The sequence below is a fragment of the Acomys minous genome (assembly GCF_964271855.1).
Source record: "Acomys minous genome assembly, chromosome: 18".
Classification (NCBI taxonomy): Eukaryota; Metazoa; Chordata; class Mammalia; order Rodentia; family Muridae; genus Acomys; species Acomys minous.
The window spans coordinates 60,792,313-60,863,854 of record NC_140501.1 but is presented as its reverse complement, the minus strand read 5'-3'; the positions used below and the strand labels follow the sequence as shown (position 1 = coordinate 60,863,854).

At 45.0% G+C, this 71,542-nt stretch overlaps 1 protein-coding gene and 1 long non-coding RNA gene across 8 annotated transcripts; one reads left to right on the top strand and one right to left on the bottom strand.

Moving 5' to 3' along the window:
• Positions 1-16,111: 16,111 nt before the first annotated feature.
• FGF9 (fibroblast growth factor 9) lies at positions 16,112-55,946 on the top strand. Of its 7 annotated transcripts, none has more exons than XM_084767586.1 (3): positions 16,112-16,563; positions 28,044-28,147; positions 54,694-55,946. In XM_084767586.1, the coding sequence occupies exons 1-3, from the start codon at positions 16,416-16,418 to the stop codon at positions 54,937-54,939; spliced, it is 498 nt and encodes a 165-aa protein (XP_084623712.1). In that variant the 5' UTR covers positions 16,112-16,415; the 3' UTR covers positions 54,940-55,946. The 7 variants fall into 7 exon arrangements, with proteins under 7 accessions (XP_084623712.1, XP_084623711.1, XP_084623715.1 ...); XM_084767585.1 differs by lacking the exon at positions 16,112-16,563 and adding an exon at positions 16,896-18,436; XM_084767589.1 differs by lacking the exon at positions 16,112-16,563 and adding an exon at positions 20,141-20,407.
• LOC311589271 lies at positions 55,296-58,093 on the bottom strand. Its single transcript, XR_014776477.1, has 2 exons — positions 56,875-58,093; positions 55,296-56,828 (listed from the first exon to the last, which is right to left on the bottom strand). It is a non-coding gene; the product is annotated as an uncharacterized lncRNA (long non-coding RNA).
• Between the last annotated feature and the right edge of the window lie 13,449 nt (positions 58,094-71,542).

Here is a 71,542-nt window from a genome sequence, read left to right as displayed (position 1 = left end):
TGATACAGAAAAGTCATTCTGAGGAGCGGGGCTCTGTTGTGATAAACCTGGTCGTGTGGTTCACAGACCTCTGAAAGCGTTTTGCCAGAGGCACGCAGAAGAGTTTGTGCTGTAAGCCTGAGAAGTTCTGGAATGTTATAAGCAGAGCCCAGTGGGTCGTTCTGGTGGGCATTTGGAAGAGATGATAATGCTCAGTGAAATATGGCTAGTAGTTTCATACCATTTTTAGTAAGGAACAAGAACTCTTTTGGGAACTGTTATAGGTCTGACAAAAGTCTGATTTCATTTTGCCTGTGTCCTGAGAACTTGTTTGAGGGCGAACTAAAATTACCAGACTAATCTGTTTGGCGGAGAAGATTCCAATCTAGGATGCTGTTAGCTCTGTGGCATGGCGAGGGCTTCCTGTTCTCATCCAGCGAGAAACCCTAACAACTCGATAGAAATAGATGGAGAATACAAACCTTGGTGAAGAAAAAGAAATAAATCTCCATGAACATGTTTAAAAGCTGCAATTGTTAGGGTTAACACCCTTAAAGAGAAACATCTTGTCCTGATTGAAACAATAGGAAAGGCACCCTGAGGGTAAGATCCAACCCTTGAAAAGTCCAGCTTGCGGAAATGCATAGTCACAGGAAGGAAAGAGAGAGACCGTGAATTGAGAATGTTGCTGAGGGGGGATCTTCCTGAAAAAAAAAAACCACTCAGAGAAATGTTTCCTTAGGGTCAACTTCAAAGGCACGCGGGGCTCAGATGACATCTCAAGCTGTCAGAAAGATTTGCCAATATGTATTGAGTCTAGTGTTCTGGTTTTTCAGTCATCAAAGACTCAGGAGTGAGTAGATCATGGAGGTTTGCACCGAGGTTCCAGAGAGATGTAGGGGACAGGCAATGTGTGGAAAGACAGGATTTCCCCAAAAGAGGCCCTGACAGGTCATTTTTTGAAGATGGAAAAATGAAGTTGAAGTTGTCATGTAGGTCCCAGGATGTTGGAATGCCGGGCAGCTGGGCATCGACTGAGGAAAGCAGTGGAGCGGGACCATGCAGGGCTGTGGAGCCCAGATGATTGCACGTGGATGCTGCACATGGAGGTGTAGGAGTTGGAATTTGCCCTGCTGGGCTCTAGTCTTGCTGTGGCCCAGTGTTTTCTTGCTACGCCTTCATTCTTCCCTTTGGAATAGAAATGTTTACTTTGCAGCGTTGTATACTGCAAGTTTTTAATTGGGTCTTGCTTTATTATTTGTTTGTTTGTTTGTTTATTTATTTATTTATACTTTAACTTTATCTGGGACTCGTGATTAAGAAATTGCCTTGATCTTCAGAGGAGACTTTGGACTTTTTTTTTTTTTTAAAGATTTATTTATTATGTACACAGTGCTCTGCCTGCATGTGCACTTGTAGGCCAGAAGAGGGAGTCAGATCTCATCATAGAGGGTTGTGAGCCACCATGTGGTTGCTGGGAATTGAACTCAGGACCTCTGGAAGAGCAGTCAGTGCTCTTAACCTCTGAGCCATCTCTCCAACGAGACTTTGGACTTTTAAATGGTTTTGGAACTGGTACAACCCATGAGAACTTTTGAAGTTGGAATGAATGCATTTTTCACTATAGGGTGGCTGTGAACCTGTGGGGACCAGAGGTGCAATGTTGTAGTTTGCGTGTGCAATGTCCTCTGTAGACTTGTGTGTTTAGGCACTTGTTTCCTATAGCTCAGCTCTATTTTCTTCTTCTTGACTGTAGCTACACTGTGAGCAGCTGCCTCGTGCTTCTGTCACCATATCTTCCCTACCGTGTTGGACTATAGCCACTGCCAAACAGTAAGCTCAAACAAACCCTTCCTTAAAGACATCTTGTCACATCAGCAGAAAAGCAACAAGACATTTATTAAACATTTAGTACCTATGAATGTATTTGCATTTATGTAGTGTTGGCTTCCTGAAGCAAAGCAGTCCTCATGAGTGAGGCAGACCTTCCTTAGAGGGAGAATCACGTGTGCTGCGACCCAAAGCTCTTCACTGCTTCCAGCTTATTCTTCGGGGAGCGCCTTAGTCAGGATTTTATTGCTTCAAAGAGACGCCATGACCATGGCAACTCTTATAAAGGAAAGCATTTAATTGGGGCTGGCTTACAGTTCAGAGGGTTAGTCCATTAGCATCCCGGCAGGAAGCATGGCAGCAAGCAGGCAGACGTGGTGCTGGAGAGGCAGCTGAGAGTTCTACATCTGGATCCACAGGCAACAGGAAGTGACCGTGATGCACTGGCCAGCCTTGAGCTCCTGAGACCTCAAAGCCCACCCCCTAGGGACACACCCCCTCCAACAAGGCCATGCTTCTTAATAGTGCCACTTCTTATGGGCCTATGGGGGAGGGGCATTTCTATTCAAACCACCATAGGGAGTGACAGTTCTACCAAAGCTTCTCTGGGATTGTGTCCAGGACGAGGAGGCTTCAGTTCAGAAGGGACTTCCTTCTATTTAGCATCAGGGTCCTTAATCTATGTGACCTCATTGTCCTCTGGAGTTGGGTGTCTGGCCACAGGGTTCCAAAGGTGGCGATGAAATAGCTGAGTGGCCTGGAGGCCACCTACAGTTGACTTAAATCAATGCTCGCCTGGGAAGGTGGGTTGGTCCCACGTGAGTCTACACAGTTCCTTTGAGAATGGGGTCTGGCTACACGAGATAACTCAAACTCAGGCAAATGCGCAGGTCCCCGAGTTAAGAAGAGAAGATAAAGTCTGCTCAGACAGTGAGACAGTGATGTAATTCGTAGAAACATCTGCACAAATGTCATGTGTGTTAGGAACCCTCAGCCTCTTCTAGTTCTTTATAAAATGTACAAGTTACTGCAAGCTATAGTCACCCACTGCTCTGGAGAATGCCTATTTTAGTTATTTATAGATTCTTTTTATTCTTATTTTGTGAGTATGAGTATTTAGCCTACATATATGTCTGCACACCATGTATGTGCCTGGTATCCACATAGGCCAGGAGAGGGTATTGGGTCCCTTGGCAGTGGACTTACAGATGGCTGTTAACCACCACGTGGGTGATGGGAAGTGAACCTGGATCCTCTGGAGGAACAACTAGTGCAACCACAGAATTTTTTTCTCAAGCTCTAGAATGTACATTTTAAATAAGGGGTGCAGGTGGGTGCTCAAAGAGGCTTCAGAACTTCTTGTCTGTGAGCAAGTGGTTCAGCAACTGCAGCAGCAGCAGCAGCAAAAACAAAAACAACAACAATAACAACAACAACAACAACAATAACAACAGCAGCAGCAGCATCACAATTATCTTGTGGCTAGTTATGGGGAGTTGTTTGTGGTAGGAACAACGGTCCTTGATCACTTCTATTAAGCTGAAGAAGAATTCACTCACTTAACCCCATAGAAGTGTCTTTTAGTAAACTAAACACATAATTACACTAGTGTTGATTGCCTGTAGTTGTTGTTATGTTTGTGTTTATTTGGTTTCACTCACCCCTCCCCCCTTTCTTCTCTTCTCTTGTTGTGTGACTGTGAGTTGAGACAGGGTCTTACAATCTATCCCAGGATGCTCTTCAACTCCTGGTGTTTTTTCTGTCTCAGGCTCCCAAGTTCTGGTGTTGTTTGTGGTTAAATCTGACTAAAAATTAACATATTTTGCAGGTGCTCTTCTTATAGCCACCTTTGTTTGAGCTTGTTCTGGCCTCCGTCTCTAGAATAGAATAGAAACAGCTTCAAAATAAAAGCTCATATTCTGGAAATATTCAGTATTTCTATAGACTTCGTAGCAGGTCACACATCACACGTGGTATATAAGATGTATATATATATATATATGTGTATATATCGTATGTATATATGTATATGAAGTACATAATAACAAAATGTCATTAATATAAGAAAGCTAAGCTCTAATGAAGTGGCACTTAGGAATGTAAGTGTCATTAGCATATAGAAGGGTTGCAAAAGTATAACTGAATTCTGATAATTTTCTCCTAGACACTGATCAAATTAAAATCAACACTACATATTTTTGCTTGGTGACTAACTTGAAAAATAACACTAGTAAGACTTTGTTTGCTCCAAAACTTTATTTTAGATCAGAGCAGAGAAAATATTTATGGAAACATTTCCTCTGAAGCCTTGGGGTTTTTTTTTGGTTTATTAATCATATTTTACATGTCTAGTACCCTGATTTTTCACTGTTTACTTTGGAGACTGTTTAAATAAAGCAAGCCGACAGTTTGAGTAAAATCCTAGGTCAGCATTCTCCATCTTAGTTTATTGTTGGAGAATCTCGTATACATGTTCTGATCAAATCCCAGCCTCCATTCCTTCCCGCCCAGCTTTTCCTGTGCTCTCCACCACCACTTCTTCCCACCGTGCTGCTCTCTTTCATTGACCCCACCCAGTCCATTTAGTGCTGGCAGCATGCTTATGGGTGTAGAGTCATTCGCTAGGGCATGAACAACACCAGGGGCTGCATCCCACTAGCAGCCATCAGCTTCCAATAGCTCATCAGATATGGATTGGGTCTCAGGAGCCCTTCCCCCACTCAGGCTGGAAGTTTTGTGTAGGTCCTGTGCAGCCAACCATAGTGGGAAGGGCTCGTGCGCGCTCGTACTGTCATGCCTGGGGCACACTGCCTGGCGGAAGTCTTCTGCGAACCCTGCCTCTTAATATTTTCCCCTTTTCTTTGAGATAATCCCTGCACATTGGGAGGAAATTGCTATGGAAACGAATGGTTACCTTTCCTTGGGAGGAAAGTGCAACCAACTACTCTCTGATTGGATTTAAGGTCTGCTCCACAAGACAGAACTCAGACCCAGTACTGTTAAGAGGGCCAAGAAGCCACGGATGGGTAGGTAATAGGCTCTAGAGGAGAACCTTCTTTTATTTTCTGATGAGACATGATATCAAACTGACTTCTAAATACTTATTTTTATATTCATAGGCTAGCATAGCCCCGACTCTCATCAGAGAAGCTCTTTTTGTAGTAGGTGGAAATTAATTCAGAGGTTCACAACTGGTCAGAGGACAGAAGAATAGGAGGCTGGGATGTGTTCATCCCTAAGTGGGACAGCTAGGTTAGCACTTTCAACCAAAAGGGAAGGAAGTTCTAGCAGTAAGTCTGCAATCCCAAGCAACTGTATTATGATGCCAGTCTACGTAGAATCCTGACTACAGCAGGACCAAGCCTTCGCCCCGAGGATCTGTTTGATAGTGACCATAAGAACATCAGTCAGTCAGTTCTTCCTAAGCACTCTTGGCTTCCAGTAAACAACCAGATGTGGAGCATCACTTTATCAGCATAACATAGGTTTGGACTTTCTCCATCCTTTCAGTAGTTAACACCAAATCCTAGATTGCTATTTAATTGCAGAATCTCATCTAAATAAGATAAGGGGTTTCTTTAATAATTTCAGACAAATCTAGATAATTGTCCTATTTTCTCCAGATGATATATTAATTTGGGATTGTGAGTTTCATAAGTTAAGTTTTGCCCACCCAGGAGTGGAGCTCAAAGTCATGGGCAAATGCATATGCCAGGCAAACACTCTGCCTCCGAGCTCTACACACAGCCCTGTCTAAGTTAGTGTCTTTAGTTGTGATGCTCATCAAGGCTACCTCCAATCACTTGGTTTGGCTTTGTGGTTCTGGCAAGGAAGGGCCGGGGAGCTCTTAGTAGCACTAAATTCTGGCACAAGGTGTGCAGTAGTTCAATTAAACACTTAAAAGAATCAAGGCAGGGCCATGCTACAAAGTCCTAGTTGACCTGGAATTTACTGTGTAGCTCAGGCAGGCCTTGAGCCCTGCCTCTCAAGTGCTGGGTTTATAGGCATTTGCCATCATTCCCAGATTAAGCATTAACTCCCAGTCTTTCTGGTGTTTCCTAGTATCCTCAGGGGTGTGATGCTTAATTTTGTGTTCAATGTGAGTGTTCCATGATATTTGTTCAAATATTACTCTGGTTATTTCTGAGAAAATGTTTGGGATGAAATCAACATTTAAATCTGCAGAGTACAGCAGACTGTTTTCCTGAATGGGAGGGAGCTTTATCTAATCAACTGAGGAGAAGGAAAGGTAGCCTGCCTCACAGGATCCCATCGCTGTCTTTTCTAATGACTCTCTACCAGGGGTTGTTTAATTAACCAATTGATAATAAAAGGCTGACCTGAGGTATAAGCACATTTTCCTGCCTGGTGACCCTTGAGGTGGGTCTCAGACTCTTCGGGCCTCTCCAATTGCTTTTTTCCTTGACCTGAATCTGGAACCCTGGCTCTGCAGATTTTGGATTTATCAACCTCTGTGATTGTAGGCTTGGTTCTTGTAGTAAATCTCTCTCTCTCTTCACAGTTTTGAACATCTATCTGTCTGTCTGTCTGCTATCTATCTATCTATCTATCTATCTATCTATCTATCTATCTATCTATCTATGTATTTCCTAGTGATTCTGTTCATGTAAAGAACCAACGAGTGATCTAAGAACCCCCATGATGTTCATTATATTTCCAGCCACTCTTTTTGTTTTATTTCCTTCACAGATATAGACTTTAAGAAAGTGATTGACATTTGTGACAGATCTCACAGCCACATGATGTACACCGGAGTATCTCAGGATCACCACTGCTGACATTGTAGGAAGCGGTGGCCAGTCCTGTTCACTGGAGAATGTCACCCCTGGCTGCTATTCTCACGATGCCCCCAGCTGTGATGATCAAATGTGCCTTCTAGACAGTGGCTGAATTTCCCTGGGGGTAAAATGGCCCTGGATAAGAACACTGGTAAACTGTCTATGGTAGGAATGAGGACAGATATGTTCATTAGAAGGGGTTGTAGATAAAATGACTTTAAACAAGAAACAGATCAATAAAATCAAGGGCTGACCAAGGGCAGCAGCTGCAAAGTATTCGGAATCCATAGTGTGAAAGTCAAGGCCACTCTCCACACGTCACCTCCTCATATTTAACGCGACAGTCAATAGGATGAAAAGTTTGCCCCCATCACCATCTTTTCCAACATCTCTGTATTATGAATTCCATCTTTTTTTTTTTTAATTATTTTTAATTTGTTCACTTTACATCCCGATTGTAGCCCCCTCCCTCGCCACCTTCCGATCCCGCCCTCCCTCCCTCATACCCTCTCCCTTCCCCCCTCAGTCCTCAGAAAGGGGAGTCCTCTCTTCATTTCTGATCTCAGCCTACCAAGTCTCATCTGTGTTACCTGTATCCCCCTTTTCTGTGGCCTAGCAAAGCCGGGTATCACATGGCCAGGCAGAGGGTAGGGCTGGAATCCTGGTAGCATGATATCCCCTTTCAAGGGCATCCTTCAGTGACTCACTTCTTCCTACTAGACTTCTGTGGCGTTTTTGAAGAGGAATGTCCCTCACAGGCTCAGATATTTGAACACCCAGTTTATGGTCCTGTTGGGGAGGCTTAGGTGGTGCGGCCTTGCTGGAGGAGTTGTCACTGGGAGTGGAGTTTGAGAGTTACAAACCGGGGACAACTTGTTGCTATGCCTCCTGCTGGCTGCTATGATTTCTCTCCCTGTTGGACATTTAGCCCCCTGGAACCTTAAGCTGAAAAGAAACTCCTTTTTCTAAAAGTTGTCTTGATATTGGTATTTCATTACAGCAACAGAAAAGCAACAAATACCAACTCTGACCACCTGAAGACTGTTAGCAGCTGAGGTGTAAGCCTTTAATTTAAAAATTGTTGGGGGGGGGGCGGATATCCTGCATTCAAACTATCACAAAAGACTTCTGAAAGAGAATGGAAGTTTTCTGTGGATGGCAGGATAGGCTGCAGTTGCCCACAGGCAGGCAGGCTGATCCTATGCGCATCAGCTTTACCCAGCCAGGCCTTCAGCAAATCTCTCTCTCTCTCTCTCTCTCTCGCCTAACCCTCTACCCCTGTTACCCTCACGGAACCCCTAGTACAGCCACCCTAAATATTCCAGAGACTTACAAAGGGAGCGTTCCCACCGTTGTTATTGTCCCAGGACGTAATGAGGGCAAGGCCCTCTCATTTATTTTTGTTTTCTTCTGGAGGCTGGCGCATGGGCCTCCATAAACGATGAGTTGAATAAGATCATTGTTTGTGGTCATTACCAGCAGCTCCAGAGGACACGAACCAGTATCTTTCTGCTAGTGAGTGAGTAAATGATTATGAAAAAAGACAACACTTGGCTTCAGAAAAATCATTACCACCCTATTGAAAACTTAGAAGATAGGGTACAAAGTATCAATAAATTCACGACCCTGGTGCCTCCCAATCTGGCCCCCCCCCACTTCAGTGGGATTTGTAGATTACTATTTGTGTCATATTTAAATTACGTCTCTACTTTCTTTCCTGTTATTTCATATTCATAAATACCATTCCCTCTTTTTTTTTTAAAAATTACAAATAGTTTACTATTTTGGTAAAAGTAATGTATGCTTATTTATTGATAAATTGTATCTTCACAAAGCTCATTTAAAAAAATTGGGATATACATTTATATATATCCTTTTTAAATCCCATAAACAACTCATTGTACAGGAGGAGAAAATAGTTTGGGATCTATTTCCACTTATTTAAACTTTTGTGGATCTGTGGGTGGAGCACAGGCTGGGATTTTCCACAGTCTTAAGAAGCTAGCTCTGGTTGCCTGATGGGCAGCTTTCTGAAAAAATATGATCTAGTTTGCTCTCTTCTTTTTACTTATTTCCTTGCCTTCCCTCCATTAATTTCCTCCTCCTCCTCCTCTTCTTCTTCTTCATCCTTTTACTCATTCTCCTTTTCTTCCTCCCGCACTCTTTTTTGAGACAGGATTTCACTACGAAGCTTAAGTTGGTCTCAAACTCTGTCCTTCTGCCTCTCAAATGTTGGAATGACAGGTGTGCACCCCATGCCTGGGCACAGGATCATACTTTTCTTGCTAAAAAGAACTGTGGAAGCCCATTCCATTCCATCTTGCTTTACAGGAAAAAAAAAAAATAGAAGCAAAGATTTCATATGTGCTTCAAGGGTCATCAATGCCTCCCTTTTCCCTCTTTAGGTGCATCCCAACTGATACTGCATTCTGTTTGTGTCTTTACATTTATTTCAGATGACAATATATATTTTTTTTGGTGGAGGATAAGGCCCTGGATTTTGGGGGGCTTTGGCTACTGTAAGATCTGAAATAGCAGAAAAATGACACGGGTCATCTAATTCAAGTAGAAAGATGTAAACTGAAATGTAGGAGCGAACACATCCAAGCACGAAGCTGAGCCACCATTAGGGAAGTATTTAAGGATCAATAAAGGGCATTGCTCCTTGGATCTCCTAGCTTTTGAGGGGAGAAATGACTCAAAATGAACACCCCTCTTCACATGTGGACAGACTTAGAAGCACCAAGGACGTGCTCAGTAGTAAGCACACTGAAGCAAGCAATGTCACACACACATGTAAAGAAAATGACAGGCCGATCTAGTTCCTGGGTGATCAGACTTCAGCTCTGTGGAGAACAGTGGAGAAGGGTCATCGCTGTTGGCTTCTTAAAACTCCATTTCACTTCCTCAGCCCTAAGTGGTTCATGCACAGTGCAAACAGTGTCATCTGCCCACTGTTGTATAGTATGCTGGGCGTGGCCATATCTCCTCATTAGTCCTCAAGCCCATGCTGGTCACCGATTCCTGACTGAATACCTGTAAAGGATTGATGTATACCTCCTGGGTCTGCCTAGCTCACAAGTAGACTTACTCTCTCTCCTCCTTGACTTCATTTTTCTTTCTTTAAATTGTAGTCAAACTGGGGCAGTTTGGTGGTTAACGGCTCTTTAGATCTCTTTTCATGGCTACCACATATGTTTTCCTGACCATTATAATAAAGAGCAAATGGGTCAAATATCGACTGTCTTTTCTCCAGCCAAAAGGGACTTGCTAAGTTATAAAAGCCATTTAGAGGAAGATACATGAAGATGCTCTATGTTCTTAGTGGGGTGTGGTGCATGCCTGAAATTCATACCTCCCAGAAATCAGGATGCAGAGGCAGGCGGTTGCAGGAAAGAACTCCAGCTGAGCCTGAGCTGCCCATTGAGGCCCTGTGTCAAAAAGCCCAATCGAATCCAGACAACAAACTAAAGAAAGTTGCATAGTCGCTTCTTTAAAAGGTCAGCACCTTGGTAAAGCTGTATGATAGTTCTGGAACACCGAGAAGCTGAATTTGATGAATTGAATTTCCACGATAGCATAATTCACAGGATTAATGTGTGCTTTTTAGCTGCAATATATAGCCTTGGAAATTTTTGTTTTGTTGGCTTTGGTTTTTCAAGACAGGGTTTCTCTGTGTGTAGCCCTGGCTGTCTTGGAATTCTCTTTGTAGACTAGGCTGGACTCAAATTCACAGAGATCTACCTGCCTCTGTCTCCCAAGTCCATCACACCCAGCTATAGCCTAGGACAGTTTGAAATGATAATTCTGATTATGTGTTTTTCTCTGAGCAGTCACCCAGTACAAAATGGTGCCTGAGGTGTTGTGAATTTAACTTTGTCAAAATCTAAAGTGGGGATCCCACTGTAACTTTAAATCTCATTTTGGGTCCGCATTCCTGCTGGGGAGTGCAAGGCACTGCGTGCTCTGGCCTGGTGAGTAATTTTTTATTCATTTTTGTGTTTTTAAATTAGAGGCTGGGTAGAGACATTGCAGGCCCTGGGAGGACTCGGGAGGGCCCTACCAGCTCTCTGGAGCACATCACGCTCACATGACTTGCTGCCATGGATTCTCTGCTGGTCCAGGTGCTCCACAGTTGTTAGCAAACACTGCTTAGCATTTGCTGGGGTTTGAGGAGTGAAGTCACTGCATTGTGCAGACTGTGGGGTTTCTTTCTGTGTTTCAAAAGTTATCACTACACATCCTCTAGAAATTGTTTAGTGTGGGACCTGAATCTTGCAGTTCTTCCTGCTCCAATACTTGCTGCTGAGGCGAAAAAGCAGTGTTCTAGCAGCATTTCTGTTGCTGTGATTAAACATTCTGACAAAAGTAACTTAGGAGAGGAAAGAGCTGATTTTAGCTCACAGTTCCAGGTTACAACTCGTCAGAGCAGAGAAGTCAAGACAGAAGGAACTGGAAACACACACACACACACACACACACACACACACACACACACACACACACCAAGAGCAGAAAGAGTGAGTGCATGCACGTTAGTGCTCAGCTTATATTTGAACTTTTTAATACAGCTTGGAGCCCAAACCCTGGGCATAGTGTCTCCCACTTTTAGATGGAGTTTTCCTATCAATTAATCAATCAACATAGTCAAGGCAATCCCCACAGGCTAATTTAGTGCAGACCATCCTTCATCAAGACTCCTTTGTAGGCGTTTCTCCATTGTCTCAAATTGATAATTAAAACCATGATGGGTTAGGAGGAGGGATGTGTTCAATATTACTATGACGAGGCCTGTCTGTTAATGAGCCTGATGTGAGGATTTTGAGGTCAGGAGATGCTGGAGTTGGGTATCTCCCTTCCCAGTTTAGGTGGGCTGGGGTGAAAACAGTTTCCTCAGGATCAGGAAAATGGAGCTCTGAGTGAATTCCAAAAGGGGTACTCTCTCCTCCAAGGCAAGTAGGAGGGACCCCCACCCCTACCCCCAGATCTTTACAGTGGGAACCTGAAATAGCATCCGGAAATAAACTCTGGAAAGCGGGGGGTGGGGGGGGTGTCCTATGTCCCTATGGCTTATTTTTAACTCTCACAATTTGTGCACACGGAACCTTGAGGAATTATAATTTGAAGTAACTATTCGTACCTGGGCCAGGTGTGAGCTGCTACAGCTCTCTAGTTTGGAAGCAGTGACTTGAGGTCGGCCTGGCTCTCCATCAGCTTGCCTCATGTCCTCAATTCTCTGAGTATTTGAGAGGAGTTCTTAACTTTTAATCTGTTCAGCTTTTTTCTCTGTGGATGGGCAAAATGATGTCCAGGCTCACATATCAAACCAGACACACCAGGCCATTACTATTATTATTATTATTATTATTATTATTATTATTATTATTATTATTATTATCGTCATCGTCGTCGTCATCATCATCATCATCATCACCATCATCATCATCATCATCATCACCACCACCATCACTATCCCCACCACCATGATCATCACCATCACCACCATTACTATTATTATTTTGATCTTTTGGAAAAAGGTCTCTTTGGCTAGCTGTTCTTGAACTGGCCTTGAACTCCTGATTCCCCTACCTCCACCTCCTGAGTCCTGGGATTCCAGTCATGTGCCACTATGCCCAGCAGAGGCTGCATGCTTCTTAATCATTTACAGGGTACTCATAGACAGGAAAATTAGTCCTTCAACCTGAAATGCACAGTTTGTTTTATTTCTCCTCCTATCTTTTGAATATGGTTTCTTCCTATGCAGCTATATTTTGTGTGTGGCTGCATTTTTTTTTCAACATTCTTTTTCAGGCATTTGAATTCTGCAATCCAATTAGAAAGGCTTTTTACTACTCAGAGTGTAAAGGAATGTCTCCATTGTTTCTTTTAGCACTTGTTACAATTTAAATTTACACTTAAGTATTTGCTCCATTCGAGGTCTAACCTCATTTCAAGTGTGAAGGAAAACTTACTTTCTCTCAGTTGCCTCTTCAGCTCTTTTAGAACCAGTTACTCACTAGTTTATTTTCCTCATTAATTATTTTATATTAAAAAATTTCCCCCAGAGACAGGGTTTCTCTGTGTAGCTTTGGTTGTCCTGGACTTGCTTTGTAGACCGGGCTGGTCTTGAACTCACAGCGATCCGCCTTTGTGTACTCATATTAATTATAGGCTATTGATCCCTTATCCATTTATTTAGATTATAATGCTGTTCTTATTTCCTGGCATTTAAAAATATTTAATATTATTGTATGATAATTGCAATTATAATTAGTTTACCTCTCATTTTTTCTTGTTAAAATTTTGTCAATTGAATTTTCCAGATTATCTTTAGCATCAATGTAGCTAATATAACAATTTATAGGTATTTTTACTGTAATCATGTTAAACTTTTAGGTGAATCTAGGAAGGAGTGTATATTTTCAAAATTAAGAAGTTTTTCCTATTTAGAATTACCAGGCTGGGCGTGGTGGCACACACCTTTAACATTAGCACTATGGAGGCAGAGGCAGAGGCAGAGGCAGAGGCAGAGGCAGAGGCAGAAGGCAGAGGCAGAGGCAGAGACAGAGGCAGAGGCAGAGGCAGAGGCAGAGGCAGAAGGCAGAGGCAGAGGCAGAGGCAGAGGCAGAGGCAGAGGCAGAGGCAGAAGGCAGAGGCAGAGTGAGAGGCAGAGGCAGAGGCAGAGGCAGAAGCAGAGGCAGAGGCAGAGGCAGAGGCAGGTGGATCTCTGTGAGTTCAAACCCAGCCAGTACAGTAAAGGGCACACAGAGAAACCCTGTATTGAAAATCAAAAGAAAAAAATTACTATGTCTTTTAACTTATTCAAGTCTTTTGTGTCTATAGAGAAATTTAAAAACATTTCTTCCTATGCTTTTTACACTTTTTGTTTTTAAATTTCTGTTTCTGGGGCTCTTCTCTCTTTTATCCTTTCTCTCCTATTATAACTGGCTTTTTATATAACTTAACTAAGTATGTTACATACACCCAGGACAACTGGTTGTTAAGTACATATGCTCATTACTTATTCTTGTTTATTTATTTTGTAAAAACACACATGTTTATTTTTGGTTGTTTTTGAGGTAGGTCATTTATATAGCACAGGGTGGCCACCTGAGTGCAGGCCGTTACGCCCTGCAACAACGTGTCTCTTATAATACACAGTGTTGTGCCAGGCAGCCGTCACCATTTGTTAGCAATGGGGTGATAGGTGAGTCACCTGGTCTTCATTCTTTGCAATCTTCTCTTTAGGAAAGTGCAACCCAATGGCATTCCCATCACAGAGTCAGTTTTGAGAGTTACATGGCTAAAGCACAAAAGTACTGGGAGTGTCTGCAGCACTGGAAGCAAGCCAGTGCTCACTGCGTCGTCGGTGGCGTGGAGGTTCCATGCCCTTCCGAATCCAAAGTTTTCCATGAGGTAAGTCTGGGAACCCAAGCTGGTTCCCTTTCACCTCGTGCCATTAGTAGAGCGAAGGGTTATGGGAGAATGGAGAAAATAGAAAATGGAGGGCTGTGGCCTGGTTATGCAGTCATTGTTGCTGGAAGGGAAAGATTCTGTGCTGGTGTGTGTGTGTGTGTGTGCACGCGCGTGTGCATACCTGTGTGCATGTGTGTGCACGCACGTGTGTATACATGTATGTGCTTGTGTGCACAAAACAATTAAAGAATACACAAATGAGTGGACAGAAGAAGGGCAGGTGAAGAGAGCCAATGGCCGCTTCAAACGTGTGGAGAACTTGTACCTTACCGGCCGTGTTTACATCCATGTATCTAAACCAGGGTGCATGGCAACTCATGGGGCCCGTGAATGGTGGATGGCATGTTACAGATCTGTAGACTCTTGGGGGTGTCGCAGACCCCTTGATCTCTCATCACTTATTCCAATCTGGGCCTATGCAGTAAAGCGATAGCAGAAAAGACAGATAGAAAACACAGGTAAGAGAGGGGGGTGGGGGGTGGGGGTGGGGGAGGGGAGACAAACAAGAGGGGTTAAGGCAGCTGGAGGAGAAAGAGCATAAGGGAACTTGAGGATTGGGACGGACTTAATGCCCCATGTGCAGAAAGGCTATATGAGGAAGGATGCGGGGAGGGCAGCTGTCTTGAGTGTCCGGCATCTGTGTCTGCTTCCTGTGCTTGAGGTCACCCAGGCAGGTGTTAGTAAGTCAGTTAGTTATACACGTGTGTCTAGAAAGCAAAGCCGCCATCTTGTTGTGTTAGTTGAAAGGTAGAAGCTTAGTGTTGGGAATCCGGAGTTACCTTATGGCTCCGAGGCAACCTTGAAGAGGTTAGCGATGGGAGTGGGGTGACTTCCTGGAAAAAAAAAACGTGCTAAGGAGATAGCAAGGTCATGGCTTCTATTACTATGCAGGAAAAGGACCGAATGTAAGCAGCGTGCGAAACCTGATAGGCAAGCAAAAAGGCAAGGAACGAAGAAAGCAGGATGCGGGTGAAAGGGGGACCACACTAACTGCAGTGGGAGCGGGATGGGAAGAGCAGGCTGCTGGTTCTACCTGCAAAAGTGCTGGGTCAGCTACTTTACTCTTTCCTACTGCCGCATCACTTTTAAAGGGACAGGATGCTTCAGGACCGGAGAGGCGGAAATGGTCTTTGCTCATAGGCTAACCGGCTAAATTCAGACGGAAAGAGCGTGGTGGGAGATAGCTGTTGGAAAACCGCCCCAGTCCAGTCCTCAGTGGAAATGTCTGCGTCCTGTTCTCCATCCTTTTACAAAGCGCCTTCCTGTCTGTATTTCATTCTTTTGATCTCTTCCACCATTAAAAAAAATCAACCTGGCATTTTGTACGTAAGGGGTTTAGCAGCGCCCTGCTTAACCCAGGGCTGTTGGCGACCTGGGGTGATTAATGCGGGCTATTCTAATGGTTTATGAGAAGTGTCACTTCCTCCCAGCCTCTTGTATCTGCCACCGAGAGGGGTAGCGTTACAGCCTGCACTGTAACACCCGGAATGAGCTGCTGCAAATATCGCACCGCAGGGTTCTTCTGCAGTGGAAACTTGTAAGTCAGACACACGAAATCAGTGCCGGGACTACCGATGACCCCAGACTGCGGCAAAAAAGTGTAGGAGTGGACAGAGGGGAGGGTCACCTGGCCCCACTCTGCTCCATCGAGGCCTTGCGGGAGCACGTCCGCTTTCTAACCTGGAGAGCAGAGAAAGGTCGCTCCAGGGATAGGCACCTCCAACACCCGTGAAATCTGCAAATTCATTGCTGCCTTCGTCTTTGGGGCGAAACCTTCCGGTCAGAGTAGGGCCAGCGCCAGGGCTTTGCCGCCATAGGCTGACTTGTCCACCCCCCCCACCCCCCCAGAAACAGCTTTTCCTTTGCTTCTTTACCACAGGGCTCCGGGTTTTTGGACTTTGCTTCTCTCTAGCAGGCCATCAGGAGCTGCGCTCAAGTCTTAGCAACTTTCACCATCTTCACCCGAGAATCCAAAGACAATATGAACAAAGAGGAGCAGGGGGAGAGAGAGCCGGCCTTTAGGAGGGCTGCGGGGACAGTGCTTGTGTTGGAGACGCCGCGCTTGGCGGACCGGGGCGCTGGTGGGTGGCAGGGCGCGGACAGCGCCACCGGCGGGCCCTGCCCCTGGCTGCTCCGGGCAGTGCGTTTCTTTGTCCCTTCCTGAGGCTGGGCTCGAAGGCCGCTGGCTGCGAGCAAAAGCCCTGGCCCAGGACCAGGGCTCAGGCTTCCAAGTGCACCGGCAGCTGCGAGCAAGCACTGAGCAGCGAGGCGCGTCCATGCCCAGCCCGAGGCTGTCGCCCTGCTCTCGAGCTGTGCTGAGAGCTTCGGGCCATGAGGCGACCTTGGAACTCATGGCTTTCGCGTCTCCTAGGCAAAGTAGAGCTCAGGGAGGCAAAGACTGTCCTGAGTATCTTGGCTCGGAGGCGAGAGAGAACTCAGTGGAACCTTCTCCCCGAAGATGCGCACTCAGATCTGGGGCGTGAGTCGAACTCAAGGACGGAGGCTGGTTTTTTTTTTTTTTTAAATTAATTCTTTTTTTTTCAAGGCCGGGGTACTCTTTACTTCTAGCCGCGGGAGGGAGGAGGCAGGACCTAAAGGACCCAAAGATGCGAGCCAGAGAGTCTCTAACAAATCCAAGAGTGTGTGCCCACCAGTGTGTGTGTGTGTGTGTGTGTGTGTGTGTGTGTGTGTGTGTGTGAGAGAGAGAGAGAGAGAGAGAGAGAGAGAGAGAGAGAGAGAGAGAGAGAGAGAGAGAGAGGAGAGGAGAATCTGACTCACACTCAACTTTCTTACCTGCAGTATAGTTTGCACGCCTGTGAGCCTGGCTGAAGAATGAAAGAGAAACTGCCCAGTCCAACCGAGCTCCCTACACCAACCCTTACCTCTAAGTCTATTTTATAATGCGACGCAAGGTTACAGAGTCCATGAAAAAAAAAAAAAACCAACTGCTTTCCCGGTTCCCTCTTGACCCTGCTTCTCTAGCGAGCTAGATTTCAGGTGACCCGAACGTCTCCAGGCTGCTGCCTCCCGCCACTGGTACCGCGTCCCCCGCGTTCCTGTCTCTATAGCCGGGTTTCCCAGGTCGTCCGCACCGAGAAGTCCCGCGCTCTGCCCGCCCGCTTGTGCCCAGCCTGCGGAAGAGCGGCTCGGGAGTCAGGGCGGGCGCTAGGACCGGGCGGAGCGGGGCGGCCGCCGCGCTACCTTAAACCCGGCCCAATGCCGCCGCCTGCGCCACTCTGCGCGCCGGCGGGGGCTGCGCAGGAGGAGCGCTCCGCGGCCACGGCGCTGCGCGGCCCGCGCGGCGACACCTGTTCGCGGCAGCCCGGGCAGCACGCGAGCTCCGGGACGCGGTCCTCGCCAGCCGCTTGCCGCTCGCCTCATTGCAAGCCGCCGGACCTCCGCAGAGCCTCTGCAGCGTTCTGGATTCTAGCTTTGGACGCCGAAAGTTTTTTCTTCTTCTTCTTCTTCTTTTTGTTATATTATCCTTATTTTTTGGAGGAGGGACTGGGAGGATAGATTTGTCGCCGCCGCCAACGTGAGATTTTTTTCCCCCCTTGAAGGAGTCATGCTGATGTCTGCAGAGTCGGCTAGAGAGTAAAAACAGCGCATGCCTTTCTGGAGTCAGGATCCGTAAATTCTGACGTAGCCCGAGCATCTTAAAAATCCCTGTAATATCGCCCAAGCACTCACGTTGCTATGGTCATTCTGATCTATAGGCAAATGGAGAAACTACGGATTTTTTTCCCTTATTACGGTCGGATGGGATGAAGACCTTTCTGCCTGCTGAGAGCCAAGGCTCCATATGTAGCGATGCATAGCTGTGTTGATCAATGTCAGTGTGTGAGTATAAAGTGGTGGCTTCTTAGACTATCAGTGGTTTGACCTTGAACCTGTGCCAGAGAAACAGCAGATTACTTTTATTTATGCATTGGATGGATTGAAGAAAAGAACCCTTCTTTTTCCCTCTCTCTCTGCAACTGCAGCCAGGGAGGGGAGTTGGATATACCTCGCCTTGTGTCTCCTGGTTGAAACCATCATTATTGTTTATTCTTGTGCTTAAAAGCCGAGTCCTCTGATGGCTCCCTTAGGTGAAGTTGGGAGCTATTTCGGTGTGCAGGACGCGGTACCGTTCGGGAACGTACCGGTGTTGCCGGTGGACAGTCCGGTGTTGCTAAGTGACCACCTGGGTCAGTCTGAAGCAGGGGGGCTGCCCCGGGGACCCGCAGTCACGGACTTGGATCATTTAAAGGGGATTCTCAGGCGGAGGCAGCTGTACTGCAGGACGGGATTTCACTTAGAAATCTTCCCCAACGGTACGATCCAGGGAACCAGGAAGGACCACAGCCGATTCGGTAGGTATGCTTTTAACCCCTCAGTGTCCGCGTGGTGACACGTTCAGATTGTTAACTGCCAGGAAGGCGGTGGCTAGGCGGGGATGCTACAAGAGATATAGTCTCATATTCACACCCACCCCCCCTCTGAGTATCTTGCCAGCCCGGGGAGGGAAAAAGCCTCCGGAATTGCAGATCTGCGGTTGGCACTGGTGCAAGTCTACACTGAAGGCCTTTCTTTCTTTCTTTCTTTCTTTCTTTCTTTCTTTCTTTCTTTCTTTCTTTCTTTTTTAAGGGGGGGGGAAATGAGTTATGAATATAATTCAAATCCGAAGTTTTTTCCCCCCAACAGATAGCAAGAAGATCAGGTTTAAGAAGTTTCATTTTAATGGACCCATTTCCACGAGTTTTCGCTTTAGCCACTAAGAACTTTAAAATGCACTTAGTTTCCTGTAGGTAGCTGGTATCTTGCTCAGATTAAGTTTCTCACCTTCCCTTTTCCTCTAATAAGAATTCTCCTTGGATTGGACATTAAGCGTGTTGTTTATTCCTGGTGCTGGTCTGAAAGCCTCACAAGCGAAGGTTGCTGGCTGTTCTGTGGGGGGAAGCACTGAGGTCGTCTTTTAGGGCAGAGGCTGCCGGGGGAAAATGACCTGGGAAGGGGCCGACATCCCACTAGGGGAGAGCTAACTCTTCCACCCGTTTGACTCTCAACCTCCGCTTTTGAATTTCCACAGTGTGCAGCCTTGTGTGTGTGTTTCCCGAGTGGCTTTCTGGTGTTGAGTGTTTGCGTGCGCTTGCAAAAGCTGCAGGCTCATTTTAAAGGGCATTCCAAAGATTTCTTGTTCCGAGCAGGGTACCTGTGACTCAGCATCGGAGGCTGCAGACTCAGGTGGGGACTCTTCCCACTTTCATGCCTGCACACACGTGCCTGGCGGGCACCTTCAGCGGTGCAGTGCTAAGTCAGCGAACCAGGGTCCTCCCTGCCTGGGGTTGGGGCGGGGGGCGGGGTGTGTGGAATCTAGGTTTCTCCCTTACTTTAAAAAATAAAAAAAACCCGACAGTTTGGGCAACCAGACTGTTGGAAGGAGTTAACTCCAGAGCGAACCCACCTGACAACACTTAGACTAGATCGTAAAACCAAGTCCTGTGGTGATTTTTCTTCCTCATGTTTTAATGCCAGATGTTGGACGCAGTCTAAGCTACATGTTTAGTTTTGTGGACTGTGGATGTTGCCCGGAGGTGAGGAAGCTTCAGGCCTGCGTAGGTCAGATTCTCGAGGCCCTAGGCTCACTGCTGAGGCTGGGCTCAATCAATTTCCCAAACTGACTCGTGTCCCCTCGCTGCTTAAAAATAGAAAGTTCAGCTCATCGCTGCCGTTATTCCTTTGAAACCTAACAATCTTCCCACCACCCCAGAAGTAAACGTCGCGGGGAGCGGAGGGGGGGGCGCGACTAAACTTTACTGGAGTGCTTGTCTTGCTGGGCACCTTAAGGGTTGCTACTGAGTCCAGCTTTGGGAGCAAGACAGGCAGCGGGAAGCCGGTGGTGCCCGGGATTGAGTGACTCGGGGCGCGGGGCAGCTAGCTGGACGCCTAGGGCAGCGGGAGCCGGGTCCTCCCGCGCTCAGGGCCGGCAGGTGCGGGCTCAGCCCCGGGCCCCGCAGCGCTCTCGCTCCGCGCGGTCCTAAGAGCGCTCGTGTTCTAACTCCCTTTCCACTGTGCTCCAGTGCGCCCCTCAGTGCAGTGAGGACCGCTGGGGTCCAGGGAAAGGAGGACAGGGGCGGACACCCTTCTGGCCGCGTGTAGGGTGTCTGACTTTTCTTATTTGCCCACGTTCAGTCCCTTTGCTTTCTCTTTGTGTGTGAGTACGGGTTTGGCGGCGCTGACAGCCGCCGCCCGAGGAAGCCGGGTGGTGGTGTGCCGTGTGGGAACCACCGGAGGCGTGCGCCGCACCCGGAGACTTGGTGGAGGGGACTGAGGACAGACTGGAGGTCGGGATTGAGCTTCGGGGCCTCACTCAGGGTCCTCTCACCCCCCCCCCGCCCCTTCTTTCTGAAGCGCGCAGCGGGGTTGGGAGGGTCGTAGAGCTCCTCTGGTCTGGGAGGTGGGTCGGGGACCCCTCCACTCCCGGCCTGGCAAGGCCACAGCCGCAGAGGAAGAGGTGGGGGTGGGGTGACAAAGGGCCGCGCAGGCGGTGCGGGGGGTGGCATGCTATTGTTAACCACTAGCCCAGGAAAGGGATCTGGAGCTAGTCTTGGGGTAGCAAAAGGCCAGCCGCACTCTGAGCGCACTGCTGCAGGGGCGCTGCGGCCGGCCGAGGCCACCTTCATTGTGTGAATTTTCCCGTCCCAACCCTGGGTGCCTCACAACTGTGCCCAGGTCACGGGATAGCCCTTACACTCCGGGCCCCTCCACGTACCTTTCCCCCAACGGCTTTCTTTCTTTCTTTCTTTTTGAAAATGCAGCCACCTTTAAGATAGGACGTTTGCCACGGGCACTTGGGACATCAGATACTGAGCATCAGAGCTAGGATACGAGGGCGGGGAGCGCGCGCGTTCAGGGGTCAGCGGACAAGCATTGCAGGTTACCGCCGCAGAACCGTGACTATCAAACAAAAAGCTCCATCTCTTCACCCCGCCTAGATCCTAGAGGTTGGAGGTGTCGCCAAGGAAGTGACATCTCTACTCTTTGGTTCCGCACAGTGTGTGTGTGTGTGTGTGTGTGTGTGTGTGTGTGTGTGTGTGTGTGTGTGTAGGGGGGTGTTGGTAGGAGGGGAGCGGAAGCCCCGGCCCATGCTGGGGACCCCGGGTGCAAATATAGCAGGTCGTTCGGGTGTCTGCCGCGGGGGGAAGGGCGCGCTTGGCTCTCGGCGGTGCCACTCACCCTCGTTTGGATGGAGCTGAGTGGGCGGTTGTGCGCAGTGGGGGTGGGGAAGGAGGGTTATTTAAGTCTTTCATCCGGTTGCAGTGAGAAGCGGGCCCCCGGGGTGACAGCAGTGGCGCGGTCTCCCGCTGCTGCTGCTGCGGCAGGTCCCAATATTAGCAACCTCTGCAGCGCTGTGCTTGTGCCTGGAGCCTCCGTGCCTTGCCTCCCTAGCCCCGCCCGCAGGGAGTTGCATCGGCGCTAGGACCCGGCGGCGCGGCCCCGGGCGGGGCGGAGGGGCTGCCGGGCGCACCTGGCGTCCCAGCCGCAGAGGCTTTACCTTCCACCCCCCAACCCCGCAGCCAAGGCCTCCGCGCCTCCATGGCTCCTCCCAGGGGACTTCGTCTTTTCCCTGGGTTTCCGAGTAGCTGTAGGTGGGGTGGGTTTACACCTCGATTAAAATAGATGATGCGTTTCCTACCTGAAAAGGAATGGCAGAAGGAAACGTGCTGGGCAAACGCTTTGCTGCCGCCCCCAGCCGCCGCAGGTGACTGCAGCAGCGGGCAAGCTCAGCTTGGCCAGGCGGTGGCGGTCCAAGGGACGCGGGGGTGAGGGAATCTCAGGGCTGCAGGGCCTGCAGCCCGGGCAGGGAGTTGAAGGTGGGACCTTCAGGGGTCCTTTGTTTTCCCTTGGGGGTGAAGGGAGATGGGAGAAGGGGAGCTGGGGGTCCCGTCTCTGAAAGATGGGCTGTGAGTATATGTTCTTCACTTGGGAGAGCTTTCTGGTCTTGCCAGCTTTAAGACAGCGAGCAAAAATTAAGTAGGCAATGCAGAGTAACAAAAAAGTGAGTGTTGGGCTTGTGGAAGCAGAAGCAGACCTACCTCCTGGCATGGGCATGGTGACTCAAGAGGTCACTAGAACCGTAAATGGACACTCCTCCTGGTGAGCCTTTTGAGGCCCTGTTAAAGGAATTGGATGTTAGGAGGTACTGGGTAGGAGAAAGCTAACTCTGTGATTAAAAGGAACAATGCAACAACAAAGTTAAAAGCTTATTTGCAGGGTTTTGCAGAAAAAAAAACCCCAAAATCCAATTCTTTGCACCTTGGTTTTTCAGTACTGTAGAAGGGAAAGCCTTCCTAATTAAGAGATGCCGTTGTTTGGCTTGCTGCAGAAGACTTGGGTATCCACTGAGCTGCCCTTTCCTAAGGGAACCCAGTTTTGTTCAAGCCGGAGCAGGGATTCATAGGTTCTTGCTCCGAGATGACCAAATGGCTACTGTGCAGGATCAGGGAGCTGTGGAAGAGAAGGAAGGGGCTTACCCAATCTCTCCACCCACTTTTGAGACTGGGTCTGAAGTAGCACAGGCTGGCCCACACCTCCCAAGTACTGGGATTACAGGCCTGCATCATGATGTCCAGTTTAACCTTTCGCCTTTGACAACCTCATACTATGTTTCTCTGTAAAATCTGGGCTATTTCTTTCCTTGTTTCTCCCCATTTTTTTTTCTCCTCTCCCCGCTTCCTCCTCAGTTTCCTCTCCCTCATTTTTTCTTCTTCAACATCATCAGCAGGATCACTATGATACCCAGGCTGGTCTGGAGATCTTGGGCTCAAGCAGTCCTTCGGCCCAAGTTTCTGGAGTAGCGAGGACCAATGGCTGCCCCACTGTGCTGTTGTATAGTACTTTTTGAGAATTGCACATATTTATACAATGAGTCTTGACCATATCTGCCTCTTATTTCCCCCTGGACACTTCCAGCGGGTCCCCTGACATCATGGCTGCGCATCTTCCTCTTCTTCCTCCTTTTGAGTCCAGTTTGCCCCCCCCCACACATGGGTGTGGGGATAACCTATGGGCAGCCACACCCTCAAAGGAAAACGGTGCTTCCTCCTTTAGTAGCTGTCAACTGCCAGATGCTCCTGGGCTGGGGGCGGTGGGAGTTCAGGAGCCTCTTTCCCATCCCTGCAGGAATGCTGACTGGCTTGGTCCAGTGCAAGGGAACCACACTTTTTAGGAGTTCATGATTGCAATAGCCATGTCATGCCCAGAAGGCAGCATTTCACAGCTCTCCTTCCTATCTTCAGGCTCTCATAGTTTTTCTACTCTCTCTTCCCAGGTGTTCCCTGAGCCTTGGGGAGGGCAGTGCTGATGCAGATGTCCTGTTTAGGGCTGAGCCTGCGCAGTCACGCATTCTAGGCAATTTACTAATTATTAGTCTCTGCATTAGCAGCTTCCCATTGCAAAAAAGAAGCTTTGGCTAGAAACCAAAGTTGAAAGGAGCGTAGATCTTCTGAGTAGAAACATAGATATTTAAAAGGGAACTCGACAACATGGTTGTTTAGCAAAGTCGCAATAACAGATTCTACTCTGGGGCCATTCACAGGCTTTTGACTAGGTTTACAGTATCAGGTGTGAATTCCCTCCTGCGGCTCATGCCTCAAATCTAAGCAGAGAGTAATTGGTTACCGCTGTGACAGTTGTACCACTGTTGTCCCAGTGGGCACCTCTTACCTGGCACGTCTGTAATATAGCATGCAGAGTAATGCTGATATTTCTTCTCCAGTGGTTTGCATAACACCGTTTATCACTGTGAAAACTAGCCAGCAGAGTGGAAGGTTCCTGGTTAGTTTGAGGTTGAATTCTCTATGTCCTGCAGCCAAATTGTGTGACAATTATCACTTTGTTATGATGGGCAACAAAAGTGAAAAGTACTGTCTTTGTGTATTTTTGTTGTTCGATCTAAAAAGGGCACAGACAGAGGGTGCAACAGATCTGCCGACTGTCCCATTTCCTGTGGCTGGCTTTAGAGGTGAAGTACAGCATAAGCAGACTCTAGGAGGGTGGACTAACTCGGTGTTAGGGACACTATTGGGCAGAGCTAGACACTCCAATCACTGATGGCCAGTGAGACTTGGAAGAGGGAGGCCTAATCTGGCACAGTCCCCGGAGAACTCTGTGACCAGCGATCCTTAGCTTTATCAGCCTCACGAGAGGCACTGGGTGGCTCCTAACCGAATGGTTGTCTGTGATGGAAGAGAGTGGACAAATGTCACTAGTCTACTTGCAACCCACTGTGACCTTTCTGAGCCCATGTTACCTAGGTTGTGTGTGCTAGGAGAAGATAGGGCAACACGGCAGTTTTAGGCCAGTCTATTGTCTGTCTTTTCCTCTTTCCTTCTCATTAGTTCCCTCTTTCTCCTTCCGGTGATCTGTCTATAGGACGTCTGCTCCTGGGTTGTCATCGACCTACTGTTGTCCATGTTGGTTACTCAGGTTTGCACGGGTAAACAGATTAGTGTACGGAGGGAGCGCTCTGTCATCAAGGAAGACAGTTGGAGGCACTTGTTTTGCGCCAGCTGAGGGCTCCGTTGATCTGGGGGGGGTTGTAGAGGTTCACTGTGGACAGGGTGGTACCAAGAAGGATAGAGATTCTGGTCTGAATGGGGTGGGGTCTGGCTCCTGTGCTGCCAGGTCTCCGTGACCTTTCCACACTGGCGTTTTCTGGGTGTGGGAGAAGAGCGGTGACTCACACATGTGGGTGTTCTGCCTGCCCTTGGGTCATGGGGCTGACCTCATAAAAATCCGGACTATTTTTTGAGGTCACTACTCTTAACGAGCTTCAGGGATATGGATGATGGTTTGAGGTGATGGAATGTTTCTACCTGGGGTCACTGGGTCCTGCTTCTTGCTGGAAGAACTCCCCAGACTCATTTCAGGTATTTTATTTTTTTTCCATGATACTCTTCTGACTTGCTTTTCTGTAACGGAACAAACCACTGGTCTTCAGATACACCTGTTCCCTACACAGCTGCCCCCCACTGTGTGAGCCACGCTGTCACCATGCTTTCTGTTTATTTGTTCTTCCTATAACATAACCCCCACCCCGTTAGCTTTACTTTTTTACTGTGTCTGAAAATGTTAAATGGAATTTAAAAGTTTTAAACACTTTTTATTACACTGCTTGATACTGGTTCTATTTTATTATTAGTTATTGTTAACCCCTTGGGGGGTCTAATTTGCAAATTAAATTTTGTTATGAGTTCATGAGGAAACAGTATGAATAGGGTTTGGGGTGCTGTGGCTTCAGGCGTGCAAGGAATGTCTCTACAGATAATGAAGGACTACCAATGCGTGGGGGTCAGGGCCTACACTACATATTTTACATATGTATTTTATATTTTATATTTACTAAGTGGCATGGTGGTTGGTTAATGTAGTCCCCCAATCATAGGTCATTGACTGAAAACGCGAATGCATGTGCATTTTAGCCATTTTATTAATAGCCAGGAAAAAAAAACCAAGGTAAATATCTTAATACTTTCATTCCCATATTATGTAAGAATACTCTCAGAAGCCAAGTGTATAAAAATGGCAAGAAATTACAGCTACAAAACCCAAAACGTCAGAGTCAACTGTGAAGTGTGCATACTATCCAAGGAGACAGGCCTTACAGTCTGACTGACTTGGACAGTTGACATTTCAATTGCTCTATCATTGTACACTGGGGCTGAAGACATTGCAGTGCCCAGAATTGTCCTAAAGCCTGGAGAAGAGAGGCTCTCTCATGCTTAAGCATTCTGGTTCTTACGCCGTCCTTACTGTGGTCATGACGGTTACTCTTGCTCTTCTTCAGACCTGACAGTCAGGTCATTTTGGGAAATTATATTCTCTGTTGGATCTGGTAGAGCTCTGGGTGGGTTATTAGCTCTCAGGGCTGCTTCACAGACCATCACATAGCTCCTCAGAGGGCGCAAATGGCTTTTAGTTTTATGATTAACCCTTTCCTCGTCGACCTGGTGAATTAAATTGCACAGACCTTAAAATGGGTGAAATGTTTTCTCTATCTCATTTTGTAATGAAAGTGGACAGGAAGTATGTCCTTATGCTAATTTTGTGATTTGACCTTCGTTAGGGTGTTCATTTTTTTTGGTACCAAGAAGGGAGTCTTGTATAAGTGGCCCCTAATAGCAGCAATACAATGTTCGGATTTTCATTATTTTGAGCTATAAGGGTTAGAAATGGTACCATGCCATAAAATGACTGCATCAGAAAGGAAGTGTATCTCCTGTAGGGCGAAGGAGATACTGCTTCTTCAGTCTTTTCACTGGCTTTGTGAAGGAAGGAGGGAAGGAAGGAAGGAGAGAAGGAGGGAAGGAAGGCAGGCAGGCAGGCCAGTCACACCCTGGCTTGTGTCAGGTGGATGGATCCACAGACGGTACAGGTTAGTAGTTGAAATGTGTCTCCTGTTCTGTTAGAGTGAGTTCCTGCATGTGAGCGGATGCTCTCTGTAAGCACAGCGTGAGGATCTTTGTAACATTTCCTGCTTCTGCAAGAAGGAGTGATACTGTGTGTACAAGAGTGAGTTATCACCTTGCAGCTGAGTTTCCTTCTGACTTAATCCTTTGCTTTACTCGATTTATGGAGTCAGACTCTTCATCTGAGGGCAGTCCAGTCTAGTCCACGAGAGTTGGAAAATTAATTGTTTAAAAATCCATATAAGTGCTTTTTCATTAGTCACAGGAGACTTTTTACGCACATATAATATATCTGTATAATATATATCTGTGTATATCACTTACACTGTTACCATAAGCTTTTTTTTCTCCTTCTATTACACTCTTAGATGTATGTACACTTTCTCAGTAATTGAAGATATTTTCAAAATAAGAGCTCATTATTTGGCATGCACTGATACAAGATCTACACAAAGTGTAGAACTTTAATTTATAACCAAAGTGGGAACACGGCCAAGCATAGAGATGATTAGCAGCATCTGTGTATCCTGTGGGATGATCATCTTAAAGCAACAGTAGACTCGGGGAGGCTGAAGTTGCACTTGTGTGGCCATAAAATTCTGGACCGATGCCCAGCTTAGGTGTTGTTATTTTTAGTGAGGCAAAAGAAGGAAGTGAAAGAGATCACTATATTGATTTGCTTTGGGAATAGACTATCTGTGGTTATTTTAATCAGGAGCGGTTTTCTTTTTTCTTTCTTTCTTTCTTTTCTTTTTTCGAGCCAGCATTTCCCCCTTAATATTATGCTATCTTGATTGTTTAACTATTTTTTTTTGAGGTTTAGACAAGAACAGAAAAGAAACAATACTCTGATATTTGATATTTGATACAGAGATATTTGAGGTGTGTGCTTGGTACTTTAGTTTTTCAAATGGAGCTCAATAATGTTATACAATTGAGAACTAGACCATTCTTTGCATAAGCTGGTGAAGGCTTTCATTAGCACCCCACACCGTTATTTTTAGACACATAAGATTATTCTCTAAATAGAATTTAAAAAATGATTTGTGCATATATACATATATATCATACACATTTGTATATACAATATATACATTATGTATGTGTTTATTTCTCCTAGTCCCAGAGTAAGTACAAGTTCAAGATATCCATATATAAGTACCTAGATTTACATATATAAGGTAGAAATATGGCATTTCCCCCTTCAAGTATACTCTTAGCTCATTAGAGTATGTACATTAGTTTCATCAGACTTATCATCATGTAGAATGTTGATGTAGCCATCAATTCTAATGATTTTATGCTGCGTTAGCTATTATGTAAGCCGTGTTCCACTCTGATAACTTAGTGTTTCACTATGATATGGTAGAATTTAGTCGGAGCATCAGGTTTTCAGGGCAGAAGTCTTGTGTGAAGTGCTCCAGGTCAGAAGCTGGGCCCCTGGGGATGCTGTGGCGCTGGGGACATGCTCTGAGCTCTAACTCTCCCCTGTCTGCTGTTTCTCTTACAGGCATTCTGGAATTTATCAGTATAGCAGTGGGCCTGGTCAGCATTCGCGGCGTGGACAGTGGACTCTACCTCGGCATGAACGAGAAGGGAGAGCTGTACGGATCAGTAAGTGACAGCGGACACTTAGTCCCCACGGCCCCCCTTTGACTGGAGCTGCAGTCTCACTAGGTTGAATAAGAGTTAGAAAGAAGAGAAACTGAGTCTGGCAGGCATGCGGGAGTTTCTGCTTTCTGAAGCGTGCTGTTTCATTACAATTCTGCATCTTCACTAGAAACAGATTTGCCAAGAAAATGCTTTATTTATAGGCCAAGCCATCTTCATTATCAAGTAAATAAAAATTCACGAGTGTGAAAAAAATCCATCTTCCTGTATTGAATGGGAGTTATTTTGAAATGAATTGAAACGATCCCCAAGCTTTGCCAAGCATTGTAATTAAAACTAGAAATAGGCCGTGCAGTGAGAGTCTAAACCCTCTCTCTGAACAACGCAAGATTTTCATTATGTGGGAGAGACGGAGGTGGAAATTATTGTCAGTCAGTCTCGTATGTGAATAAGGGTCCAGCAGCTTTGTAGTTATTGGCAAAGATCATAAATTTCTTTTCCCTAGTCTCACTTTCCTTCCTCACCAGCTTGGAAGGTCCTTGAGGCCATGGGGAGTTTGTTGTGAGCTGCCAGTTGTTGGGAACTGTGCCTGATCCTGGGGTGTAGCTGTGAGTGACACCAGGTCCCTGGTTCTGCTCTGCGAGGTGGTTGGCTTTCTCCAGTCTTCCCAGCATGGGGGCACATCACAGTACATGGAACACAGTAGGCGTTTGGTATTTTTTCTAAACATATGAATATGGTGAATGGATTATTAATTCCTGTTTGGAACTAAGAGAGTTCAACAGTGAAGTTCTGAGCAAAACAAACTTTAAGGTTTCCATTGTAATTACGGGTGGTCAGGTGACCGTTTAATCCACTCTCCTTGAACAATGAGAACCTGGGTTGGTACTTAGCAAGAGCGGAAATCTAGAGGAGGCTCAGACTAGGAAACACTCGGAAGTCCTTAGTCAACATTATCGAAAGACAACATCTTCCTAGAATATATTTTTTTTATTATCCATATCCTACTTCTGTTTTTAGATTAAAAATTTTTTTGTGTAAATGTTTTGTCTGCATGTATGTGTACACACCATGTGCGTGCAGTAACTTCAGAGGTCAGAAGAGGGCGTCAGAGCCCCCGGAACTGGAGTTACAGATGGTTGTGAACCTGTGGGTGATGGAAACAGGACCAGTAAGTTCCCTTAACCACTGAGCCATCTCTCTAGCCCCCATATCCTGTTTTAAAAATATGTATATACACATGTAGTGCAAAGTTTTACCCCAAATCATAAATTACAAAATTATATCCTGTATAATTTGAATGTATCACACACTTGAAAGTCCTTCAAATTAATTTTCAGTATTCAAAAGAATATTTCATTATTATATTTTTGTACATGTGTTAAATTTTGCTTGTATTTTTCCTTCATTACCATTCCTTGCCTCTCTCCTTCCTTTTCTTCCCTCACGCAGTAATCCTGTTTTCATGTCACGTACAGAAGTATGTACAATAAGTACTGTTAAGTCTACATTCTGTATGTAAGAGAAAGCATGTGATATATGTCTTTTTTCTTCTGCATTATCTCCTTTCTGTGTCTTTTTCCCTTTAGTCCGTGTGTCTTCTAGCTTCATGATATATGACACACACACACACACACACACACACACACACACACACACACAGAGAGAGAGAGAACATATCAAAACAATGTGAACTTTGTCTAAGTTTGGCTTCTTTGGTTCAACATGATTTTCAGGCTCATCTCTTTCCCTACTAATGACACCATCAGTTCTTCTTCATATCTAAATAGACGTCCACTGTGAACATGTGCCATATTTTCCTTGTCCACGTATATGCCAATGAAACTGGTTCCATATCTTGGCTGCTGATAATTCACATTATTTTTCATGTCATAGGATATGATTTTTCTACTTTGGAATAACTTTTCACTATAGGTTAATGGGTTTAGATATTTGAATACTTTTTAGGAGTGCTTCTTGAGAAAGAGAATAAATTATTTAAAAATATTTGTTAGGTATAGAATTTAATTTAGACTTGAAATCCAGGTCTTGGCATATATAAAATTACATATTTTCTAAATGAGTTTGCTGATACTTTTAAGTGCAAAGATAGATGCATAAGATGTAGGTGTAAAAAGGTTTAAAATAAACATTTACAGAACTATGTTCTCCATTTGATATGCTCTTTTTCCCCCCATTTTTGACATGAAGGTGGATTTAATTAGGTCAATCTCAATTAAATACAATATAATGAATTCTTTTTGTATATTGAACAGAAACTCTGCCCTTAATGAGTTGAAGGAACTTTAGGTTTATTTATTTCTTTATTGTTGTTTATTTGTTTGGAGACAGAGTCTCATTCCGTAGTCTTGGGTAGCTTTGAACTCACAACAGCCCTCTGCAGTGTCTTCCTCAGCACTGAGATTGTAGCATGAAGCACCACACCTGGTGGGGACTGTGTTGTCCCGAAACTGTTCTGAGTACAAACTCCTGCCTAAAAAGGTGTTTTTTTTTCCCAATGAGTATTCATCTCAAGATATGAATTTTAAATTATTTTAGGTTATATATAGAAAATATAGTTCATATATATTGTAACATAAAATATGCATCAAAATAGGTGTTTCTGCAGAATGCAGTGATTGAATTAACCACTCCTAGGCTGTACCATTTATTTCTTGCTCCAAGGATTGCCTTGCATGCCCCTCAGGAATGCTCTCCCCAGCTGCCCAAGCCTGTCAGACGGTATGGCCAGTGTGAGTCGCACCTTGAGGAGGTTTATTGGGTGACAGGGAGAGCGCATCTAACTCCATGTTCAGCAGTGTCATCTGCAAGATTTTGTACTGGCTTGAGCTTTTCTCCCTTCTGGATGCTTTCAGTGGCTTCTGGGGCACCCTCCCCCCCTTATATAGTGGTTATCCCCTTACCTGCACACATCCCAGTGCTGGCACAGGGTGGGAAGTAGATTAAAGGTTGATCCCGAGAATGCTAAGGGACAGTACTGCAGGAAGTCAGGCCCGAACTGTGTAGCTCTGTCAATCCCAGCTGCCTCCTCTAGGGCTTCCTGAACACATACAGTATGCACTTAGAAGCAGATTTCTTGGATGTGGTAGCACATGCCTATAATCCCAACAGTCACAAGGGTGAGGCAGGAGGATTGCTATAAGTTGGAGGCCAGTCTGGGCTACATAGACAAGTCATGATACTTGAACTTTGAACTCTCAGTTGTTCTTCTAGATCCCTTTGGCCTACCATCATGGATTCTAACCCTCTGAAGCTGTAAGCCCAATTAAATGCTTTCTTTTCATAAAAACAAACAGACAAACAAACAAACAAACAAACAAACCCCAAGAATATAGAACCAAAATCCAAACCCCAGGCACTAGCACAGGCCTTTAATTCCAGCACTCTTTGAGTTATGAGGTTGCCTGGTCTACAATTCCAGGTTAGCCAGGGCTTCACCATGGGACTCTGTCTCAAAACTACAACAAGATCCTCAGCCAGAAACTAAACAAACAAAATAGTGCATTTCTACCCACCTTCCCTGTGGCCACAGTCAGCTGACTGCCCCAGTTATGAATTCCAGTGGGAGAGAGCAAGAGATACATAGTGTCTGTGTCCTGGGTCAAAAGTGTTCAGGGTGGAGAGCCCTCTTAGGACAGAGCGCTATCAGAGACACCATTGTGTGCTGTGACCTCTCTGTGGAAACATGTTTTTAGACGTGACCTTGCCCCAGCACCTCTCAGCAGCATCAACCCCTTCTCCACAGTGGTGTCAGAATCACTTTTCACACCTACATCGGCGGCTCCCTGAGCTCTCTCTCTCCAGCACCTGCCCAGAAGCAAGCACATGCCGCCCTTTTCCTTGTGACATCCGGCGCGTCTCGCTAAGCACGTTGCCTGGGTCTGCATCTCAGGTGCCATCTTTCGCATCCGTTTCCGCATGTCGTTTGAATCTATTTGCTGTTCCCCAAATGTGTCATGAAGTCTAACTTGTGCATATGGGCAGGTTGACATGTTTCTGGGATACCTTTCTCTCACCTAGAGAAATAGCCTTCTTTAATTAAAGTCCAAAGGCAATATTACCTCTTCTGTGGAGCTTTCCTCACAGCCTCAGTTGTGGGCTTGCTTATTCCAGCTAGCATGTCTTGTTTTTCCTGAGGGACTCCTTTTTACAATTTCATCCTTACTCAGGCAACAGTACAATTTGTAGGATAGTCCAGTGTGTTTCCCATAGTGGATCCAAAGGTCCACTGTGGTCCACCTGGTCCCTCAACTTTTTTTTTTTTTGAAACAGTGTTTCTCTGTGTAGGCTTGGCTGTCCTGGACTCCCTTTGTAGACCAGGCTGGCCTTGAACTCATAGAGATCCGCCTGCCTCTGCCTCCCGAGTGCTGGGGTTAAAGGCGTGTACCACCACACCCAGCTCATATTTTACTTCCTAATGTTACCTAATACCTTCCAGGTGGGAGGTGCCCATTACACGCCTCTCAGGGTGAAATGAATAGCACGGCGGTGCTTGATTTCTCTCTCTTCTACAAGCTGTGCAGGTATAATCCTCTCTGTATCTCTGCCTGTATGGTCGGTGCGGGCTCGGGATCCTGGCTGTAAGAGAAACCCTTCCCCCCAGTCCCATGTCTAAGTGCACTGTGCTTGTGCTGTTCCTGGTGTGCATAGCCCAAAGGGGCTACAGCTGGAGCAGAGCTTGGGGCAGAGCATAGCCCAGCTCCCATTGTGCCTCTACTCCTGAGCAGGCGCCATCTCTCCTTTGCCTCTTTTCTAAGGTGAAGAGTGTGGGTGTGACACCTTGGCCGAGGTTTGAAGTCTAGGAGGACCTCCGGAACGCTGGAGTCTGTGTTTCCCACGCCTTCCCCTCAACTCACCCCACACAACATTTATGCAGCAAGCTCTTTCATCCCCCACTGGGCAGAGCTGGGAGGAAAGCTTCCCAGAGGCAGGGTTTCCCCTTTGCTGTGTCCCTCGCGTGGGAGATTTGGAGAGCGAAGGTGAGAAACTCCGCTTCCTTTGGGGCCCTTTCCTGGTCCCCATTATGGCTTGTGGTTATTCTGACCCTTGTGGCCATGGAAATGAGGAGTGACCAAAACTGTTTATTCAGAGTGCCATGAGACTGAAGGGAGGGAGGAGAAGAAACAGGTGCTGAGGTTGTTACTAAGCACCTTTACCTGTGTGAGGTGACACACAGCTTGGCGTCTTAAAACAAAGATAACGCTGAAGAAGCGTTGACAAGATGGATGTCATCATGAGCGAAGGTAAGTAGGTTTGGGGAAACGGGAGTGGCGTTTGTTAAACACACTACTGTGGCACGCAGCGATGTGCTTTGGTGTTTGGGGGTTTGTTGCTCTCCACGCCTTCCATTTTGAGTTCGCCCTTGGGCTAGATGAAAAGAGAAGGGATCCAGTGGATGAGCCGTCCTGGAAAAACTAGAAAGGTTGTTATCATGACGATGTAGAAACTGGGGAACTGTTGCTAACGAGACACACTTTGAGTAGAAGGAGAGGTCAAATAATTCTCACCCTGGGTATGGTTTGGATGTTGTACTCACGTCTCAATTTCTGAGTGCCCTGTTCATTCACGCCTTTCATAGACAGTCACGTCAACTCAGTGTCTAGTGCTCTGATAAAGTGCAAACCACGGAGCAGCCCTCAGAATCTGGCAGGAGAAACATCTTTGAAAATAGTGCGGTGCAACGTGAGATTTGCTGCCATTGAAGAACGCTCAAGTGTCTTGGGGCCGCAGAGGGAGCGTTTAAACAACTACTCGGGGAAATGTGTGTTGTAGCATTTGAAGTGGATTTTGAGGGATGGGTAGAGGTCTCAACAAAGAGCGGAAAGACAGGTTAGGGCATATAACACTCGAGCTACATAAAGATCAGAAAATCCCTGTCTGGTTGAAAGTTAGAGAGAATATTAGATTACACGCATGTGCATGCGTGTGCCTCCATATGACGAGACAACTAGGAGTGTTAGTTTGCCCTTGTCACTTTTATTCATCTCAAAGAGACTAGAGCTATGGCTCAGGTAGTTACTGTTAGGGGTTTAATCTAAATTATCCAATAATTATCAAGGTGCTTTAAAACAGTCAAGAATAACTGACTGTAACAAACGTCTATTTGAAAGGAATACTGTGGGAAAAAAATGAGACTGGTTCAAGAAGCCTGCAAGCATCTGATCCTCTCATGTAGAGAAAGGGAGCAGTCACTAAACCTAGAGGGTGGGGCATGCAGCTGTGAGCCAGGGGACAGCACCAGACTGACAAACGCTGCCGTTTCTGGTTTGGGTTTGTATTTGGCCTCACATTTAATTCTTACTGTTCTTTTACTAGATGAAGATTTTTGAGGCCAGCGTCTCTCTCTATAAGCATTCTGTCCCCCAGAGGCTCAGGCATGCACAGTGTGTGCAGTTGGCGTGTGGTTAATGGTCACTGACCCGGTTTCTCAGCCTGCTCCAGCCGTGTGCTGGAGCGTCAGGCGGTCATTGCACCACGTGCCATGGGGCCGTGCAGCTATAATATCCACGTTTTTCGTGGCAGCCACCTCTTTCAAGTACCAAATAAAAACAAGAGAATCTACCTGACTCACTCTGAGGCCCAGAACTTGCAGGCGCAGTGAGGACTCAGGGCTAGCTCTTGCAGCTCAGGCCAGCACCTTGAGGCACCCTACAACATCCCAACGCAGGCGCCTGTTCAGACAGGTGTCTGCCAGTGTCTTTAGTTGTATTTTCAGGGATACAGTTGGACCATGGTTTCTTTGAATCTATATAATCTATAACCAAGGCACAATGGGTTTCAACTGTGGTTCTAATGAACATAAATGTTCTTTTAATTGAATACATTCCTGGGGCAGGAGGCTTGTTGATTCGGAATGGAGACATATGGGCAAGATACTTTCTTACATGACATCTCCATGTTGTAGGGTCAGTGTAGGGAACCCTGCAGTCATCTCTGTCCCCAAACTGAAGAATAGTAGGTCAATCTTTTTAAAAATAGGAGCAGCCACAGCAAACCACAAAACACCATGAAGCACATTGCTACATGTCGGGGATCTCTTTCCAGGACACCCACAGATAACGGTATCTGTAGATGCTTAGGTTGGCTCACATGAAGTAACGCAACACCTGCACTGCACCTGTGCACATGCTCCTGTAGACTTCCGGCCATTTTCAGATAGCTCACTGTACTCTGTGCCACGTACTCAAGTACAGTTGTCCATAGTATCTGACACAGCACAAAATTCTATGGGAATACTTTTCACATTTTGACTAGTGCACAGTGACAAGGAAACGTTTGTACATATTTGGAACAGATACAGACTTAACAAAATTGATCTGTGGTTGCTTGACTGTGGGCGTGGAACTCACAGGTACTGAGGGGTGACTATATCTTGGATCCTGAGGAACCCATATTGACTTTATTTTTTACTATGTGTACATACAGCTACAGAACTAGGCCTGACTCCCTTATCCCTACACTTCTCGGAAAACTGAGATCCAAGCTATCTGTTGAAATAGACCTGTAGGATCAACAGGACTCAAGCTGGTGTGGTTGGTTTAGTGTATGAATGGTGTCACTTCAGTGATGTCTCCTCACTGTGACATAAGTCCTTGTTAGCCCTGGTTCAGCCTTGCTCATGGTCAGCTGTCTGGTCATTTCACTTGAGGTTCTGAAGATGGGAGATGTCTTGATATCCATGTGCCCCTCCCTTCCTATTTGAATTATTGCGAGGCCCAGTGATGTTTTTTTTCTAGTGTCCACTTGTTGGAAACCTACCATGGTGGACCAAGTAGGTCTTTTTACTCTACTGTTTGTCCTGATGTGGGGAGCAGCACCATTTAGTACTGAAGGTCATTTTGGACCCAAATACAGTTGGTTACCGGACCCTCTTTGGATGCCAGAATCCTTGGATGTTCAGGTCCTTTATATAAAATCTCATAGTACCTGCGCAGGACATACAGATGCTAGAATTTTAAGCCATCTCTAAATGACTTGTGATAAATACTACAGTGTAAATGCTCTGGAAATAGTTGTTGTACTATTATTGCTTAAGGAAAACATCTGCATGTAGTCAGGACATGGGACTGTTTTTCCTGCACACTTTTGCTCTGCGATTGGTTAGCCACACAGGTGTGGAGGAGGGCTCTGTGGTCATAGACGGCTACGCGTTCAGCTCAAGGATCCCAAGGATTCTCTTTGCTTTCTGTTCCTTTACTTTTTCACGGAAACGAAGAGGAAGCAGCCCTTCTAGAGCTTGTTTCTTGTGGTCTCTCCATGCCTATGTAGTGGCAGATATGACAGGCTGACCAGAGGAGAGAGCCAGGGCATGTTAGGCTGTGCTCACTTGGTCTACTGGTGCAGCTTTTAAACAGGCAAGGCGTCACTGTGCCGTCCATGGAGTGGTTGGTGTAGCTTAGCAAATGTCAGGGAGCCACTGAGGGCAGCCGTTCGTTTTTTTCTGGTGGTTGGCTCCAAATTCTTTTGATGGGAGATGTTCAGACACGTTCCATTCAGAATCCTGAGAGAACGCAGCTCATGGGAAGAAAATGAAGAGGGTCATTTGTCGAATGATCAGCCAATATCGGGCGTGCTCCGGCAATGGCTGGCTTTCAGCCCACGCTGTGAGTGATAAAGCATCATCTTACGGTCCGGAAGTGCGTGGCCAGTTCTCAAATCCTAGTAACAATTCTTAGCTGATCAAGGGCGTTACTTTGGAAGATCACCTTAGTTCATAGTGTGCTTATTTCAGAGACAAGGAGTAAGGTTTTTAATGGATTGCTGACTTAAGATCACACAAGAGAGCAAGTGACACATAGGGTAAAACAGGAAGTGTCCTTTCATGCATGGACATGTTAGGAGTGACTGTTCATGGGATGTAACTCGGTTAGTGGCACAGATATGTGCAAGGCCCTGGGATCAACCCCCAGCACCCCAAAATGGGGTGTGGTGCTATCTGCCTATAATGGCAGTACTTAGAAGGAGGCTAAACCAGAGCTTAATGTTGGCTTGGGCTAAATGAGACCCTGCCTCAACTATACGGCCATTTGTTTGTGTGAATAAATACTATGTTAGCTGATGTTAGCCACATGGTAGAGAAATAGTTTCGTATTCCCTCCACGGATGGGATACTGAAGGATGTTTTTCTAGTACCTAATTTTTATTTCATGACATATATGTTTCTTTTTGTGACCAGACTTCTGGCCTTTAGGTGCTGAGAAATGATCGTTTGATCTTGTAGTTTTGGTGTTTACTTTTAGTCAGGGTGACATTATTGGGCAGGGCAGAACAGCAGCTGTGACCGAGGTGCACTGAGGGCATGTCTGGTCGCTGCTGAGTGCTGAGTGGGTGCAGCTGACCTGGAGGTGCTCCTGCTGTGCTGTGAAGGGTTTCAGTGTGTTTTATCTTTGTTTGTGGTGCTAGAGGCTGAATGCAGGCTTCACCCATGCTAGGCCAGTGCTCTGTCCAAGCCAGACCCCAGCTGGGGACAGATTTAATTATGAGCTGCTTCTGAAAGGTTGGAGGGCAGTGGCTCTGGATCCAGGGATCAGGCTAAGGAATGGCTTTTCTCCAGGCTTGGGAGCCTTCCATACCCGACCTGCCACATGGGGAAGGCTTGGCAGGGTGGTTTTGGGAAGCTTGATAAAGCCGACAATGCCTAAACTGAACATCTGGGGATCTCAGTTACTTTAGTATCCCAAGTTACTGATGGTACTTAAAGTCTTGAATGTAGTTGGTACCTAATTAAACATTAGATGCGCGTATTTCCAGTGGGGTTCCAAATCTCTTCCCTTTCCCCTTTTTGTTTATAGCAGTCTTATTTATACTTTTCCATACTTGGAAGCAACTAAGATGTGTGCTAGCAGGTGAGTGTCTAAGTGAGCTTGGGTACAGCCGAATTGCCCTGGCACATCTAGGTAATGCAATGTTATTCAGCAATAAAAGCAGATGAGCGTTTGAGCTATGAAAAGAAATGCAGGACACTTAGACGTGTGTTACTGAACAAGCTTTTTTCTCTCTCCATCCCTTCTCTTTCCCTGCCTTCCCCACACACTCCCTTTCTTCCTGGCATTTAATTTCTGAGTAGCTAATTGGAACTAAAAGACTTGACACAACAGTTTGGGGCTCCTAACTATTTTTGTGCAGGAGTTGTTTCTGGATAGAAAGTGTTAGGGAACTTTAGAGTGGTTGCATTTGTAAGTGATGTTTGGTTGAAAGAATACATTTGATGACAACCCCTAAGAATTCAAAGTGGGCTGGCTTCTGAGTGGCTCTTGCTTACATTTGAAATACACCGTGGGTCTACATGCTGGCTGCTTCGTTTCTACGCTTTCCAGGCTGACTTCTGCTTCCCCCAGTCCTGAGTCTTGGTGTATACAGGGGAGGCCCAATTAGTGTGCGAATTGGGGCGCACAACCAGATGGCAACCAGGTTAGGGACAGTAGGAACACAGGCCCGTGGCCTTCATATTCTTTGGCGTCTCCCACCTGCTCTCCTTCTAAATCCGCGCACTCCTCGTCATTGTCATCCCTTGCTCCTTGTCAGCTGGAGCCTGTGTCTCCCGTTGCTTTTGTGTCACAGAGCTTCTGTCTTAGTTTTTGATGCGGTGGGGTAGTGTGGTTCCAAATTGGGGCTCGGCCTGTTTCTAACTTGCACACTTAGTCAAAACTCATTCTCCACTCATTCTCAGCCCACACATTCCTTCACCTGTTCACACACTCACTCACTCACTCGCTTGCTCACTCGCTCCCTCCCTCCCTCCCTCCCTCACCGACTCCTCACTCACTTACCTGTTCACTTGCTCACTCCTCACTCACTCACTCACTGACTCACTCACATGCTTTCTCTTCCACCCCACACACACATATTCACTCACGCAAAGCTCCTCTGAATACCCTGCTCCCACTCCTGGCTTTCTTTCAAACCTCAGTAAACATTACTGATCGCCTGTCACTGCTGGTACATGCCATCTACTTCAGCGGGATTTGCGTAATTGCTAAACTTTTCTTATAACCCTCGAGTCTACATTTGTCTCACTTTCACACTTGTTTGTAACCTGTGCAGAGAAGAAAGAAAAACAGTGAGGCTCCTCCACACTCCTTCCCAGCTGAGGTCAAAGGTCAAGCCCTGCCTTCTTGTCTCGGGCCTCTCCCCAGGGCATCTGTTTAGTGTTGTGCTTTTTTTTTTTTTTTTAAATTCTGTGCCTTTTGCTGAGGATTTTGCCTCATAAAATATCCTAGCAAGTGCTGATGGGCTGCCGAGTGCTAATAAAAGCCCCGGAGGGTGTGCGAGCAAGCTTGCTTTTAGAAAGGCTTCCCCGAGGCTTGATTTTGGCGATGTTACTGTGGGTCAGATGGTCACGAATCTGGAACGTGTGTGAAATAAGCACCTTTAAACAGAAATGAAACGTACCTAGAACGTATTGATAGGTTAAGGGAAATGCTGTGGCTGGAAGCTCGTGGGAGCCTCACTCCTTGCTTTCCCTGGGGAGCTGGAGACCTTCCAGATGTTAACTCATGTGAAGAATGACTGTTGGCTGGACGTGCAAGTGTGGCCATGTTTGCCCTGTGTCACGTGGGTGATCGGAAGAACCCAAGGCTTTGCTTGGGAATCAGACGTGTAAACCCTAAGTTACACGGGCAGTGAGATGGCTCAGCTGGTAAAGGCACTTGCTGCCAAGGTTTACAGTCTGAATTTGATCCCTGGAAGCCCACATCGGGGGGGGGGGGGGGGAGAGAGAGAGAGAGAGAGAGAGAGAGAGAGAGAGAGAGAGAGAGAGAGAGAGAGAGAGAGAAGTGATTTCCCACAAGTTGTTCTCTGACCTCCACATCCATGCTGTGGCACATGTGCGCCCCTCGGGTGCTCAGCTCACAAAATAGCTAAACAAAAACTACAATTAAAACAAAAAGAATTATGATGTGGTATAATAAATGTTCTAATACAATTAGCTGTAAAAAAAAAACTCTTGGGATTTTGCAGGAGGATGCCTGGCTATAGGGAGAGGATGTGGCAGAGGAGAGCGAAGCAGGCAGGTGTTCCTAGCAGAGGCCAAGGGCCTTAGCTGTCTCACTTGGGAACAGTGGCTGCTAGCTGAGCCTGACCCATCCCCTCTCCGCTTATCTCAGAGGCTTCTGTGTTGACATTTGGAGGGTCCCTCCCCTGTCAGTATCATAGCGGCTTGAAGGCTGTTGCCTCTGTGTGACCCTGTGGCCCATCTAAGGAGATGCCTTCAAGCCTCACAAAAAAACTAGTTCCATTAGAATCAAGTGGAAGCCAGTGCCCGGTGGCGGCCTCTGAAGAGCCAGGCCACATGTCCCTGCTGTGCCTCTATGAGGAACCACCTTGGCACTGTGAGGAAACATCATTTGTCACCCTTTTGGCCTGGCATGCCTTAGAGGCACTGTGACAAACAACTGAGAAAAAAAAGCCTGCCTTCTTGACACCCCTGCCACAGAGGACTTCCCTAGGACCGTAAGGTTATGGTGTTAAGCGGGAGGAAGGGCACACTCAAGAATTGTCATCTTTTTTTTTTTTTACTTCCTATAAATGCTTAAAACCTAGTTGATTTCCTTTTAATCGGTTTTCTAAAAATACCCATTGAAATACCCATTGAAGGTATTGTCTCTCTCTTTTAAAAGAAAGTACTGGAAACTCAATGCAATAGTCAAAGAACTGAGCAGCCAAGGTGGCTCCAAGGATGCCCCTCTCCTGGTGGTGCCCGGCGACTGTGGTCTTCCCGGCTGCCATGTGGCATAGGCCATCCTCATGTCACGAACAGCCACCTGGAGGACGCTGGGGGTTTCTCTCTATTCTCCCCGCTCCTGTCTTCTCTCCCCCCTTCCTTCCGGTTCCCACTATTCTTTCACTTTCCATGCAAGCTACAGTGTTTCAGATACTGTATCTGTACTCAACTGGGATGTATCCTTTTTTCTCTCTATTTTTTTTTCAAACTGATTTCTACTTGTCCCGATTTAGGGGAGAATCTGGCTTGTGCTTTCATTATGAGCATTTGGAATGTGGACAGTAGGCATGGAGGGATGGAAGCCTAAGGCTTGTAGTCTTAGTTCTGCTGCTTTGTCATTCATTCATTCATTCATTCATTCATTCATTCATTCACTCTTTGACAGCTTCTGCAAGCATAAGACATATTTGATCATTTTACCCCGTCATCCTCTCTTGTTCTTCCACTCCAGCGAACCCTTTCTTTTTTCCCAACAAGTCTCCTTCTTACTCCCATATTTTACACGACCTCCTGAGTTTAATAGGGTTCCTTGTATGAGCATGGATGGGAAGTCATTTACTGGAGCGTGGCCTCTTCCCAGTGGCTACACCACTGGAGAAAATGACTCCTGCTGCCCCAGCAAACATTAACTGTTGGTTTGGTGGGTGTTCTTAATCTAATGAGCTGAGGCAATGACAGGGCTGATGGTAGTGGCTGTACAGCACCGGTGTGAGTGTGGGAGGAGACAGCGCCTGTGATGTGACCAGCTTGGCACCTGGTCACATTGCTGCGTAGCTCACACTTGTTCCCTGGTATTTTTCAAGAACCCGAGTGGCAGTGCTGTGTCTGTGCCCTCTGATGCTTCTCACTGCACGGGAGACACGATGCCTTGTGTTTCTCACAAGTTGAATTAGGGCTGTAGGCGCGGGTCATGCCCGGCTTGTAAGTGGGTGTTGAACATTGAACTCGGGTTCTCATGCTTGCAGGGCAGGTGCCGTTGCCGACCGAGTCATGTCCCCTGCCCACTAGTTTATTCTCATATGTAGCGATTATTATTTTACCCATTTAAATAAAGAAATTCTTTTATTAGGTATTTGATTTACTCTGTAATTTTCTTTGCCATGGTTTTTTAACGTTTACATGTTGGTGAGTTCACTAGGCTCTCACAGTAGCCAGAATAACTACCAGAATTATTATTATTTTTTAAGGTGGAAAGTTACTTTTAAATAATTTATTCTTTTATTTGCTTGTTTGCCTGAGACAAGTTAGCTACAAACACACGACAATCTTCATGGCTCCCAAGTGAGGGAATCACAGCCATGAGCTACTTTGCTTAACACAGCGTATTTTAAAACAAGGGCCCCGTGGACTCCCAGCAGTGGGAGAGGGCGTGACTCTGACTCTTTTGCCTGCTCTTGGGATCCTTTTCCTCCTACTGGGTTGCTATGAGGGCTTTATGCCTGGTCTTACTGAAACTTGATATGCCATGCTCAGCTAATCTCCCTGGGAGGCCTGCTCTTTTCTGAAGGGAAATGGAGGAGGAGTGGATTTGGGGGAGAAGGGAGGTGGTGGTGGTGAAATAGGAAAGAGGGAAGATGGGAAAGTGTGGGTGGAATGAGTTGTATGAGAGAAGAATAAGGAAGGAGGAGGAGGAGGAGGAGGAAGAGGAGGAGGAGGAGGAAGGCTGAGCAAGCCACGGAGAGCAAGCAAGCGATCAGCATTCCCTCGTGGCCTCTGTATCAGTTCTCCTGCTGTACCTGCCTCCAATGATGAGCTGGGATATGGAAGTGTAAGGGAATACCCCCTCTCGAAAAATCAGTTTGTATTTGGGGTCTCAGAATAACAGGGTGACTAGTTAGTCATGGTAGCTCACTCATATTGTAGAAGACAGGGGGGGGGGTCCCATGAGAATTAGACATCATCCTGCAAGTGTGGAGAAGACGGCAGCCATACATAGCATACGTCACACAGCGAGGCCGGATAGAAGGATTCAGTTCCAGAGGAATTTGGACTCAGAAGTTGGGGATCCAAGGAGCAGGGAGAGTGCCAGAGATAGGCTCCCTCCCCTGCCAGTCTGAGGAGGATTGTCTGTGGGTATAAGTGGGATGGGGGTGCTGGAGGTGCCCAAGCGTCAGTCAGAGGTGCTGGAGAAATCCAAGAGTCCCATGGGGATACTGTAGCATGACCAGGGTCCCTGGCATCGTCAGATCTCTTCGGCGGTGCCTTTTCCTTGCCTGGTGCACGCGCGTTGCTAACCTTTTACTCTTTCATGGGTTTAAATTCTCTCAGGCAGTTCACGTAGCAGGAAGGTTCACTGTCCAGGAGGACAGCTCCTTCGGGAGCCATGTTCCTTGAGGCCAGCGTGGGGAAGAAGACGGAAAACTCAAGGGAAGTCTTAGCAGTAACAAGGTGCTCCTCCTCTAAATGGCTTCCAGGGAGAAATCTAGGGCTCATCTCCTGACGAAGGGGCTGCCTCCTTCTCTTTCCTTGGCTCATCTCTGACACAGCGACAGGCTCTGTCCTCCAGCTTGCTTGCAGCCAGCACTTCCAAGTTGGGGTCTCCCTCCGCCCCCAACGGGCACCTGAAGCAGTAGGTTTTATTTGATTTCTTTGTCTGTTTTCTAGCTCCTTGGATGTGTCTCTTCGTTTCCCATTCAACATGTCCTTTCAGAGTTATCACGAGAGTAACATTCTGGTGTTCCTAAGACTCAGTCATTAGGGTCTTACACTCAGGGGGGTCTTCCGGGGCTGAGGTGTAGGTTGGTGGGTGGAGAGCTGACAGCTAGCAATCTGGGAGGCACTGGCTTCAATCCCTAGGACAGGGGTTGGGTGGGCTTTAGACATCTCTTTGTGCAATGCTCCTATTTTATAGAGAAGCAAGCCGAAGCCTCGTTGGTCAGTCTAGGAGAGTATGTTCCTGGAAGGTGCGTGCCTCTACTGGGGAAACGCTGTGTGTTTTTTCAGTTTTTCAGAATTTATCTTTGGGCTTACATTGCCATTAGATCCACTGATCTTTCAAGCCCTTTCCTTTTATTTCTGCAAACTGTGTGCTGAATTTAAACTGCTTTGTTTATCTTGGAAAGCCTCTTCATTTTTCATTTTTTTTTTGAGTCTACCTCCCAGCAAAATAGTCTGATGATTATCCCAGAAACCAAGTAGTTGTTGGGTTTGTCTGTCTTTGCCTGGCGTCCTCTTTGAATCTTTCACTTGCCTCTCAGCCTCTTTGCTTTGTTTTTCTTCATTGTCCATCACCCTGGGTCTTCAAGGGCGTCTCTCCTCAGTTCTCACCAAGAGCATTTCATTGAAGTATTTATAGCTTTTATGCCTCCCTCCCTCCCTCCCTCCCTCCTCCTCCTCCTCCTTCTTCTTCTCTCTCTCTCTGTCTCTCTCTGTCTCTGTCCCTCTCTGTCTCTCTCTCTCTCTCTCTCTCTCTCTCTCTCTGTCTCTCTCTCTGTCTCTGTCTCTCTGTCTCTCTGTCTCTTTCTCTCTCCCTCCCTCTCTCTCTCTCTCTCTGTCTGTCTGTCTCTGTGTCTCTGTCTCTGTCTCTGTCTCTGTCTCTCTCTCTCTCTCTCTCTCTCTCTCTCTCTCTCTCTCTCTCTCTCTCTCTCTCTCTCTCTCTCTCAGTGGTCATTGAATGATGTCATTACCCATACCAGGTGTAGTCTGCAGTGAAAAATGTGTCCTGTGATTTGTTTTTCAAGTTAGTTGTTCTGAAATCTTAAAGGAAACTTGATGAACTTTTTCCATAGGTGTGTTTATAGAAGAATTAGCTTCACATCAGCTGTGCATTAGCACAAGTCTAAGTGTCCCCTAAAGCGAAGAGCAAGCTTTCTAAATTCTCCCTCTGTTCTGTGCAGAGCAAGGTTTTCTCTGTGGGAATACCTCTTTGAAAATGTGCAGAAAGTCTGTGAGCTGTGTGATTTGTGAAACACAGACTCACTTCTGTAAGCAGCTCCCAAGGAAGGCCCCGACCAATCTCGCTCGTCCTACTTGGCAGAGCAGATCTGTCCTTGGCAGCTTATTCATTGCCACATGGTGGCTAAGCATGGCACATGGAAGTGTGTGTGTGTGTGTGTGTGTGTGTGTGTGTGTGTGTGTGTGTGTATGTGTTTGCTCAGTGTCTCTGTATACAAATGTCTGTGTGTGTGTGTTCAGTGTCTCTGTATATGTGTGTGTGTGTTTGTTCAGTGTCTCTGTATACAAGTGTCTGTGTGTGTGTGTACTCAATGTCTCTATATACATGTGTCTGTGTGTGTGTGTGTGTGTGTGTGTGTGTATGTGTGTGTGTTCAGTATCTCTGTATACAAATGTCTGTGTGTGCTTGTATTCAGATTCAGATTAAGTCCTTGACTGCTTCCTAAATACTGAAAATATCTTTCTTTCTTTTTTTCTGGTTCTGGTATCTTAAAATTACATTTTTAAAAATTTTATAAAATATGCTTGATCATATTTTTCTCTGCCCCAAGTCTTCCTGGATCCTATAGACCTCCATACCTCTTTCCCTCTCAACTTCTCCCAGAAAAACAAAGAAAGCAAAGCAAAGCAAAACCTCACAAGACAAAACAAAAAACTATCATTGAGTCTGTTTTGTGTTGGACAACTGCTCATGTGCACGGGGCCTGCTCTGGAGTGTAGTTTCTATACCCGGGGTCACTCCATTGCAGGAAGCTGGCTTCCCTCTCCCAGCAGGTGCCAGTGGCAGATAACTTCTTGGTCAGGGGTGGAACTTGGTGCTTGCTTCTCTGGAAAACTTTACTCTGCAAAGTACAAGCTTTTGTTTCCTCTTTGTTTCTTTCTTTCTTTCTTTCTTTCTTTCTTTCTTTCCTTCCTTCCTTCCTTCCTTCCTTCTTTTGGTATGGGAAGAATGCAGAGGTTATAGTAGTTATTAATTTCATATATATCTTATAGAATTAAATATGTTAAGCAATTTAATACTTAATTGAACATTACTTAGTTAAATGTTTTGAGTTGAGAATCTCACTGTGTTGTCTAGGCTGACCTAGAACTCTTGGGCATAAACCATGCTTTCACCTCAGTTTCTCAAGTAGCCACCATTGTAGGTGTAAAAACACTGTGCCTGGCTTAAATGTATGTCTTAATCAGTGCAGAAGAACATACAAATTGTGCATATTGGGGGTACCGCGGATACATTGTATACTCTCTATTTTATTATTTTTGTGTGTGTGACTGAGGTTAAACCCAGGGCGTCGTGCATGCTACGTAGGCACTCTACCATGAGCTTTCTCTCCAGACTGCTGTGCAATGTTTACATTAGGTTAAACACACTCATCTCAAACATGTGTTGTTTCTGTTGGTGAAGCACCAACGTCTTTCCCTTTTGCTTTTTGAAGCGTACAGCATTTTTAAAAAAACTATCTTCCTCCTACCTCTGTGACTTTTACTCATTGGTCAGCAATCTCCCTTTTCTTCCCCTTCCTCATATTTTTTTCTGATATATTTTGATAAGACAAAAAGGAAAAGCTGCCTATTGGGATGCAACCCACTTTGTTGTTCCCATAACCCCAGAGGCAACAGAGACAGTCAAGAATATGAAATCCAGGCAAGTCTGTCCAGAATGGTGGGGAAATTAAAGAGGTTTTGAGAAACAGGACTTAAGGTGAGGAAACGTGTTGTGGGCCTGGGGTGGGGGGCGGGGGTTGGATCTGAGTTGGGGGGTCTGACAACCTAAGAGAAGGTGCCCTCCCACTCTTCTTTCTGTCTAGTTGGGGATTTCTCCCAGGAGAGAACAGTTAAAAGACCTGGCTTCTTATTAATGGTCCTTTAGTCATTATATTTAATCGCCCTGGTCCTTGCAACAGCTCCCATTAAGGCTTTACTGCTGTATTATTAATGAGAAGGAGTCATTGTGGTTAAGGGAGGCTTAACTACCTGGACTGCAACAAACAGCACATATGAGAATGAATGACTGCGGCGAAGTCATTAACTCCGGAAGTGTTCAGAGCTTTGCAATTAAGTCCCTGTCACGGGTTCCCCTGCTCTGGTGTTTATATCCTAGCAGCCGGCTGTTTAAGCGACCATGGTGTTGAGTGAATGCAGTCATTTACATAGCGTGGTGGAGGCAATGCCACACATTTATATGGGAGCCATGTCTTAAGAGAGCAGGATACAAGCCCATGTATTTGTAACAAGAACTGTTATTCTGTTTCAAATATTGTAACATCTCTGATTTTGTTTTTGTTTTTTTTTTCAATAAAGAGGGCATAGATTCAAGTTGAGCACAATAGTGCCTGGTGTGGGTCACCTACTCGCACATTTTCTAATATTTTACATTAGTGTCTAGATAAGTGTGCTTAGGCATTCTCTGGGCTGTACTGTAATTTTCACTATATTATCTCATGCTTTGCTTTAAACAGGAATGGCAAAAGTTTTGAAGTTTTAATTTCAGTTTTTCCCATTGCTCAGAATTTGATGACATGAAATGAAAAGAGGTTTCCATAGCTGCTAACATTCACCAGATTTTGTTCCAAAGCATGGACTTTAGTAGACTTTTGAATTAAATCCACATTCTCCACCCAAGTCTAGTGATAAAATCCAATAGTTCAAAGATAGGTATGCCATAAACAGCTACAGTTAAATAATCTAAAAAAATTTAAAACATGGAAATACAATAAAACAAGAATTGATCACTTTATAGTGGAATACTCTATAAACTGTCTGCATTGGAAACATGTGGTGAGTTTTAAAACATCTGTGTTCTATAATTCTAAAAAGTGTACAGTTTATTTGAAGGCCCACGCTCTCCTTCTGCTCATATGTAAAAAGACAGGTTCCTACGATTTTCTCCCCTATATCTCCAACTTGCATTTGCCTACCTATTTTAATTAAACATAATTTGGAATAGAAAGACATAACTTAGAATATCCGCCGTCACCTAGAACTGAAGTGTGTGCGTAAGGAAGTGGACTGTAAATCTTGCTTGTCTGTGTAAAGCCAACAGTGTTGACAGGATCCCCATTTGCGATGTGTCCTTGGCATAGGGAAGTTTTTTTTTTCATTTTCTGCAAGAATCTTAATTTTGGTGGAAAGCTGCTCATCAGAGTGGTATAGCAGGCATGATTATGGAAGTTGGGGTGCACCGTTGGTTTTACAGACCAGCGTCGGCATAACCCCCCTCACTTAACTCAAGTTATAGAGCCCTCCGCTCTATGCCATCACTGAGGAAATCACCAGGAAAATGTTGGCTGAGGTTAGACTTCTTAAAGGTAAACAAACACCTTATTTTCTGGGTTGCCTAGAAAGTTCTGAGTACATAAACAATACTGACCAGCTAGACTTCTTAAAGGTGAACAAACACCGTATTTTCTGGGTTGCCTAGAAAGTTCTGAGTACATAAACAATGCTGACCAGCCTGTGAGGGAGAAAGCCACGCCATTTGGGCTGTGCAAATGTCAGTTCTACTCCTTAGCTTACCTTATTATCCTTAAGGAATTTTTTTATTGTTTTAAAATGTGCCAGGAGAATCTTCTGGCCATGTAGAAAATTTCCCATGCTCTCTGCTTCATTTCCTTCCCTTCCTCCTGCAAAACTAACATCATATGTGGTGGAAAAGACAAAAGGAAGCGCACGAGACCCCGGAGGAGTGCTGTACTCTCGAGTGCAGCCTGCCGCCGCTAGCTCTTTCCTCAGGTGACATCCCTAGTGGTTGGTGGCCCTTTGGGACATGGCACCCCATGTCCCACAGGTCAACAAAGCTACAGGAACCCTAAGGTCCTCAGTGAGCAGCGAGAAGCAGAAGAAGCCAGGCCCTAAGGGAGCGGTGGCTCGAGTGGGGTTTCTGGAGTGTCCTGCACCCCTGCCTTCCCCATCAGAATGACCAGAGGCTACGGGTCCACATGAGGCTGTGTCACCTCACCTCTGTCTGGGCTTACTGCACCACATGTAACTGGAAAATGACACAGCTGCGTTCCATTGCTGAGAGGTTCTGACGGTTACAAAGCATCAGGGACACCGTTGTTCACTGAAGCCTTCCTGGAGCCTGGCCCTGTTCTCTGATGGCATCTTTGTTATCACGCTGTTTTGGGCTCCGTGCTATAGACTGAGCATTTGCAATAAACGTTGGAAATTCTTGGGGCCAAATGTCTTTGGAGTATTTGTAGAGTTGTGGCCAGTTGAATATTCCTAATTAAAAAAAAAACACCTTAAATACTAAGCTTCATGAATGCTGACACCATGTCCCCAAATTCAGACACCAGGAGCATTTTGGATTTTTAGTTTAGGGATACCTGAGCTGGCTTAACCTTTTAAACATAAGGCCATTCAGACCTGGGGGAGGACATAAACGGTTGTCTGTGTCTCCCCAGTGAGTGAGGGGTGTAGTCGAGATGTGAGACAAGCCTTCTTCCAGGGTGTGAGTCAGCTCTCAGCAGCTGGTGTTCGGGTGTTCCACCTCTGGGGTAAGAAAGGCCTCTGGGGCTGCTGTGCCTGTGGACAAAGGGAGCAGGAAGTGCTCCCGAGTCCCGGTTCCCAACAAGGAGGAATTGGTCTATATATATTTTAAATAAAGACTTACTTTGCCATATTTGTCCGGCGATATCATTTCCAACAGCAGGAAAGAACCCTTAATGTCAATCCATACATCCTGTCTCCCCAGCCCATCCTCTCTACAACTGAAGTCTGAGCATCCAGTTCTATTTTTTTTTTTAAATTTCATTTCATCAATGAGAAAAAAATTGCTTAGAAAATTTCCTGAATTTGTTTTTTAGCCACGAATGAACGTTCTCGAGAGGAGATGGCTATGTAGATGGAAGTAAACCCTGAAATACTGACTGAAGGCTTGAACACGCTGTTGCTGTTTGTCTCAAGGGCTTTCATGGCGATGTGTGGGAAATAATCAGGCTCAGGCTGTCTCCTTAGCGCAGGGGCAGCTGCATTGGGCTATAAGATTTATGGGCAGGGAGAGTGGAAGATTGCTCTTTTCTGTGTGCCCGGCACCCTCGTGAGGCTGAGCCTCCTCAGGCTGTTTCAGTGGGAGCATCCCATGTGCGGGGGGGGGGGGGGGAGGGGGTGCTCTGGATGAGGCCTTTGCTTTCTGCCATCCACTTTGTCCCTATGAGGCCAGTGTGAATGGATGGATCCTTGTCTCCCACGTTCCCTTGTTTCAACTTACACACAACACACGTTTGTCTGATGACGCGACACTTTGTTGAGCACCTCACGGCAGACGGGGTGCTCAGTGGTAGAGTTCTTGCATAGTATGTACAAGGCCCAGAATTTGGGTTCCAAACACTACACAACTCAAATAAGCAAAGCAGAAACAATGCCCACAACCTTGATGATGCCCTTTGGCACCTTGGAAGAGAACTTAGGAGGAAGCCAGTAAGAGTGTTTCGAAGATGTCTTAGTCCTTTGGGTTAAGAAAGAGATGAGGGGCCAGTAAGACTGCTCCGTGCCTAAGGAGTACTTGCTACCAAGACTGACCACCAGAGTCAGTCCCCAGGCGGCCCATGGTGGAAGAGGAGAACGCAAATTGTTTTCTGACCTCTACACATGGACCATGGCATGAGCTGCCCCACCCCCCAACCCAGAAATGCAAATGAAAAAACAAAGGGAAAAAACAAAAACATGTGTTATATTGAACTGTCGGTTGATTTTTTTTTGTAAAGTTCTGTCCTTTTTGATTTTGTCCTCTTGACTTTCTGACAATGGGAGAAGGTCAAGAAAAAGGTTTTTCTGAACTTAGTGTATTAAGTCACATGCCTACTATATGAAGACAAAAGAGCATCAGTATTTTGGTGGTGTGTAAAGTGTGCTGTACGCCTTCAGGTTCTGAGTGACAGGAATGGAAGAATATTGAGTGCCCTTCCCTGTTTTTGATAGCGGTGGTCCCTCAGTAGTTGTAGGGAATAGTTCTAGGGTCCCCTCGACCCGCCCACAGATGCCCATCCTCAGGTCTCTCATGGAGAACTCCACAACATGGGGTCCCCTCGACCCGCCCACAGATGCCCATCCTCAGGTCTCTCACGTAGAACTCCACGGCATCGCATGGAAGCTACACATTCCTCCCTGCAGATCATCCTTGCGCAACTCAGAGTCCTGAAAGCAGTGAAAACACTCTAGAAACATCTATTGTAACATGTTTGGTCTCCTCATGCAACCAATACTCCAAGTAACCTCAGTCTGCCATGGGTCGGCTTTATAGCTGCAGAGCCTGAGGGCCTACTTTCTTATTCTTCCCTTGTTCAAGGGGCCAAGTACACAAGAGCAAAACGATAATTTTTTAAGAGTCACCTTTTCCTATTGGTAATGATGGAAACAAAAAAATACACCTAAAACTTAAGCCTCTAGCAGAACCATTTGTTCCTGCCCGCCTTGTGCCGCTCCTCAGCCTTGGCCTTGGCCTCCCACCTGGCCTTGAGTTCTAGATCTGGCTCTGAAGGCATCTTTGTGATGGCAGTTTTGTCGAAGGGAATGTTCACAGGATACTTGGAGGGCACGAGGTGACTGTGGTCACACACTTTCACGAAGGCTTGGCCTTTGGCCCCTTGCTGATTCTCTTCTCGCCTATGCATCCGTCGATTTGGTGAGAGGAGCAGCGAGCTGATTCCAGCTTCCAGAGCGTGGTGAGAGGGAGAGTCCGAGGGTCCTCATCAGTGTTGGTCCCCATAGCGACGGTGTCGCATCTGGATTAGTGTCTAGCCAGGGCCAGCACCACTTGCCCTGATTTCATGAACTTTCCCATTTGGACAGCAACCAGCAGGCACTCAGCAGAGAGTTTGTAAGAGCATTCTTAGTTTTTAAGCTTAAAAATAACTAACTAGGAAGGTATTGATTTTAAAGGTTCCAGCTGAGTGGTGATAAGACCGGGCTGTGTTCGTGGCTGTGGGATGTGATGGGCATGCTATTTCTGCACTGTGAGGTGCAGAAGAGACTGCACTTTTCACGGAATGCAGGGAGAGAGGAAGGGGATGGTATTTAAGACAATAAAGATTTTCTTACAGTAGAAATGTAAATGAGACTAGCTCTCCTCTTGGCATCTCTGTGCTCTGAGCTTGGCTTATGAAATAAGGGGGTATAAAAAAAAGAAGTAAGGGGTACGTCTCCAATTTAATTCAAGAACCAGGGGGCTACAGGATTTTTTTTTTTACTTTACTACATTTGGAAATATTCTCCCAGTCAAGATGGATGTCCCTTCTGACCCATGAGATGCACACCTGTACATCCAACCCCCCGTGGATTGAAAGCCTGTGACACACACGTTTCTCTCTTGTCTTTATTCCTAAACCTGGGCTCTAAACGGTTCCTGCTCACGAAGGCTTTGTGATCATGAGTGTGTATGTATATAAAATAGGTACACAAATCAAACACTTGCTAAATCACAAAGAAATTTTAAACAGAGGCTTGTATGTAAAGATGAAAGCAATTTGTATGCTAGCGAGGTGGGGGTGCTTTCTCACGCTTACACCAGGCCTAAACCTTGGCAGAGTATTTGATGTGTAGATGTAGAGTGTGTTCAGTGCTGTCCAGAGCTGACCACAACATTGACTTTATAAGCATCAATGCTGAGGACATTGCTTTGCATAAATATGTAGTGCAAAATATCAGAAGTATGTCTAGATCATTTTAGAAATTGTTGGAAAGTCTATTCTGATCTCAACCCCCAATTTTTTTTTTAATGAAACGAAGTCAGCAACTTAGGTTTTATGAAACTCAAATAAAGGAATCTTAAAATCAAACATTCTAACATAACACAATCCAAAGATGTTCTAATTTGAAAAACTTACACATTAAAGTGGAAAATATTAAAGTCTTTGTTTCTCATAATTAAATGGTTTTGCTTTTATGAGAGTAGAAAGGTTCTTATGTATGGTGAAAACATTACAATTCATGCACTTAACAGTCTCTGGTCTGAGCCAAGCTGCTTCAGGCAGTGCTGGTTGGCTCTGTGTAGCTGACAACATGAGCAGTAGAGAACGCGCACGGCCCGTTGCTCAGAACGAGTCTGCAGTGAAGTCTCGTGACGCAGTGTGGGAGCGTGCTGCCAGAAGCACCTCAGATTCATTTTGAATTTGAGTTTCAATTAGTTTTGGTTGTTGCACATTTGGGGACCTTTTATAGTTGTTGGTTCTCTTTGTGACCCCCACATTCAGTTGCGTGATCCCATATGAGACCACACCCCACAGTTGAAGAAGTTGTGTCTTCAGTGATACTGTGCAACAATTTACGCTGTATTTACTATTAGGTACCCTTAGTTACCTAGAGATAGTTTAAAGTCTTCAGGAGGATGCATAGGTTCTATGCAAGCATGCTGCTTTTATGTAAGGGGACTGGAACACCCACAGATTTTGTGGGGTGTCTTGAAGCCGATCCTTTGAGTATACCAAGGTGCGATGGATATCTTAAAATGTGCACTGAGAAAGGTCCGCTTTGGACTTCTCCCAGGGATTGCTTGTCTGGTATTCAAGACAGGGTTTCTCTGTGTGGCCCTGGATGTCCAGGAACTTACTCAGTAGACCAAGCTGGACTCGAACTCAGAGATCCTTTTGCCTATGCCTACCGAGTGCTAGGATCAAGGGTGTGCACCAGCATTGCCCTGTTCTCCAAGGGATTTAAGAAAATAGCTATTTTGTAAGTGTTGAGATCAGACTTTTAAAGCGTAGGGGCTGACGTAACCCACAGGTTGAAGCCGTGCCTCAGGTAAGCGCGTGCACACTGAAGCTAGCGTGTAACCCATGTGACAGGGCACTCCAAGACTTCACTCGCTGTTAACACCGCCCGTGTCACTGAGGATGGCAAGCACTCTATAGAAATCTCCTAATGATGAGGAGCTTCTTAGCGCCTCTGCTTGGGCAAATCCCTCCCAAGGAAGTCACCACCCAGATGCTGTGGTGAAAGTAATAATGGCCCAGTGGCCCAGTTGTCCTTTGAACATAGTGACTGGCACGTGTTAGCGGATTGTTTTTGTATAAAATTTTTATATTCATGAAGGTGTGACTTGCTCTTGACTTCATCCTTAACATTTCTGCTTTGAATAGCTAGATCACAGAAAAACTAATGAATATTGTCTAAAAAAAAGTTCAGTATTTTGATTTTCTCCCATTCCCCAAATTGCTTAGAATCTTTTGTGCTTTAGCCATCTTGAATAGGAAATTAAAATGCCATTAACTTGATGGAGTTAAAACAGCCTTTTTTTTTTCCAAAACGAATTGAAGCAGTTAAAAAAATTTTTTTTTCATTTTGGGTGGTGGACAAGTACATACAATTTATTTGACAGTGAAAACTTAAAATCTAGTGTGAAGCCTCATAGCTTCTGTTCTGACAGTCGGTGTAGCTGCATAGAAGACCACTGAATCTTGCCCTTTTTGATTATTGTTAATTTCCATATGTAACTTTTTTACTTGCAAATTTTTAAAATAATAAAGTTTAAAATAAAATATGATTTTCTTATTAGGCTTATATGGTTCAAACATCCTTGATTTGGAAGTGTGAACTCTGAAATGTCCCCACATTTAAACCCCTCCCTTTTTTTTTTTAGCACTAACATGATGTCACAAGTGGAAAATTCCATATTATGAGAATTTTAATGGAAACATATGATGCAAGGTTGCCTTCGGGCTATGTGTAGAAGGTATATTTGAAACATAAGTGGATTTTGTGCTTAGATATGGGTCCCATATCCTAGGTATCTCATTATGCATATGCAAATATCCCAAAACTTTTTGAAAAAAAAAAGTGGTTTAAAACTATTCTGACCTAAAGAGTTTTGAATAACAGGGTCTCCAGCTCATGTGTTACAATGAGGAATATTGCTTTTTAATAAGGAGCTCCGTTCTGCAGTGTATTTATTTCCTTTCTTCTTTTTTTTTGACAGGAAAAGCTAACACAAGAGTGTGTATTCAGAGAACAGTTTGAAGAGAACTGGTACAACACCTACTCTTCCAACCTGTATAAGCACGTGGACACCGGAAGGAGATACTATGTTGCATTAAATAAGGACGGGACGCCAAGAGAGGGGACCAGGACTAAACGGCACCAGAAATTTACGCATTTTTTACCTAGACCCGTGGACCCTGACAAAGTACCTGAACTATATAAGGATATTCTAAGCCAAAGTTGACAAAGACAGTGTCTTCACTTGAGCCCTTAAAACATAACCACTATAAATGCTTTCCTGCGGTGGGTTCTTATTGATTAGCAGAGCCGTCACCTCAGCTCCACAGTTGCCAAACTTTGTCTCGCATGCGTATGATGATGGAAGCTTGGATGAGGACTTGCTGATTTGCTCTGCGCTTACCGGAGGCGGCTGGTCCTCCTGGAGGGCTGGCTGCCTGGGGCCACTTGCTTGGGTTATTGTGAAAGCAGGGGAGAGAGAGGCTGCGCGAGAGGGTGCGAGTGCATGAGTGGGGTGAGGCGAGGGGGGACAGCAGCGCGCCAAGAGGACAACGGCCTGATGCATGCTGGGAAATAGACACGCTTTTACGTTTTTTGATCAGTTGAACTTCATCCTATATCAGCACAGCTGCCATACTTCAACTCATCAGGATTTTTTTGGCTGGTGGCCTGCTCAAGGGAACACTGCCTCTCCACAGGCGTGGAGGGTGCAGTCTTACTTAAAAGACTATCAGTTCATTCTCGCTGGTGTCACAGCCCAGTGAACCGTAAGCAAAGACCTCTTAGTTTAAAAGAAAAAAAAATAAAAGAAAGAAAAAAGGAAAGAAAAAGAAAAAAGAAAAAAAAAACAAGAAAAAAAAAAAGAAAAAAGAGAAAAAAGGTTAAATTTATTTATAGAAATTCCAAAGGCAACATTTTATTTATTTTATATATTTATTTATTATATAGAGTTTATTTTTAATGAAATATGTACAGGCCAGATAGGCATTTTGGAAGCTTTAGGCTCTGTAGGCATTAAATGGCAAAGTCTGCTATGAACCTGTGGTAACTTCATGCAAGTAGGTATATGAGAAAATTCTAATGGCCCTAAATGTACTAAAGGCGACAATCTATTTTGTGCCCATATTATTGTAAACTTCTGCACATGGCTCACGACACTGAGTATTCACTCTTCAGACTGCTTGTTTCATAGCTTACCCCAGAGGATTAAAGATAAACTGGGTCTCAACCCTCCATCTCGTGTCTGTAATTTTCCTCTCTCGTAACTCAGTCTCAGCGTAACTGGCCGGTTGGAACACATGAGGGTTGGTGTATGTCTTACTTGTTTTAATCTATTGCAGAGTGTACCAAAGCTAAGCAATGACTATGCTTTTTAATTCAGCCCGTTTCCATAACAACAGGACTAACATCAAACATGACACTGATTTAAAATTCCCATGGGAGAGGAAAAAAAGTTTACGTAGCACCATCTTCTTCTTTCTTTCTTTTCCTTCTCTTTCTTCTTCTTCTTCTTCTTCTTCTTCTTCTTCTTCTTCTTCTTCTTCTTCCTCTCCTCCTTCTCTTCTTTTGCTTTTTTTTTTTTTGAGGCAAAAATCAACTGAACAAGATCATTCTTGTAAACTTTTTATTTGTGTCTTGGCTATCAAATATGGAATTATACGAGGACCCTAGGGCTCATTATAACACCTTTTATGGAGATTGCATTTGGTGTGAACTGTCATAATTATGTGGGGATAGTACCCTTCGAGTAAAACTTGCAACACGAAACCAATAAATGTTTATCAGTAATGCCATTAGAGGGGTACTGTACTCATTGCCTGTGCTTTCTTCTCTGAGTCGGTCTTTAAGAGTGCTAGAAGAACAGGTTACTGTCTAGAACACTGTTTACAAAAATATTTTATAACATTAGATGCTGAAAAGCTCAAGAATACATATTTATTTGATAGCAGAAATTCTCCCAGTGGGCAAGGGAGGCCATTTATTTCTCACTATATACTAAGGTGAAAAGAGCCAAATTCTTGAAGCAATATTCAAGAAACATTCTTGCTTTCTAGCCCGTTATCATCGGGAAATTGAAAGTGATAGTTAAAAAAAAAAGTGTTTGAATTTGTGTGGCTAATTTTAAGACGCAATATTCTGGCCTTGCTTTGCTCGAATGCACATTGTCCATGGGAAATGAAAGCATGTCACTGGCAAGCTAACGCTGCTGTGAGCTAGAAGTGCCTCCTGATTTCCTGTCGTGAGCAAATACACGGAGCCCTCTATGGTCCAAGCTGGAGCGCATAGTGATGTGCCCTGCAGGTTAGCATTAGGGAAGAGCTGAAAGCTTGCATTTGGAATTGAAAGATGTCTTCGAGAGAGGGAGTAGATGCTCTGTGAAAAAGTGAAAAAGACACCCCCACCTCACCCCCCATTTCACTTTCTAAACAGGAGCTGCGTTGAATTCTGAGCAGGGTTCTTACTTGTTGTTTAACAGTTCGCTGCTAAGATGTTTGCATACTCAGACTTCCGTTTTTCCAAAAGCATTTATTTTATTTTATTTTTCCAGAAAAATATTCAACATTCGACCACAGGAAAGAATTAGGTTCCTAGAATGTCATAACTGTAATATCTGAAGAAGAAATCAAATTTAAAAGACAGCCAATAACAATCACATAGGACCAGGGGTTCCAGCAAGTCAGCCCAGAAGAGTGAAGAATTGTGCGAAAGCTGAAAGTTTTCATACATTCTCAGAAAATGCTACTTTAATATCTATTTTTGGACTTTGTTTTGGTACCTTTTTTTTTTTTGAAAAACAAAATGTTGTCTGCTTTTGGTAACCAACACAATAAACTGTAATGGTCTGTAAATAAATAAATATCGATGTATGCAATTTATGTAAATAGGAATTCTGGGAGAGAAGATGGCTCAGGGTTTTTGGGCATCACCCTGGGAAGTAGGTGGATCATTCCCAGCTCTTGGGTTTGCATCCCGTTCAGTTCCTGTTATAAGAGGTGCAAAGCCTGTTGGATGGCAGCCCCAGGCCACTGTGGGCTGGGCCGTTCCAGCTCACAAACAGATGCTCAGATGGCCAAACCACTTTCCCGGTGGTGCCAACACTGGCATCACAGTCAAAGACTTAGCCAGGGTGGACTGAACCACCTTCCCATCTGTCATGCAAATGTCCCCGAGCAGTGTTGAAGGACATGCCAGGTCAGCGTTGGAACCTGCCCTTCTAGGGCCTGTTTTATAGAGAAAAGAGTGGGTTCAGTGGGTGGTGGTTTCACTATTTCATCTCATTAACACTACAGTGTTGTGTTATTTACTTGATAATCTGTAATTGTATGTAAATCCATACAGGATTATGTACTTTGTGTGAATACATAATTACAGTCTTTGGAAAACTGGTAGTTTTTACTTGATGTCCATTTCGGAGGTGCTTCAGATTCATTGCCTCTGTGAGCCAGCGAGATTTAAAAAACAGTCTCTCTGCCTTCATAGCTTGCCTGAGTAGTGAAAATGATCTGAAAGGTTGAGGGAGTGTGGAGATGGGGGAGGAACAAACACATTCACCCCCCCCCCCACCTCCAGTGAGCATTTGATGAAACAGCCAGGAATCTTCTGGGATGAAGATTTATGAACTTGAATTGAGCACAGACAGCATGTTTGCGCCTTTTTTTTTTTTTGTGGACGGATGAATGGACAATGGTGATTGTCCCAGGTCAGATTCTGTTTGCTGCATCACTTGACCTTGAAATGTGCCAGATTTAGATGCACAGTCTGTGGTCACGTGCACGAAAGAGCAATGAAGTGGTGGTGGGGGGCGAACTGCCAGCTGAATTCAAAGGAAGTGTTGAGCCACCAAGGCCCCCTCCCGTGTGTGTGTGTGTGTGTGTGTGTGTGTGTGTGTGTGTGTGTGTGTGTGCCTGTGTGGTCTGTCTATACATCTGCAGAAGCTGATATTTTGCTCCTGAAAGTGGAACGGGGAAGGATTAAGAATTGCAATCATGCACCGTATCTTCTTTCTTCAAGACACAGGTCCAGGTCCAGGAATCCAGGCTTGTAGAACGGATGAAGTTTGGTTAGCAATGTCTGAACAGAATCTCAAAACCTAGTTTTGCATCCTCCACCTGAAACAACAAACAAACAACAAACAAACCAAAAGCAACAAGCCTTCTAGTATGCTTCTGTGCTTGCTCTTAGGTCTTTAGAAAACTGTTTGACGACGCAACCGAATCCCATTAGAAAACAAAAAGATTCGGCCGTATTTTTCTTTGGGAAGAAAGTGGCAATACGTCCCCTAACAACTTATCATCCGTTGTCATGGCTGTCAGGTCTTGAGACAGCTGTGCCCCTCTCTCAGGTCACACAAGTGCTGGTGAGGCGTCTCTGCTATTTTGGCTACTAGTAAGGGCATTCTAAGAGTTCCCTTTGTTCTCCAGCTATGTCCCAGATTGTATTGTGAAAAGAATTATTAAAATTTAATTTAGATTAGGAATACTTACAGGCTTAGTGAATATCTGAAAAGCCAGTGGTAAATTGGGGTTGTAGTTGCCCTTTGGCCCCTGTGCTCCCCTGAAACCCTTCAAAATACGCTTGTGGCTATGGCTGGTTCCTATTGCGGTGTGTGGACTCAGGCAGGTCAATTGGCCGCCGGAAGCTGAGGAGTTAAAATAGTGGGTTGTGTAAGGAGAGTATCTAGAACTCCAGGGCCGGTTTCCTCCTCACACAGGAAAGGCCAAGCTCTATTGGTAGTGCTCCTGGCTTAGCTTGGAGAGACCTATTTTTTTTTTTAAACATTTATGCAGGCTTTTTCATAACCATTTTTTTCTGGGATGCTGCAAAGCATTCTGTAGGCTCCACCTCGCCACTGCCTCTGGCTTCTAGCCCAGACATATGCACAGGGCTGAAGTGACAGCTTTGTGTGATTTCTGCTGCGTACTACTAGGGGCTTTTCCTAGTCTGGGAGGCTAGCAGCACAGCTCTTCCAGAAGCAAGCGTTCCTGTGCTCTACAGCTGACAAACTCTTTCTCCCTCCATTTTTCCCTTCACTCCCATCTCTCCATCCTGTGGTGTGGGCACCAATGTTATAGAGAAAGATACTGATGGCATCTGCAGCGATTGCTTAGGAAGACACCATGGTGTAACGTTTGTTCTGAATCCTGGGGTAAAGAAGACTCAGACTAAAGGCCCCTGGGACGGGCAGGTCAAAGGTGAAATGCAAGGGCTGAGGAGGGGTCACAGAGAAGGTACTGTATGTTCACTCGGGTCATGTTTCAAAGCTACCTCGTCTGTTGGGAATATGGGCCGGTTGCACCTTTTTCTGTGGTGTCCTGGGGATGGCATCTGGGTACCCCTGCCCCCGGGATGTCCCTGTGGGCCTTATTCTTGGGGTTAATTTGTTACTCCCGGTTTTCATCCAGATGAAGATAGCTTCTCCAACTGTACTGAATCTGCTTGTCTATAATTTCCTGCTAAATTTACTTAATACCACAGGAAGAATTTGTAATCTAGCAGCAGACACTTAGGACAAAAGAGGTGAGAACATAACGCAGTCTCTCAGCTACGTGGTTCATTCCTCAAGTACATTTGCACTGAGTAACAGCTGCATGACATAATGCAGTGCCGGGGATCAAATAGTGAGAACAATCCGGAGTCATGGCTGGGTTCTACCTGTGATTCCACTGCCCCTACGGCTGAAGCAGGAGGATTTCTGCAAATTAGACGCTAGCCTGGGCTACCCAGTGAGTTCTAGGAAAGTCTTAGCTATGTCTTGAGACCTTATCTCAACCCCCAAACTAAAACCAAAACACACAAAATACCGATTTAAAACAAAAGAAAACAAGACAATAAACAGATACAAAGCTAAAAAAACAAAAAACAAAAAACAAAAAACAAACCAAAAAACAAAAAACAAAAACCTTAAGGGCCAGTGAGATGGCTCAGTGGGTAAAGCCACCTGCCATCAAGCGACACCCTGAATTTGATCCCTGGGACCCACATGATGGATTGAGAGAACCTACTTCCACCAGTGTGTGGTGGTTATCTGACCTGCACAGGTATGCTGTGGCCGTGCATGATCTCTCTCTCTCTCTCTCTCTCTCTCTCTCTCTCTCTCTCTCTCTCTCTCTCTCTCTCTCTCACACACACACACACACGAATGTAATTAAAACCCCAAGAGCTAAAGACCTGGCGAGTGGATAAGAGCACCTGCTTCTGTTCCAGACGACCTAAGTTAGGTTCTTGGACCCTTGTTGCGTGGTTCACAACCATCTGTAACTATGGCTCCAAGACATATGACATGTCTTTGGCCTCAGCAACTACAGACATGTGGTGTGTGTGTGCGTGTGTAAGAGAGAGAGAGAGAGAGAGAGAGAGAGAGAGAGAGAGAGAGAGAGAGAGAGAGAGAGAGAGAGATGGAGATCCAGACAGAGAGAAAGACAGAGAGAGAAAGAGACATGCATATAAAAATAAAAGTCAGCGTCATCCCCTCCGGACAGTAAGAGCCAGGCACAGCATTCTGAGTAGACGCACACATGCTCAGTTGGATTCTGTTTCAAGATCAGATGCATGGTGCCTGCTTAGGGCATTGTTAGACTGGGATGCCCGAATCATGAGGCAAGTATGATGACATCAGTAATTTTCCAAAGCTCACTCTCCTTCAGCGATGTACTTAATTTACATTGACGAATGGGCCACTCAGGAGCGGTCCCATGCAAGCCTGGCTGCTTTAATCAAGACATTTGAAGAGGTTGTCCTCAAGTGAAATGATCTAGACTGTTGGGTAGATGATTTGTTTTCTTAGAGATGAGTTCCTTAAGAAATCATGGGCTGGAGAGATGGCTCAGCCATTAAAGGCTAGGCTCACAACCCAAAATACAAGAAACCAGCAGACCACATTCTTCTCTCTTCCGTCCTTGGGAGACCCAAAGAGAAAAGGCAATGGAATTCCAAAATAAACTAATTTTTCTTTTTTTCTCTTTTTTTTCCCCTTCCTTTCTTTTTCCAGACAGGGTTTCTCTGTATAGCCTTGACTGTCCTGGACTCATTTTGTAGACCAGACTGGCATTGAATTCAGAGACCTGCCTGCCATTGCCTTCTTGAGTGCTGGGATTATAGGTGTGAGCCACTGCACCCAGACCAGAAATTTCCTAAGTGTAGATTTGTGATGCTCTCTGAGGATGAGTCCCACAACTCATTGAACTGAAATGACAAAGCTTGACTAGGCCCCATCTCACCAGAACACAAACGGGTAGACACATAATGCTAATACCAGAGACATAAAAATCGCACACCCTCTCATTTTGTCTGACTTTACCAGAACAAGTAGTCTGTACTCAGTTGGTCTCTTGTTTTACTTTTCTTCTATAGTTAAAGGCGTACCACGGATTCCCATGCTCTTGGGGGCTCTCTTCCCTGCATCCCACTTTGGAAGGACAGCCACATTGAGGTGGTCTGTTACAGAGCAAGCAGAACCAGCACGGTGTGAGAGATGGCTTCTGCGATTCCCTCCAGGAGAGGTTTTTGATCTTCAGTTTGGCTGAGGAACCGAGAGTTAACTGAATTAGAGCGATGGTCAAGGAAGGGCGTATTGGCAAGAGAAGAAACTCTGGTGTCTTTCATGACGGAGCTTGGCCGGGTGGGTCTGATGTGTGTGGTAATACTGACGAGAGCACGCAGCACGCCAGCATCTGAAGCGCCATCCAAAGACGGATGAGGGCTACGGTGACCCTTTGGTTAAGTGGGGACACCATTAGAAGCCAGACCACTGCTGCTGATTTGCTTCACATCTTGTGTAATGTGCCTAAATAGTCCCTTCCTGTTTCCTTTTCTTGATGTATTCCCCACACAAGCAGGCTCAGTTCTACTGTTCTTATCTCAGCATCTTTTTCTTATTGGAGATGAAAAGTGCTTATTCTCACCATGGTAGATTTATACTTGCAATGCTACCGGCTGAAGTACATGATCAAATGTGCCTGTATGACAGTCTAATCCCGTCTGTTCCATATCTAGAATCCCCAAGAGATTTCAGGGTTTGACTCTACTCTATATTTTATGTGGTTCTAAATGTGTTTCAAGTGGGTCACTGCCTTGACATGACTAACATGAATTTCATTTTTGGCTTGTGTCCTAAGGAGCTAGCTTCAACAGACCACATGTATATAATTATAATAACATTAAATATATAATTATAATAACATTATATATGCATATATAATTATAATAACATTATATATATTCAAGCATAAGAATTTCAGCTTATACGATAATTAAAAAATAAAATATGGGGTGACGAGATGGCTCAGTGGGTAAGGGTGCTTGCTCTGTGAGCCTGGTGGCCTGAGTTCCATCACTGGAACCCACGTGTCTTAGTTAACTTCTCTATTGCTGTGATAAAACACCACGACCAAGGTGACTAACAAAAGAAAGCATTTAATTGGGTGGCTAGAGTCCATAATGGCAGAGCAAAGGCTCTGGCAGTAAAACAGCTGAGAGCTCACATCTTGATCTGCAAGTAGGAGGCAGAGAGAGCACACCGAGAATAGCAGAAGTCTTTCGAAACCAAAAATCTCATCTCAGGTGACACCCTTCCTCCAACAAGACCACACCCCCTAATCCTTCCCAAACAGTTCCACCAGCTGGGGATGAAGCTTCCAAGCCATGAGCCTGTGGGGTCAATTCTCACTCATATCATCCCACCATGTAAAGTTGGAAGGAGAGAACCAACTACACAAAGCTTTCCTCTGACCTTCATGTATATACAGCGGCACACCCGCTCCCTTCATTTCTCTCTCCCTTGTGTCTCTTAAACATATTAATAATAATAATAAATAAATTACAAAGAGCATTTTATTGAAGCCTGGATAATAAAAAGAATTTCTCTTGTTATAGATCGCATTTGACACATTACATGAAAATTCATTAATAACTGAGTCTTACTTTTTAGATCATTATCCAACATGTATATTATAATCCAATGTATGGCTTATATTCAAATAAAAATTGAGTAAAGAGAATTCTTTGTTAAAATTTATTATTTTGATTAGCAAGAAACACACATATACTCTCACACAGTCACACACACTCACACACACACACTTTACACTCCAGGATTATAAAAGTAGAAAAAGTTATCAAGTTTATTTTCAATGCAGTGTAAATACACACTCATGCACTTGGCTTGTGCCAACATCCCGTGGAAATGTCATGAGTGGACCATCATGAGTTCTCTGTATCTCTTTTATGCAAAATACAACTTCTCTCCTGGCCAGAGGCCTGGCCTGGAATAAGGTTTAAAGTCTAGCAATGCCAATAAAACAACTATTCTGCATGATGGTCTGGGCCATCTGGGAATCTTCTTTGCATTGCTGGTCAGCTGAGTGTATGCTGCTGTCCATCCCCAGAGGGTTACTGCTTGGTTTGACTTTGAGCTATAATATTTCTCTGAAAAAGGAAACATACATGAAGCCAACATGATGCGTTTTACCTCTTTGGTATTTGTAATCATTAGCTCTGTATTTTTAGTGCAGAACAGCAGTTAAGGTTCAGAATTCCTGTGTGACTGTTTTTATCCCAGAAACTTGTGACAGCTTGTCACGAGGCTGTCTTGTTCGGGAACCACACCCGAGAGTGGCTCTAAACATACTCAAAGAACTATATTAGGGAACCTGTGACAAATGTCTGGTGATTTATAAATATGTTTGATTAGTTACTACTCTCTAGAATGGGACTGTGCACTGACTGGTGTGTGGACATCAGAAACGTGTCTGGGGATGGAGACAGAGCCGCCGCTGTCCAGGAATAGTTGCTGTTCCTAGCAGACAGGCCTAACCCTTCAAAGGCCGCAGAGCACTGCGTGCAGGGAAGGTCACGCCTCAGTCGTGGGGGTCAGCAGCTCTAGACGAGGCCCTGCTGCAGTCTCACCTAAGGTATTTTTGAAAGCAACACTAAAAAGGATCAACCTATTTTGAAGTCACTTACATTCATCTTCAAACAAAGCTCAATAATATTTATAGAAATAAAAAACACACAACATCAGGAGGTGTACACAAAGCACACAGTCTGGTATCCAGGAAGAAGTCGCTGGCCATTCAAAGAGATAAGAGAATACAAAACACAAACCACGAGGAAGAGGAGACACAGACGTCAGACATAAATGCAGCCTGACTCACGACTACGGAGACATTAAAATAAGCAGAAAAAAAAAAGCACAAATCAGGTAAAACTGTATCTCACATTTCCAAAACCAGAGACACAAAAAGTGCAGGAAAAGAAGCAAATTAGTTTTCCAGAGATTAAAACCACTGTGTGTGTGTGTGTGTGTGTGTGTGTGTGTGTGTGTGTGTGTGACACTGGAAGCGATTACTATCAATTTAGATATAGCATAAGAATGCACAATGTTCTCAAAATTCTAACAGTGGACTATGTAAAATGAAAGACATAGTAAAAAGGAATTTCTATAGAACTGAATAGAACTCAACAAGTGATAGCAACTTCAAGTCGCTTAATGCATACATCATTTGAGCCCCTAGAAAAGGAAAGTTGAAAGAGAGGGAGGGAGAGACTGTGCGGCATGTGTGCATGTGTACGTACACACACACACACACACACACACACACATGCACACACACACACATGCACACGCACACGCACACACATGCACACGTACACACACACACACACATGCACACTCACCCACACACAGACTGACTAGGTGAGAACATACTGTCTGAAATATTTGTAGACAGAGAGGCACCTGGGAGGCTGTGGCAGGAAGTTCACATACAAGACCGGGCTAGACCGCATGGAAAAAATCTTGTTTCAAAATAAAGATTGAAATCTGAAATTTGATAACAACTGTAAACATACTAAATTGCCCAATGAACCTCAAGTCTATGGAACATGAAAAAAATTACAACAAAGTATACAATAATTAAAAGGCTGGCAACCAACTAAGAGAAAAAAAAAAGAAAAGGAGCCAGCCAGTGTCAGAATGACAGCAGACGCTTACCTGGAGCAAAGCAGGGAGGAAGGTGGAGGTGGGACCAAGAATTAGAATTATACATCCAGCAAAGCTGTATTAACAAACAAACAAACAAACAAATGTGAAGAATATTTTTAACCTTCAGAATCTGGATTTATCATCATTTGACTTAACTTTCCAAGAAATGTTAATGTTGTAATCAGCAATATTACAAATATTAAAAACCTTAAAATCCCTCAAGCATAAGGAAAAAAACCCCCGATCTATTGAAAATATTGAAAGGCATGAAGAATATTAGCTACAAGGGCAAGTAGGATTTTAAAAAGATTTTTTTTTAGATAATTCTTTTAATTGATAATTGGATATTTAAACAGAAATAATAAGAATGAAATGTGTGACTAATTGTATATTCAAAACTAAGATGTACAGCCACAGCAGCACAGAACAAGGAGGGGAGATCCAGACACACACACATTATTGTAAGGGTCCCACGGGGCAGGTTGGGGTGGCTTAGCGTAACAAGTTAGAGGCGTGTGCTGTCACCCTGAATCCATGGCTAAGACAGCAAAGCAGAGTCATAATATGACCATATACTTACTTCTATCCATACAAGTAATCACTTCAAATATTAGTGGTGGAGAACGTCAGGTTGGATCTACAAACACAATTTTTAGCCACATGCTGGCTTCAGGAAATGACACTTAACATAAATCCACGGATAGTTTCAGACTGGTGAGGAACATGTTAACGCCCCCAAAAGAGAGCAGCTGTGGCTGGATTAACACAAGATGCAGCTGATTCCACAGTGAGAAATATTATCAGCGATAAAAAAGGTGATTTTGTAATGATAAACGATAAACGGTTTCGTTCAGCATATTTGACAATTTAAAGTGTGTGCCTAATAAACAGAGCTTTTGTGCATGTGAGTTGGACATGACGAAACCACGAGAACAATCCGGTAAACTTTAAGATTCTGTAACCTTTCAGTAATTACTAGAACAAGTGGAATAACAAGTCACTAACGCTTGCACAGCACTGTCGGAGACATCGCCCACCTAACATTCCCAGAGCATCCCACCAAGCGAAGGCCAAACATTGGCCAATGTATTGTGAGCCATAACATGCCTCGCAATAAGCTGAAAGAGAGTCAGGTCTTGACAACAGAATTCAATGATCTGAAAGGTAGATGGTTAATTACCAGATAGTGATTAGGAAAACCAGAAAGAAAACACATATTACAAACACGAAGCCAGAGGCGACAAGTTGATGTAACATATAGGAATAGGGGTAGTAAAGGCAGTTGATGCCAATGCATCATGTTTAGCACATAATTGGATACATGGAGAATTCTTCAGAACTCACAAACTACCAAATACCAAAGCTCAGTCAAACAGAAATATGTAACATGAATAGCTGTATTTTTTTTTTAAATCACAGAATTAAATTTTAATTAAAATAATCCCACAAATTCATCTAACTTCAGAAGGCAACACTGATCAGATTTGTTACGTGTTTAAGGAAAAGCAATGGTTGGCTGGAGAGGTGACTCAGTGGTTCTGAGCACTGTCTTCTCATATAGAGGATCTGGTTCCATTCCCAGTAGGAGCTGGGTATGGAACCTAGTGGAGCTTCAGCACCAGGAAGGAGCTCTGACACCACTTTTTCTCCCTCTCAGGCACCAGGAATGAACATGGTACACAGATACGCATCCAGGCATAACTATTCATACAAGTAAGATAAAGTAGGAGAAAAACATTAAAGGATAAAAATAAATCTTATTTTATGATAAACTCAGGAAATTGAAGAGAATACTTTTTGAACTGAATGAGACACCGTAAAATCTAAAAACCATACTCCACCATAACTCTCACTCATAGATACAAAGATTCTATAAATAATTTTAGCAAGTGAAATCCAACAATATTGATAAAGGAGAAAATATATTGAAATGGGGTTTATCTTCAAATGGGGCTTATCTTAAGAATTTACCATTGACTTAATTAAAAAAAATCAATGTAATTTTCTTTGTTACCAAACAAATATCATATTATCTGCACAATAAATTACAAAAAAGCCTTTGATACAATCCAACTAATTTCTGATAAAACTCCCACAAATTAAAAGCAGGAGGAGACTTCTGTAACCGATAAAGAACATAAACGAGTAGACTATGGCCATGTCATACTAGGAAATGCTGAGCACACTAGCCCAAATCTCAGGAACAAGAGAACATAGCCCTTCTCAACACTTCTGCTTAACTGGGGACACCCCTTCTAGTCTAGTGGGGTAGGGACATCGACAGAGACAACTTTCCAGAAAGTATGAAAAAGAGCTATTTTAGTGGCTAACTACAGGAAACATGGTCAAATCTACAGAGAAGCTAATGTAATTAAATAAGACGTTCATCAAGGTTGTAGGGTGCAAAAACAATGTGCAAAAATATTGAGTTAATAAGATGCACTTCTACCTCCTATTATCACCTACTGACATAAGAATTATCATTTTATAAGATGAAAAACACCAAGTATTTAGGGACAGAACTGACGAAAGATTCAAGACCAATGTACTGCATATGCCACACTCAGAGGCAGCTATAAAATTAGCTTCGCACAAACCAAGACCCATCGCAACCCCAGGCTAATGCTCGCAGCAGTTTTCCAGCCTATTCCATTTCATCCTACCCCCTCCTACCCAACCCATCCCCTCAACTCCCACCCCATCCCATCCTAATGTCCCCCTCTCCCGTTGTATCTCAATTTCTAGAGCTTAAAAAGACAGATTCTGAGCCAGCGAGATGGCTCAGCAGGTGAAAGCTTGGCAGCTACCCTGATGAGCTGAGTTTGATCCCCAGGAATCAAAGGATGAAAGAACTGACTCCAGAAAGCTGTCCTCTGACCTCCACAGGAATGTGGTGGTATGAGTGTATCCCTCACCCAAAAGTCAAAATAAATAAATAAGTAAATAAATAAATAAATTCAGATGGTTGAATTCATGTGGAAATGCAGGAGATCTAGACTAGCCCCCAAACAATGACAAAACCCAATCAAATAGAAACTAACCTCAGCCACCAAGGTCCCCTGAGAGGAGCAAAGTTGGAGAAGTTACAGAGTCATAGTAGGTGTGGATTCTGATAAAGGCTTCTATGCGGAGTGTGTGCAAAGCTCTCCGGACTCAAAGAAACAAACAGCTTGGTTAAAACCTGGGACAGAAGTCTGAACAGATGCTTCTCCTAAGAACATCCAAGGAGCCTGAGACACTGACAATGAGTCCAGCCCTCACCAGGGAATACAAATCAAGTCACAGTCAGACAAACAGCTAAAACTTAAAACCTTGATTGTATGAAGTGTGTGTGGGTCAGGAACTGGATTACTCATATACAGCTGGTGGGCATACAAAACAGATAAGGTCTTCAGAGGACATCTGACAGAGGCTTAGGATCCCAAGCAATTCAGCCACAACACCCCTGTATATGTACCTAATGGTATCCAAAGCCCATGCCATACAAAGACGTGGCTTTATTTGTAATAGGCAGAAGCTGCAAGAACCCAGTGTACACTCCACGCAAAAGAATCAAGGACCGCGGTCTGCGTGCACAGTGTGACACTGCTGGGCAAAGACGATGCTTTAGAGTCTAAAGTGTAGACAACTGTGGTGAAGAAAGACCCCAGACAAAAAGAGTGGACACTGTTCTGGAAGCCAATATAGAATATCTCAAAAGATCAGTAATTTCTTGTGGGCAAGGACAGTAGGCATGAAAAAGGACCACCCAAGAGAAGAGAGAAGCTTGCTGGCGTTGTATATGTTTGAGTCTTGATTTATCAGTTGCATAAATACATCATGTCCATGAAGTTACGTACCCATGTGAAGATTATAGAGTGCCAGTTTATGGCCTGAAAACAAATCAGAAACTATGGTACTGAATGGTTAAGACAAAGCCAATCTAGATAAACTATCTGGGGCCATGATGTGGTTGGGACAAGGGATGCTCAGGGGATCTGGTGTGTCAGGGGATCCAAAGGGAAATGATCTCCATTTTCTAATGACTATAGCCTAATGTGTTCTGTCAAGGAATCTTCCAAGAAGTTAGCTAAGCAGTGGTGGAAGGGCGGAGTCAGACGAAGGGCGGCGTCAGAGGAAGGGGCACAGGTTAGGATGCACTCTTTCCTACAGTTCACCTCTGTAGACCAGAGAGGTTGTCCAGAAGAGGAGGATGGACAGGGCCAAGGAAGAGTCTTTCGGGACAGCCTCTCTCCCAGATTCCAGTCCAGTACTCTGGTCTTAACACGAATATCTTCCATGCTCATGTTTGAACACTTGCTCCATCCATCACTGGCAGTGTTTTAGACCTTTCAGAGCGGAAGTGAGTCAGTAGGGGCGGGCTTTGTAGCCGGTCTCACTTCCTGTCCCAAGGCTGCTTTCTGTTCTACTGCGATGGGCGGAGATGAGAGGTTGCCATCTTCACGCTTTGTGCTTTCCCGTTCACGTTGCCCTGTATCGGTTCAAAATAAACCCTTTCTCCTTGGTGTTACCTTCTTGCCTGGTATTTATTTGGTCATGGCAACAAGCAAAGCAACACAAGATAAAGTGGTTGGATGTACGGCAGGGGATAACAGATGCGTGGAAGCAAGAGACCAATCGAACGAGAAAAGAAACCACCCATGGAACATCAAGTAGGGCATCTCTCTGAAAAGCTTTGTAACAGTTCCGTATTTTTAGTTCAGGACAGCAGTTAAGTTTCAAAATGCCCGGTTAGCTGTTTTTATCCCAGGAGCACGTGACAGTCAGGAGGCTAAATCGGGAACCACACCCCATCGTTCTGAGCATACTCAAGGAACTATATTAAGGGCCATGTAACAAGTGTAGGAACAATTTATAAACCGTTCAATCGGTTACTTAGGCACCAAGCATTTGAAGCAAATGCAAGAATTCAGACGCTTGCCATGAAGTTGGTGAGTGATGAGAGGGGAAAATTAATGTGGTGGCTGACACACTGACTTGGTAGCCACCTCAAGGACAGGAAGTCTTTGAATTTAAGATAGAGCTTCAAGTTTAGAACCCTCTCGAAACAAGTTATGTGTAAAATTATAAGGGTCCGGTCCAAGCCTCTGTTTTGCTTCTAAAACTGGGAATAAAGACCTTATCTGAAAGGTGGCAAATGGATCATGCTGTTTTGGGCCACACAATGGATAGTGTCCTACTTGAAATCAAACTGAGATTGCGGTCTTTATTAGTTACCTGCTCAGGTGTATTGGGGCTACTTAGAAAGGTCTGAGCCTATTAAGATTAGAAATACTTGTCTTGGTGCTAATCCACATCTGGGCAGAGAATATCCATTCACCTGTGGGATGCTGACCGGTGAGGATCCATGGGACATCAAGGTTTAAGGACAGTGTGTGTAGCATGCAACAAAATGTTACCCACTCTCCTTTGCTAAGCATCCTTTCTTTTGCAGGTGCGTTGGCACAGCGTTTGAAAAGCAGGTGTGTAATCAGGTCACCTAGATTTGGATCTCAGTTCCTCCACGTCTTTTAATTTTGAGGCTGGGGATGAAGTGGCCTCCCTCAGCATCTTATCTTGCTATCTTCTCTCCTCATTTCTGTATCGGTTGCTTTTCAGACCAGGGAAATGGAGATGTGCGAGCCATTTTGAATAGCACCGGGCCTGTCATCACTACACGTCAGATAGCTGTTGTCCCTACACAGCTGACATCTGAGCCCTCAAAATGACACGAGAAGGAAGGAGCGTGATTTTCTCGATTCTGCAGATAATTAACTAGCCAGTTCATGCCACAGCTGGCTTGAACTTGCTTTCCTGAGCTTGCCTCTTCTTTTCTCTTTTATGAGGTATTACAGTATTTGAGACATGC

Coding starts and splice junctions, on each gene's coding strand:
- FGF9 (XM_084767585.1), top strand. CDS start 18,160: ATGGCTCCCTTAGGTGAAGTTGGGAGCTATTTCGGTGTGCAGGACGCG. Junction 18,437..28,043: donor GAAGGACCACAGCCGATTCG/GTAGGTATGCTT, acceptor TTTCTCTTACAG/GCATTCTGGAATTTATCAGT. Junction 28,148..54,693: donor AGGGAGAGCTGTACGGATCA/GTAAGTGACAGC, acceptor TTTTTTTGACAG/GAAAAGCTAACACAAGAGTG.